General features: G+C 31.8%; 2 protein-coding genes across 5 annotated transcripts; both read left to right on the plus strand.

The window, feature by feature from the left end:
• The first annotated feature begins 2011 nt into the window (after window positions 1–2011).
• On the plus strand, window positions 2012–18652 carry LOC134693208 (uncharacterized). 4 transcript variants are annotated; one of them, XM_063553940.1, is made up of 12 exons: window positions 2012–2058; window positions 7354–7426; window positions 7883–8038; window positions 10647–10805; window positions 11888–11957; window positions 12455–12528; window positions 12906–12960; window positions 13491–13594; window positions 14035–14568; window positions 15261–15305; window positions 16010–16066; window positions 16927–18652. In XM_063553940.1, exons 1-12 carry the CDS (start codon window positions 2020–2022, stop codon window positions 17112–17114), a joined length of 1554 nt encoding a protein of 517 aa, XP_063410010.1. In that variant the 5' UTR covers window positions 2012–2019; the 3' UTR covers window positions 17115–18652. The 4 variants fall into 4 exon arrangements, with proteins under 4 accessions (XP_063410010.1, XP_063410011.1, XP_063410012.1 ...); XM_063553941.1 differs by having other exon boundaries at window positions 16034–16066; XM_063553942.1 differs by having other exon boundaries at window positions 16010–16076; window positions 16927–17063.
• A 13962-nt stretch (window positions 18653–32614) lies between these two features.
• Window positions 32615–47632, plus strand: LOC134693557 (uncharacterized). The gene is made up of 7 exons (XM_063554398.1): window positions 32615–32717; window positions 35578–35633; window positions 40957–41026; window positions 41978–42127; window positions 44757–44909; window positions 45757–45829; window positions 47512–47632. The coding sequence occupies exons 2-7, from the start codon at window positions 35589–35591 to the stop codon at window positions 47630–47632; spliced, it is 612 nt and encodes a 203-aa protein (XP_063410468.1). The 5' UTR covers window positions 32615–32717; window positions 35578–35588.
• The last annotated feature ends 4003 nt before the right edge of the window (window positions 47633–51635 follow it).

Below are 51635 nucleotides of genomic sequence, written 5' to 3' on the forward strand. Positions count from 1 at the left end.
TTAAACGTTACATTTGAATTCTTAGTTTAATAAGTTTAATAGCGTGAGCTTCGCGTGACCCGGAGAAGACCCGAAAACAGTTCTAATGACATTGTAATAAAAAAATTCTGGGTCACTACGGCGCAAGCTTTGAAAAACTTTTAAAATGTTTTACGGAACACCTGAAAAGTGAATAAAAATTACAATAGTTGAATAATAACAGAAAGTGTACCCCTTCACCTCACGCAGTTGCTAACATGAGTGGTTTTGAAGTTTATCCAGAGAAACTTCAAACCTCAGAGAATATTTTAACATAATAAGTAGCTTTCCAAGACAGAATTTAAAAAAATAGAAAATAGGGGGGAGAGGGCAAAAACAGGACTTATCTTGCTGTTTACCTCAGAATATTTATTCAAAACGGTTGTCACTTAATTGAAGTAAAAGAAAGATATAAAAACAGCTTTAACCAAACAACACTAATGATGTGTAAATACAGAAGTGACTGAATTAGGTGATTTTTTTGTTAAATAGTTCCTTGAAGTAAATATTTTTTTTCCATTTATGGTATCAATATCCGTATTACATGTAGGCGAAGTTGCGGAAATAATTGTCCAAAAGCATCTGTAATAAGAGGTAGGTGTAGTTTTATAGCTGCAAATTCTGTAAATATACCAATTTAATGGCGATTAGTTCTATATGCTTAATATCTCAATGTCTTACATTTTTTCTCTGATATAAATAAATATAATGAGTTTCATTTTAGTCAATCACAATTACTAAGAACTGCATAAATAATAATATGAAGTATGTTAAAGTTGGACCAACGGATTTATAAAACAAGTGCACAATATTGTATATGCATGTAAAGCCAATAACAACCAAGACCAATGAGTAAACAAAGACTCACAAGCCCAAAGGACATTTACATTAACAGTTATAGATAATAATTAAGAAACAACACGAACTCCACTAAAAATTATGAAATTATACTGTACATCTGTTCCAGGCATAACATAATTGGGTGAGGTAATCACCAAGATGTTATTCGTAATATGAGTCTAAATGGAAAGGTTTTTGAAGTTTAGAATTTTTGTTGTTTTACTTTTGTCGTATACAGTTTTAAACTAATATTGGCTAAATTTATTAACCTATGACATGAAGTGAAACAAACCTTCAAAAATTCAATTGTACGTGAACGCAACCTATCTATATTTATGTTTATTTATATGTTAATATCTGTTTGTATGACCATTGACAGTATTTAGTGGTCATGCCGATAATTAATTCGATAGCGTATATAAATGTAAATAGAACATGTGTACTATTTGAATTATCAATGGAAAAGGAATGACAAATGTGTATACTGACATTACGGAAATAAAACCTTTTTTTTTTTTATTAATTAATGGTTTTGATTTTATTTAGGTAATATTTTTAACACAATGTACTCGTAACAATATTTACAGCATATGTTCATTTCTTAAATATATTTCTCGTCAGTAGATAGTACTTATGTTTCCATATATATGTATTATATCTAAAAAAAAACACAACTTAAGATGAAAACAGTTAAGGTTCGGTTTTCAAACAATTATTTTGAGATCACCCCTAGTTTTTGGTGGGGTTCGTGTTGTTTATTCTTTAGTTTTCTATGTTGTGTCATGTGTACTATTGTTTTTCTGTTTGTCTTTTTCATTTTTAGCCATGGCGTTGTCAGTTTGTTTCAGATTTACGAGTTTGACTGTCTTTTTGGTATCTTTCGTCCCTCTTTAGTATCTTTATTAAATGCGTTTCCCCAAGTTTAAGTTTGTAACCCAGATTTTTTTTATCGTTTAATGAGTTTCGAACAGCGGTATACTACTGTTGCCTTTATCTGATCATAAAAGGGTCTAATGAAAACAATATACTATATTTCTTTGGTGTGTGAGTCTGTTTGGTGTGTGAGTCTGTATGTAACTAGTGGTTTTTTTTCTTTGTTACTGTATCTATTGCGTCCACAGACGTCTTCATTTTCTCGTTATTTTGTAGGCCGTTATAACCATGCTTGGTGTTCTTGTTGTTGTCCTGGCCACATACCACGTGAGTATTAATAAAACATATTTCTTGAACAAATGGTTGAATATTTAAATAACATATGTTTTAATTTTCTGCTGAGCTTCATCGAAAATCAAAGTAAATATATATATATGAATACATTAAACCGTTTGATATGGTAGTTGTGTCAAAAAGCCTGTTTCTATGTACAATTTGTGTTGGCGTTTGTTATTTTTTCAGTTCAGTTTTTATGCTATTCAGTTGATTTAATCTTATAGTTGTTGTGTTTCTATCGTTTTTAGTTAAGATCCCTGATTTGGTTCGCTAAATCGGTTTATGACTATTGAACAGCGGCATACTACTGCTGTGATGCTTTTATTTAATGATTGTTCGAATGTGAAATATTTGATCTTAGCATAATTGTCTGTACATATTAATGAAATCCTTCGTAATCAATGAATTTTTTATTGAATAACACGATGTGCGAACATGGTTTTTATAGTAACAAACTTACAGTCTCTGTTGATCTGTTTTCTGTATAATTATATATTCATCATAATAGTCAGGCTTTATAGTATATGCATAAGACGTGTGCATTATTGACAAGTGTCTCGACAGCGAGCCTCGAATAACAAACGGTGAAAACGCCAAATTACTAAGAGCATTAATTACGTTGAAAAATAATGTCCATACGTTACCCTCTTTAAACCTCTGAAACTTACGACTTGACAACTTGTTGATAGATAAAATGTACGATTACGAATAAAAAAAATATTCGAAAGGAAGAATTAACTTTTGGTGTAGTTTACATTTCCTCGTTGTTATAGAAAGTTTTTTCAACGTGTATGTGCCCAAAACTTATAAGAGTTTAAAATTAAACTAAAACTCTGTATAACGCCTAACTTCGTTTTTTGGTCTTTCTGAGAACTCCATTATAACTGCTTCAATGTTTTTATATTGGTTACTTTCCCAGGTTACTTCTCTATGAAATGAAACATAGAGATCCGATCTGGAAACAGTACGCAATATCTCAAATTTAAAATAACTATAACAGTTGTGAAACAGTTGTATTTTCAAAGTGCAACCTATGCACGTCCATTGAAAATAAAGAAAATGTTTTGACAAGCTTTTCATATCGAAACGATGATGCTTTAACTTTTTCAGCAAATTGAAGAATTCCTTCTTTAATGTCAAATATCTTGTTACATACATGAGTAAATCGAACATGTTAAGATATAAATAGACCATACGCAATATATGTGTCTTGTATTCATAAATACAATGGAAAATGGAAATAGGAATATGTCAAAGAGACAACAACCCGACCAAAGAGCAAATAACAATCCAATTATGATACCAGAAATGTCGTGTGATCTAAAACAAAAATCTACTGACAGTCACATATAGCTACCGAAGTAGTTTTATGGTGAACGAGGAACTAGCTTACCCTTCCTGAGTACCTGTGATTTCGCAGTTATTGGTTTGGTTCTGTTGCCCAGTTTTGGGTTATTTTCGTTGTGTTTTGTGTACCGTGATTGTCGTTGGGTCTCTATCTTTTTTAGTCATAACTTATTCAGTTGTTCTTTAGACTATTGCGTTTGAATAACTCTTTCATATCTTTCGCCCGTCTTTTGTAAAATAGATTGTAAATAAGAATACTGACTGACTTCACAACACCAAAAACACATCGAACAAATGGACAACAACTGTAATATTTACTTGGTACAGGCATATTCCTATGTAGAAGCTAGTAAATTATACCTTGTTTTAGAGTTAGCTAGACCTCTTATTAGTATGACAGTCGAATAAGTTTCTCAACTTTCTGCAACATTTATTAATGTGCACGTGGTGAAGTTCTGTTGACTTATGATTATTTAGAACGACGTGACAGATACAATAGAAACTACAAACGATGCTGTTACTTGGACTCAGATATAAAAGCAGGATCTCCCTTTCAAATAGATATAGGAAGATGTGGTGTGAGTGCCAATGAGACAACTCTCCATTCAAATAACAATTTAAAAATTAAACCATTATAGGTTAAAGTACGGCCTTCAACACGGAGCCTTGGCTCACACCGAACAACAAGCTATAAAGGGCCCCAAAATTACTAGTGTAAAAACATTCAAACGGGAAAACCAACGGTCTAATCTATATAAACAAAACGAGAAACGAGAAACACGAATATATTACATAAACAAACGACAACTACTGTACATCAGATTCCTGACTTAGGACAGGTGCAAACATTTGCAGCGGGATTAAACGTTTTAATGGGCCCAAACCTTCTCCCTTTTTCTGAATCAATAGCATAACATCACAACATATAAAAACATACGATAAAATATCAATTGGCAGACTTAACTCAATCAAAAAACGTATGATTACACAATGAACGAATAAATTTGATCTGCGATATCTGAATACAAATGCACAGTTAATTAAATATTAGAGACAAACATTCATGACCAAAAGGCTAACAAAAAAATTCAAACACACTGAGAAATATTTAACCAATCAATGTTCACTTTAGAAAAAAACCGGTTTTTTATAATCTTGAAGTTTATACAAATGTTGTAAGAATAAGTGAAAAATTGAAGATATTACAAATAATCAAAGCTGGTATACAGCCAAGATCCATATAAATAAAAAATAACAAAAAAGCATTATAAACAGTATCAACAGGTCGAATTAACAAGAAAATACGATTTGAGAGTACTCGCAGTTACTGACAGCTAGTTAAAAGCCAAAACCAATTAATAGTAAAAAATCATGCATCAGAGACTAAAATCGACTAAAACACATCACAGAGATTTAGTATTTTAACGTCATTAATAGTCAAAGAAGACATGACTTGTGCAATGCCAAAAATAAATGTATCGACAGGTAGTAGTATAGTGAAGAGCGACTTCTATAGAAATAAAAGTTAACGTGGCTGTGTCCCCTATACATCTCGCCTCAAAAGATAATGAAATTTAGTTATGTTTTAATTTACTAATGACAAAATCAATATTAGTGCCAATGTGAACTATATTCAGAGATCTAATTACAATATTGGTACGATAACCCTTACTTATAAGTTTGTTTAAAGGTTCGATGAGTTTACAAGGATCACATAGTGATTTCCTCGCTTTAAGTACAATATTACCATAAAATTTAGGATGAGAAATACCATTTTTAATAAGCTTTCTACAGGTATAGCCAAATTTACTAATCAAATCTTTGTATCTATGAAAGAATTTAGTAAAAGTTTTAAGTAATTTATGGTATCGAAATCCCTGACACAACAATTTACCAGTGATGCATTGATTACGTTCGTTAAAATCTATGACATCAGAACACACACGGGCAAACCGAACGAGTTGCGATATATAAACACCGTATGATGGAGCCAAAGGCACATCGCCGTCTAAAAAAGGAAAATTAACAATAGGAAATGAAAAATCGTCTCTTTTGTCGTAAATTTTAGTGTGAAGTTTCCCGTTTGAAGTCTGTTTAAAGTCTGTTTATTCTATGAATTTTTATATATCATATTCACATCAAAGCCTAAACTCATGCTTAATGCTCAGAGAGCTCGTTGTTTGACATTTAAAAAACAAAAAACAATCATAATTTTAAAGCTTTGATGGACTTGTATAAACGGTTTAAGTCATTTTGAAGAAAGATTCCATATTTTGAATTATCAGGTTAACAAAACTTGTCTAAGCGTACATATTATGCATTATAAATATAAAAAAGAAGATGTGGTATGATTGCCAATGAGACAACCATCCACAAAAGACCAAAATGAAACAAACATTAACAATTATAGGTCACCGTACGGCCTTCAAAAATGAGCAAAGCTCATACCGCATATAGTCAGCTATAAAAGGCCCCGATAAGACAATTTAAAACAATTCAAACGAGAAAACTAACGACCCTATTTATGTAAAAAAAATGAAGTTCTGTTTTGGCCAATGTTATATCATAGTTCGGTACTGTATATGTTACATGATAATATTGTGTTTCTGTTGTGTCCTCTTATATTTCATGAGTTTCCCTCAGTTTTAGTGTGTAATTCGAATTTGTTTGGTTTTCTCTTAATAAATTTATGAATTTAACTATATAATAGGTAAAAATGTCCAAAATACAGCAGGTAACAAAGTGTTATAATCTTAATCACTAAAACACAAACAAATATGTAACAAGGAAGCACAAAAGTCAGATATAATAAACATATTAACAAAACTTACAGACAATAATACACAAACGTATCATACTAAAATAACACAATAACAGGATGTAAAAGTTCAAAGCCACGTATTTAAGTATAAAAGTAACTTTAAACGACATATAAAAAGCACATAGCAAAAATGAAAGACAAGCATCAAACAAGTTTTACAATAGCACACTAACAAGATATATAAGTACAGAGCCACGCTATATGTATTGAAGTTAATTAAAAATACATATAGACAAAGCACATTAGCAAACGAAAAGACAAGAATACGCGAATAGCGTAAACAATAATGATAGGATGAACACGTACCACACGAATCTAACAAAGAATCACAAAAAGGCATATATCAAATTAAACTACCTCATTCATTGCTCCCTTATCCTTGCATATGTATAATTATCCCAACCATGAAGGATTGAAAGATTTAAAGTACTTGCACTGTTACGTAGAATCGCGCATATACATCAGACTGTAAACGTCACACAGGTAGAGGTATGTTCAAAGCATGAAAATTATAAAGTATATAGATCTTCATGCATATTCTCTGCAGAATGTAAATTTCAAGTTTTCCATACCGTATTGTGGCTTATCTATGCTTTTTTGTATGTCTCTAAGAAAACAAGGAGCCACGTTATTATGTATTAATGAATACAAAAGGGCATCTAGGCATTACCAATTATGAAAGACCATTTTACAAAAATTGAAATAGAACAAAAAAAACAATAGCGGGATGTGAAATATCCTAAACATAATCTTTTATCAAATTTGTAAGTATGTAAAAAAAAATTGAAGCACTACCTATTTTTGTCAAACGAACTGAAATTCTTAATCCAAAAGTAAACACACAAATTGTTTTTTGAGACAAATATCATACAGATGTTATATACTTTTATTGTAGCAATTTTACGTTCAATTGATTTATTCAAAGAAAACTAATGAATTAACTGGAACAAAAACGATATAAACGTTAAAACAAGAAAATATTGTTAATTCACTATTTTACAAATCACTCATATACAACGCATGTTATTATATTTCTACTTGCCTTTACTTGGAATGGCTTGACTTGAATTTGATAACAACCGGTAATATTTAAACGTCTTTTATTCTTTTCTTAAAAGGTTTATTCAATGCAGCATATATATTACAGACAGATTAACAGATATTGTTATCCTTATTATGATTGTGAGCCAGGTAAGTGACATGTGTAACAAATTAAAACAACATGTTCTAATTATTATGCGTTCTAGCACTTTTCTAAATTTACCTTTACCAGGAACGCTTAAAGCCGACTATTTTAAAGAGGTAGTACTAAAACGAATCTGAATAATAGTCTTATCAACCAAAGGTCAACTTGGCTGATAAAGTTTTAACCTGAGTTTTGTATTCATTTCAAAAAATTGTTAACGAACAATTTAGAAAGGTTTGTAAATTATGTCTAGTGTAAACTCAATCAAATGTATTTGTAAATATAAAAGTTGGGCTAGTTTATGAGTCATACGGTATCTGACTCACTCTCTTTTTTTCAGACCTTGTGTAAATAAGAAAAGAAAAGGTAATAAATGAAGACAGTTAACGTGTTAATTTTCTGTCCAAAAATGAAACGATATATATTAAAATGATCCATTTATGTTTTTCCTTATTTTACAGACCATGAAATATTGCCATGTACAATGAACTCTACGCGAGATTTGTGTAGTCCTTGTGTTGATACAATGGTCCAGCCAGATCTTATATCATCCCCAGTGAACGGCGATACGAGTGCGACTGCATGTTTCAAACCAACAACTGAATGTCTAGCACAAGGTATAATCAACAGTAAAGTTGTATTATTTAGTCAGCATTACACTTTTTAAGAATACATTATAGTGAAAGTTATGCATTTTGATATGAATTGCATAGTATCAGATGCTTTGAAATACCTTACGTATTTGTCTCCTTTATTAGATGAGGTATTATCAACACAAGGACTACACACATATGTGTCACGGAACTTGTCTATCCCAAATTCATGTATTTGGTTTTAATGTTATCTTTGTTATGCACGTGGGATTTTGTGTGATGCTTGGTCCGTTTCTGTATGTGTTACATTTTAGTGTTGTGTCGTTGTTCTCGTCTTATATTAAATGCGTTTCCCTCGGTTTTGTTTGTTGCCCCAATTTTGTTTTTATCTAGTAATGCACCTAAAGCAATATAAGCTTCATCAGCTTTATCCACCGTATCCGCACCACCAAAATCATCTAGATAATTGATAACTATGTATCCCATCTTATAAAACATAAAACTAACAGCTGTAGTGATTCTTTGACAAATTAAAGCACTAGACCGTAAACCCATAGGAAGAACACGATCCACAAAGAGCTTATTATCCCACTGAAAACCAACTAAATGCAAATCACCTGGGTCAATTGGAATTTGCCTTGAGTTTGAACAGTGGTATACTACTGTTGCCTTTATTTATGACCTAAGCCTGTTCGAGCTGAAACACAATTTAACAGTTAGTATGTAAATATTTGTGTACATCCTCCTGATTCATAAAAAAAACATTGTTTTGTAAAGTATTCACGTTAGTTGAAATGTTTTCTTCTGCAACAAAGGAGGAGATATTGGTCAAATGCTAAAGCAACTCCTAATCAACCTTGACATGAAAATTATCAACTGCTTCCGGTTATTATCGATTGTCTTTCCTTAACGTTATTGCATGGCATTCTGGTGTCACTTGGCAATTTACGGTAAACACACCTAAATAGTACTTTGTCAGTGACAATCGTAACAAAATCAGATACATAACCAATAGTTAGAAACAAGAGATTAAAATAAATTTGATATTTTTACTTTCTTCTGATTGGTTAATTTTTTTAGTTTTATTTTCAATGTTTTCAATTTTGATGGCGACACGCCCACTCTGACGTTGTGTATCATACGACAACATGTGTGTACGTTGACATTGTTAATATAAATAAGATAAACAGTTCTTTGAGCCTTATTTTTGATAGAAATTTATTTATAATGAATGGCAGTAATTTATTTAGATCATTCAATGTGAAGAGTCAAAAATTAGTTTTTTGATTCAATAAATTCAAATTAGATAATAGCCATTCATTAAATAGTGTACAAAATATGAAACAAATGATACGATAAATACATTATTCACAGTTATTAACATATTTTCTTGTTTGTTTTTTCCGCCAAATTATATGTTATAATGGTTTTTTTCGTCAATATAAAAATATTCAACAAATGTTTTTTCTCCACTGTTGAGTTTTATGATAGAAATATTTCATATCGGATGTGTTACTGTTGGCGTCAATCATCCGTAAACCTTTCACTTCTTTTTGAATTTGTACTTCAGAACCACTTGAAGGATTGATATATTAAGGTGGTACACAACACCTTAACTGAAATTAATTTGGCTCGTTTCATTTTCTAACAATTTTGACAACGTATTTACTTTGACCTTTTGACAAAAATATAAAAATTTCAAAACATTTGAACCAAACGTTTTATCAGAAAAATTACACTGATTATATAGCAGTTTGACAAACACTTATTTTGATCATGGAGAAGCTACAATTTCCTTAACAACACAACGGCATTAAAACGTTCTGCTGATTTCACAGAGTTATCTCCCTATAGGGTTAGGTACCACCTTAAACGGTAATGTTTTCTTGTGTTGGTACATATGATAAAAAGATAATAAAATGTAGTTTGTCATATTTATCATCAGCCTTCGGTCATATCAGTGCTCAATGTCCTCGGCTTTTAGGCCGATAATACATCTTGTATAACAAATATCATGAACTTCCCTTATAATATGGCGCAACATGTATATCTTATCTTAGGAAAAACATGATACAGCATGTTTGTATCTGATATCATAGAGGACTTTATAGTTATACATGTGCATGAAAGAAAACTGCGTATTATGCAGTGTTGCGTTTTATCTAAGAGATTTTTTAATTTAAACAACGATTGGTCTCCCATGTGTTTCATGGAACATGTGACAAAAAACAATTTAAAGGGTAAAAATAAAAAATTAGATAGATATACATTTTTAATCTGTTTATTTCATTTTTTAACCTTGTGAGACAAAAATCGTCTTATATCTAATTAATCTAAAAATCTTCGTTTCCGTTATATGATATATGTGGCTATTTGTCGTCTCGTTCACAAAGTATAGCACCAATTTTATTAATTTTAGTAACGAACTAAATAATTGTCGACATGACAGCCAAACATGCATTTTCTGTAAGAAGCGTTTATTTATAATGGCGGAAAAGAAAATTGAAGCTTGTATATCTAACATGCGCCTAAGTCTTAGATATATTTTTTTTCTGGCGAGCAAATACATTTCTGTGCACGAAAATAATACATGAGGAACAGAATCACATCTCATAATTTTATTTCTTTACAGATATGACATACAAACGGATTGTGGATGATGTTAAAGGTTTTTGTGACAGTCTACACGGCTGCAAGTGCAAAATAGCAGCATGCTTCTACGGAGATCCCTGCTTATGTAACGAAAAAATAGATGGCTGCCCACCTGGAACAACATTAAACGAAGCCGGAGGTATTTCATGAGTTGAATACTAAACGTTAAACTTTGTTAGTCTGGTAAATTTTAAGCAACAAAACTTCTAATCATAGTAAAATGTTCAGAATTCACTTTGGTCTAAATTTATTTAAGATTTATACATATCTAAATACTTCGATATCCAGAGAAATGCGTTAAAAATGTAGGATCATGACACGAAATAGCTTTCTAAAATCTAAACCGAAGCTATATGAAGTCATTTTAGTATATCTTTAATGATCTATTTAATTCATTGGTGCTATACTTATACCAATTTAAGTTCAGGATGTTTGCCGATTTTGTTTTTGACTTATAATCAGATATTCAAACGCCTCTTGTTTCATCCATGTATGGCCACTAAAATGTTGCCTGCTAACCTCTTCTTTTCCTTTCATACTTTTAGTGACATATACTTTTTAAAGATTTTGTTTTTAATTTAATTACATCCTTGTTCTTAATTAATAGAACACGGTGTCATTGTTTAATGTATGAAAAGTCTAAAGACATTCATTTATCGCCAATTTTCAAATGTGCTATGTTGTTAGGGTTTTTTATATGTGTATGTCAGTTTTTGTCATGTAGCTGTAATTCATTATACAGCCTTGGCTTTCACATATTTGAGTTAAAGTACGAAATTAGTACATTATAGTGATTATTATTTTCATCATATGTATGAAGAGTAATGTTTCCGGGTTTTGCTATATGTATGAGTTAATTCTAATTCTAATTATCTGTTCCTCAAAATTAAATTTTGTACTTGGTTTGATATTTTCAAATTCCTAGTAGCATCTAATACTGAAGAGCTATAGTGTGTACCATTAGCATTATGCTATGTTTTGAACTTGAAAAATACCTTACCATTTTCTGTTGTGTTTAAAAAATTGTAACACATTATTCGAAAGCATCAAAAACCAACTGCGTCTAAGCAATATGTCAAAGCTTATTCGAGATGTTTTGTCTAAGGAAGTGTGGCTTTAGCTTTAGTAAAGATCATATATAAACATGAAATATGTATATGTTGTATACGTGTATTAGTTTTGTAATAAAATTTAAAATAAAAAAATCTTCATCAATTGAAGAATGCATTCCCTGTCCAAATGGTACATATAAGAATGACAACGGTTGTGGTCCTTGCCGACATTTACAAAGGTACGTTAACTAGAAATTTATAATTCAAATATTAAGGATTTTTCTTTAGCAATGGGCGTGCAATACCATCCTGTGATTTAAATATGTTCTTACTTGACAGATATAAATTCAAGCATGTTATGCCTTTAATTGCTTACATATATTTCATTTGGAAGATCGTTGTTTCCTTTGCAACCATATCGCCTTAATTTTAAAAATCATGTTCTTGAAAGCATACAGTTGCTTAACTGTGTAGTCCCTATATATGTTTTAAACTATAACACTTTTTTTACGAATGTCAAGTATGCATCAATGAGTGGGCATGCGAGCGACCAATCTTTTGTTGCTCATCCACAAGCCTAACACGCAATGAATATTACTTGGTTTGTTTTCATTGTGCGTAAACGTTAACAAATATAACTTTTTTGCATTTTTCTAGTTTACTCTACATATTGTACCATGTATATCCGGTTTGACAAAGTCAGGTTTGACATATCATCTCGTTGCATTCATTTCAGTAATCTCATTGCCAATCCTTCTACACAGAACACTCGTATAGTTAACACTCACATATCTTTACCATCACCTGCACGTATGTACAGTTCAATCATTTTCAATTCAGGTATACATTCATATATGAATGTTTGTGTCTTCATGTATATGCATGTGGCTGTTTAAATATATATGTCATGATTACTGACATGCTTTTAACATATAAACTCAACCATTTTCAATTATTTCAACAATACAACTTAGGATGATTATGCGTTGTATTTTCTGTTTTTTTTTTTTTGTAGCAACGAATTACAATTCGACCAATTACACTTCCATTAGAAATTTATATTAATGATAAATTATCATTCATAATTATAACTGCTTTAAAAAAAATTATTCATAATGTAGTTCTTTTCATTTCACTAAACTTGTATCATTTTTGTCATTCACATACATATATAATCATCATTACAGCCGTTCATATTCATCCAAATAGACCCGAAGAAAATGACAGTCTTTTGGTAATTTTGTAAGTATACATTTATTTTTACTATTTACTTTACTCATAGTCCATGACAATTATAGCAAGGATTTCAACAATAAATAAAGATGTCCATTATAAATATTTATCGCAATATGTAGTCTATAAATACTTTGATCTGTCAGTCCTTCTATTTTGATTTCAAATTGTGACGATTTCATTTTTAAAATCAGAAGTTTTAAATGGTGAAGTAGACGCCATGGCGCTATAAAACCTGGTAAAATCCACCATTGTCTTTATTTGAAAATGCCGGTACCAATTCAGGAATATGAGAGTTGTTGTCCGTTCGTTTGATGTGTTTTATCATTTGATTTTGTTACTTGAATAGGGTTTTTCGTTTTGAATTTTCCTCGGAGTTCAGTATTTGTTTTATTTTACTTGTTTTGACACAGAGTTGTTGGTCATGTCATCCGGAAACTTATTGTTTTTATTCCCTAATGAAATCTTCTTTTTGCATTATTCCTGTTGTACTCCTGGTACCTTTGATAACTATTAACTTATATTGACCTTGTTTGCAGTATAATTGCTCTTGGCGTATTGACTATACTATTGTCTATGGTAACTATAGCGATTTGCTTCAAAAGATCAGGATTTATTCTAACAGGAATCTGTTGGACACATGGTAAGTTAAATAGAAGTTTCATGGCACTGGCATATCTTTCTACATTGAATAGTTTTACAAATAACAGAACAGTAACTATATTTTGTAAACAAACATGAAGTCTACGTTGAGTAAATGAGTAAATGAGTTCTTTGACAACTATTAAAAGCAAAGTTCCAAAATCGTGAACTCATAAATTATTCAAAAAATATATCCATACACAATTTCTTGAACTGAATTTTGTTATAGAATATTTTTATAACAAAGACGAAGTGTTTTACGTTTCTATTTTTTTAATTTGATTTAAATTGATTGATAGAATCGATAAGATATTGATAAAAACAAATTCACAATATTCACATATAAGATTTAAGAGATAAAATGTACAAACAATACACTATAACAGTCTCAATAAGTTGGTCTAGACTTTTTCTTAATGTTAGAGTATTTTTCTTATTTAGTAGGGAGAGAGCAACTTGACAACACAGATCGTATACAAATTGAACCTTTGGTAAAAGTGACAAATCAAGATGACAATGTAATAATAAGAAATGCAGAAGGTAGAATTTTAACAGATAATTCGGCAGGTGACGCTCGTCCTCAATATCTACTGTACCCATTTCAAAGCAGGCAACATACCGATGTCATGTCTATTCCCTACGATTCTGGCTTTCATGCGCAAAATATAATAATTGCCGCAGGTGATAACAAATTGGACGAATATAACAAGTCAAGGGATTCAAACTCAAATCATAACAACACATATCGTCAAACTTTAGAGCAGCAATTGACTGACGTTGATGAATTACCAAAATATACGAAAACTAGTGCCACTAACGAAAGGAAAATTGAAAAGAAATTGAAAGACAAAATGCGGAAACCACTAGCAATTGATATACCAGTAAGGAATCCTAATGACAGTTTTAATGTTTCGGACACGTGTAGTCCAGTCACTACAGATTCTGAACCTCATACTCTTTGGACAGGTAGTCAAGGTATATTATTCTTCTACATGTTTTATGTATTACAAATTCTATGATTCACATTTTTTCGTAAACATCAATAGAAATACGTATGTATGTTACCTATCGTGTGTGTTGGTTTTTTTAAGATATGGAATGTACTTGAAATTGAGTCAGCAACAAAAAAAAACAATAATCAATCCTAGTTATTATTTTGAGCTGTTCTGAGAAGAATTTTGTTTGCAAATAGGAATTAAGAATTGCAACACAACTTTGTCATAATCTCATGAGATTACATATATCACTATCTCAATCTTATAGTAAAAGTAGGCCGATACTGTTGATATCATTTTCTGTGCCGAAAATACAAGCGATATAAGATCATTGTATTAATATATATAATGCTTAATGACAACGAAATACATGAAACAAGCCAGGACCAATTGGTGGCCTTTAACTGTTGTCTGCTCTATTGTCGAGTTGTTGTCGCTTTGACACCGTCCCCATTTCCATTCTCAAGTCATCACTTTTTATTTAAACAAATATTGGAAACATTTTTAAGTGAAAAGCAAAAAAGTTAACATTTAAAGCATATATATATTTCAAGCTTATATATGTCATAAATAAACAACCGAATGATGAACTGCTCTACAGATAAAATAACCACACCTTTTTCCAGCAATTTATTTCACTTAACCAATGACTATTTTTTGGTATATTTATAGTGCATCAAAGTGATACCAGTGGCTATGAAACTCAATTTAATGATGGTGAGTATATTTTTTGATTTTGCCATGTGATTATGGACTTTCCAAATTGATTTTCCTTTGAGTTCAGTATTTTTGTGATTTTACTTTTCGCTACGTTACATAATAAGAAAACCTTTGTGATAAAGATAAAAAATGTCAATGTTGACTAGTGTTTCTTTATCTAGTATGTTTGTTTTGTTCATATATCGTTGTCAATACAATGAAATTTTATGCGACTGTCATACACTTGAGTGAAAGGTTTAGCTAGCTATAAAACCAGGTTAAATCCACCATTTTTACGTAAGAAAATACCTCTATCAAGTCAGGAATATGATAGTTGTTATCCATTCGTTTGATATGTTTGGGCTTTTGATTTGGCCATTTGAATAGGAACTGTCCTTTTTAAATTTTCTTCGGTTTTCAGTTTATTTTTTGTGATTTTAATTTTTATATTAAACTTTGGTATTCGATAAGATTTAGAGCAATGTTATTTTTCAAATGAATATCTTTTTACAATCAAAAGTATTTCAACCAATAAATTATTTAACAAGACAAATCAAGTTAATACTTAAAACTTGTGGTAATTGCAAACACTAAAAGGAACAAGACCAATTGCGTTGTTTAAATGTAATTTATTAAAGTATTCAAATTGGAAAAAGCTGTTCTGTAAACTAAAATATGAATGTTACTAAAATAACTAATTTTCCTTTGATATTATTTTATAGAAACTTTGTCTTCGACTTTTGCAGCATCCGGGGACTACATGTCTATGAATGTGTCTAGTAAGTATACGTAAGTATACTAGCTTCAAGTACCTCATGTTGCATAGAACTATTTTCTGTGATGAAATGTAGAATACAGATTACCTTTTTTCTTGCTGCACTGCTCATCTCAATAATTGCCAACTATATGTAGACATTACAACGGACATCAGACTTTCACATGTAATACCAAGTAAATGTGAACCAGTATATAGATTTCAGTCATTAGAAGTGTAAGCAAATCCTACTGCATATATTAAACTCGATACGCTACAAATACAACAATGACTACAAGTCAAACAATATAAAAAACAAACAACAACCACTGAATAACAGAATCTGAACATGGGACAGGCACATACAACATGTGCCGGGTTTGAAATAGTCTGAACATAGACTGAAAATATCCTTATTGAAGAAGCAGTATCTCCAACAAAGACATTTAAAAACAAGAAAAGACTCTGTGTTTCTAATTTGAATTTTACATAAATAAAGGATTATCATATTAGACCAAACTTGAATTCGTGCTGCTAGTGAAGTTCTCTCCATCTCATCTGAAAAAACTGCAATACACTAGTACTGCATATTCGACAATCGTTGATAAAGGCAACATATGTGTACCGATGTCCAAATTTAAAAACTATTTGGGAGACATATTAGTAGCAAACAAGTTACCGACAAAAACTTAAAAAACTCAAATACTTAAAAAGACTTTAAGACATATCGCAAATGAGTTGAGGCGTATCAATAACATAGCTCATCAATCATCCTATCTATAAAAACTAAAGTAGTGTCGAGTTCAGTGGTACTTGTTGGATCAGTTTCTATAAGAGTAATAATATCAATAGGTTGTTAATTTTATTGTTTTTTTTTTATTTCAGCACTAAACAACAGTGACAATAATGAAACGATACTCAGTAATCTGGAAATCTTTAATTTTGGAATCAAAGGTCTAAACATAAACACATTTAATAGCATGAGTGATCAATCAGAAACAGAAATGAAACATTGTGGTCCAAATAGCATTGACAGTGGAGTGTCTCTAACATACAAACATCCAGATATTTAAAACAAGAGACATATAAGATATACAGACGGCACACATTTAGCCGTCTGTAATGGTAATTTGGTATGATTACTATCAATCTCTTGAAAATTAAGATTAAATTTAATAACAGTATATGGAAATCAGTTGTGTCCGTCGTCTTGTCGACTTGTTGCTTTATTTTTATGAGGCAGACTGACTCCATATAGGAACTTCAAAGGAAGAAAGATAAGAAGTTATCAATATCCTTTAACTTTACTCTCTGCTATATAGATGATGTTCTATCACTAAATAGTACAAAATTTTGTGACTATGTTGAACGGGTCTATCGCACCGAACTTGAGAAAAAGGATACAACAGAAACAGTTAAGAAGGCCTCATATTTTGACTTACATCTAGGAAACAATCGAACGGAAAAAAAATCATTTCAGCTTCCTAGTTCTGAACTTTACATTTCTAATAAGCAATATTACATATACGGAGTGCACTGGACGTTAAGCAACCAACAATCAATCAATGCATACGGAGTGAATATCTCCTAATTGATACGATAGTCTTGTGCTTGTATTACCTATCATGGTTTTCTTGATAGAGGATTGTTGCTCACAAGGAAGCTATTAAACCAGGAGTTCCAAAAGGTGAAGTTCAAATCATCTCTTCGTCAATTTTACCGACGCCATCACGAGTTGGTAGACTGTTAATGAATAATCATTTTACAGATTATATCGGATATCTTCCTTGTGTCTTAATTATAATCCTCTTTCCTTTTCATGAATGTGACCTATCGAATTAGACTATTTACCAGGTTTGTAATAACATGAGCAACACGACGGGTGCAACATGTGGAGCAAGATCTTATTACCCTTCCAGAGCACCTGAAATCACCCCAATGTTTGGTGGGGTTCGTGTTGCTTGGTCTTTCGTTTTCTATGTTATGCATGTGTACTATTATTTGTCTGTTTTTCTTTCTAATTTTTAAAATGGCGTTATCAGTTTATCTTCAATTTATGAGTATGACTGTTCTTCTGGTATCTTTTATATGATATCGGTCGAACATACCAAACGCGTGATTTTAATATGTAATGAAATAATCATTTGCTATACAAAGGATGTGGTTACAAGTTAAGGTTAATATTTTATAGGATAGCAAAATAAAATTGTATTCGATATGTAAACTGTGCAATATTTGTTAGAATTAAGATTTGTATGTTTGTATTGTTATCAACTGATGTGTTCATAAACAATGTGATTATAACTTATTTATTCATTCACAATGTGTTTATAATTTTTTGTCACTGGCTATGACTGTTTTCTGCTAATTTTTATTAAAACTTAAATGATAACGTGAGGATGACTTTCTGTGTCAATATTAAATGAAAACTTTAAATATGTACAAATCTTTATTTTATACAAACATTAAGTTAATGCTTTTAGTCAAACATGCGCTATTCTTTATTTTTAATTTGTAAACCGCAATAGGATTTTATGCATGCATTTGATATTTGTGTTTTGATAAAACGATACTCTTGTTCTTCAAACTAGCATAAATAACATATTGTGAAGATCTTTATTGTTTTTCATTCTACATTGCACATCAATGTTGCAAAATATCAGCTGTAATTCATTCTAATAGCACTGACAATACACAATTGCCGAGTGACTATTATCTAATGATATATATCCGACAATCCGTGAATCGATCTATTATTGTTGTTTTCTTTCCATTTAGACGGTTTTACACTTGACGAGCAAAAGCTTGATAATGTCGTCTTCAAATTGTCGCTGAAAACAGTGCATGATTCGGCTAGCCACAAAACCAGCTTCAACCCACCAATTTTCTTAAAATCCGGTACTAAGTCAGGAAAATGGCAGTTGTTATCTTATAATTCTTTTCTCTATGTTTTGCAGTGTCGTCTTTTTTTTTATATAAAAAGAAGATGGGGTATAATTGCCAATGAGACAACTATCCACAAAAGACATAAATGACAGAGATATTTACAACTGTAGGTCACCGTACGGCCTTCCACAATGAGCAAAGTTAGTTCATACCGTATAGTCAGCTATAAAATGTAAGATAAGAAAATGTAAAACAATTCAAACGAGAAAACTAACGGCTTTATTTATATAAAAAAAAAAGGAAAACAAATATGTAACACATAAACAAACGATACCACTGCATTACAGGCTCCTGACTTGAGACAGGCATATACATAAATAATGTGGTGGGGTTCAACATGTTACCGAGATCCAAACCCTCCCCCTAACCTTGGACAGTGGTATAACAGTACAACATAAGAACGAACTATAAAAATCAGTTGAAAAACGCTAAACTCATCAGATGGACAAAAATACAATTGAACGTGGCCGGGTACTTATACATCCCAACACAAAAAGACACAATGAAACAGATCTGAGAGAACTCGCATTTATCTGACAGCTAGGTCAAAGCCACTAACAACTAATAAAACAAATCATGCATCTAAGACTAAATTAGACTAAATCTTTAGATTGTTACCCGGATTTGTTGTCTCTCAATTGATTTGTGACTTTTTAAAAATCGGTAAACTTCTGTTGCCTTTTCTTATAATGTCGGTACACGTCACAAAGTTGTGATACGAGAATTATTGAGCGACTGAGTAGGGTGACATAAGTGATGGGAAAGAAAATAATCTTTCGTCTATCCCTTAAAATAAAGGTTTTATGCAAGATAGATGGAATCATCAAGTACACAAAATGAATGTCTGTTCATGTGCCATGTAAACCAGACTTCTTCGTAATGGTTATACAGGTATTGATGTAAATACGCAGTTGTAAAACAATACTTGTTGAGAAACCTCGCAACTACTATTTTATATGCACCAGTTAGCGAATGCTAAAAGTGTTGCAATCCGAATGTTTGAAAAAGACGATGATTTCTAAATGCATGATATGAATAAATATTTATAAAATTTGTATCCGGAGACATGCTTTAAGTGTCAATCTTTGTAAAAAAAATATATGTAATTTAGAAATATTTCAAAACATGGCAGACAAAAATACACCTACCTGACCATCTTAATTTAAAATTTGCCCTCATCTAGAGTTAGAAATGGGCGGTACCTCGTTTCTGTGTTTCTAATCTCTAGAAAAGATTTGTCATAATTGTAGCCAAACAAAATTGAAAAAAAAACACTTTTAAATGTCATGCATACGAAGCGCTTTTCTTCATTTACATTCATTAAAAACGCGCAGTGCCAAATATTTGAAGGCAATGGATGTATAGAACATAACAAAAAACACGTGAAGAGCAATACGACAAAAAAAAAACCTAACAAATCGCCAAACCCATCTTAGGTCAACTTGGCATGAGGGATTTCAAACCTTAATATTTAAATATATTCAAATTGTCAAGCAGACCAATTTTACGTAGATTTGATATAAATGCTAACTTCTGAGGTGATGATTCCCTCAGCGACTAATAATTCACCTAGGTATTTATTGAGTGCTCAGTGGATTTAGCTCAAATTTACAATGTATTTATATGGTTATATTTAGAAATTAACAGTTTACAACATTTTGATTTTTTTTAAATACTAAGGCTTTTCTACCTGAGGCATAGATTACCTTAGCTGTATTTGGCAAACTTTTAGGAATTGTGGTCCTCAACTTCGTACTTTATTTGTCATTTTAAACTTCTTTGGATTCGAGCGTCACTGGTGAGTCTTTTGTATACGAAACGCGCGTCTGGCGTATATATTAAATTTAGTCCTGGTGTCTATGACGAGTTTATTTTCTACGAAAATTGTATCATGAATTATTAAAAAAGTTAAAGAAGAAAGTAAAATCACAAAAATATTAAACTCCGAGGAAAATTCAAGACGGATTGCATGTGTAATTATCTTAATCACAATAGAAACATCAAAACAAATGGTATTTTCATGCATAACCATTAGTAACTGGGACGTTTCGTAACCTTTTAATTATATAGGATGATATGAAGGGTTCGTTATTTTGACTGAAATTAAAAGACACCTCAGTGTGTTTTCAGTTGTTATGTTTTCACCACATCCTGTTTTCTTTTGCAATTCGCATTCGGGAGAGTTCGGAGAGCCGACAACCTTGCTTCGGAAGATAAGATGTTTTCTATTTTTCCCCTTATAAAAATGCTGTATATATATATTCTTTATTGCCTCCAGGAGGAGAGTGAACATAATGAACATGATAAACACAATAATTAAGCAATTGTACAAAATAAGCAATTAAATTAAATCAGAAAATGTCATGATCAGTTGAAGTGAGTAATTGTCAGTAACGGATATTACAGTTATATTAATCTTGTAGTAAAGTCCCAAATTTATGGATATATCGAACGCATATAGCTTGGAATGTCTCTAGTTGGTCGGTTTCTAGTAGAAAATTGTCCGAATCGCAAGAAAGTAAATAATGAAATAGTTCTTCATCCGACATGTTTGATAGGAAGATACTAAAAGTAATTGGATCGATGTTTATAATTTCACACCAAAAGTTCTTACGTGTTTCGTCAAGATAGTCACACGAAGAAATAGTGTGAACTATTGGATCTAAATATATTTTACCACATCTGTCACATAGAATGTATTGCCTATTGTCATTTCATTTTGCTTTGTTAAACTTCAAAGAAAAATTTCCATTTCTAAAATCATTTTCTAGTATAAATTCACTTGAAAATAAAAAATAAAAAAACTAGGGCTGGTTTCACGTAGGTATTCTACGACCTGTCATAAGATATATATTAGGGCATGTCTTATAATCATCGTATGACTATTCTAGGACATATCTCAGATTTCGACTCGAATCTATCTTAGAATGATCGTATCAAAGATATCATAAATCTGTCGCAAGTTCTTCAGATTTTCAAATATTAACATGGATTTATAAGAAAATTTATGCGAATGTCTTTCCAATAAATTACTAAGCGTATTGATAATAAATAATTTTCAAAATTGATATAAAAATAATTATAATTTATATTAATAATCTATTAATAATTCACTTACTAAAGCATACAAAATTATAATATTTATATTTTAAGGATTAAGAGGATAAATTCACACACTCGTAGTATATTAAATATATGTGATTAAATTACATTTTCGATTACGTTATAAACAAGTGTTCTTTAATATCAACAATCTCATTGTTTTTGCATAAACAATAAATACATTGTTCTTTTATTTTTGTGAGGTTTCTGTTATTAAATAATATCCCAGGTTTTTACTTCTAGCTAAATTACGATCTTTTAACTTCCTGTAGCAAGGTTCAAGCTTTTGCTTTATACTTTTACTATAAAGCCGTTTATAGCATGCATTATTAAGGTTGTATATTGAATGAACCTTAAAATGCTATCGATTCGTACACTCCTCAAAATATATCCATATAAAAACTGTTGACAATTTTGAAAATTCAAAATCGAAAAAACTTGATAAAATTAAAAAATTAATTCAATACTTATTAACAGGAACACGAAAATGTTGGGATTTTAGTATTTTGTTTCACATGAATGATTTTAAATGTTTTACATTGATATTTTAAAATTGTTAGAAAAAAAAACAACATTTAAAGGTCATTCGCCTATGAATTATACAGATAGTACAAACATTCAATAAAAGTTATCAAAGGTACCAGAATTATAATCTAGTACGCCAGACGCGCGTTTCGTCTACATACGACTCATCAGTGACGCTCATATTAAAATATTTATAAAGCCAATCAAGTAAAAAGTTGAAGAGCATTGAGGATCCAAAATTCCAAAACGTTATGTCAAATACGGCTAAGGTATTCTATGTCTGGATAAGAAATTCCTTAGTGTTTCGACATATGCAAAGTTTTGTAAACAGGAAATCTAGAAAAAATTACCACATTATTGATATTCATGTCAACACCGGAGTGTTGACTACTGGGCTGGTGATAACCTCGGGGACAAAACGTCCACCAGCAGTGGCATCTACCGATAACTTATGTATTTTCTTATTATGTCAAATAGGTAATTTGAGCTTTTCTCGTAACTTGGCGAGCGTCGTCCGTCGTCGTCGTCGTCTATTGCCGATCGTAAACTTTTACAAAAAATCTCCCCTATAAATCTAATTGACCAAATTTATAAAAAAAAACGGTCAAAATCAATACAAGGGTATCGAGATTGCGTTTTACCTCACTTGGATTTTTAATTTAATGCTCAATATGGGACAAGAGGGAAACACATGACACAGCATGTTAGTCTCTGGAATAATAGAAGAGGGACGAAAGATACCAAAGGGACAGTCAAACTCATAAATCTAAAACAAACTGACAACGCCATGGCTAAAAACGAAAAAGACAAACAGACAAACAATAGTACACATGACACAACATAGAAAACCAAAGAATAAACAACACGAACCCAACCAAAACCTAGGGGTGATCTCAGGTGCTCTGGAAGGGTAAGCAGATTCTGCTCCATATGTGGCACACGTCATGTTGCTTATGCGATATCAAATCCGGTAAATAGTCTTATTTGGAAGGTCACATTCACGAAAGGGAAGGGGGTTGTAGTGACGACGTAAGGAATATATCCGATATCATTTGTTAAACGGTTATTCCATAACGGTCAACCAACTCGTATTGGCGTCCGTAAAATTTACGAAGGGATGATTTCAACTTCACATTTGAAACTCTTGGTTTAAAAGCTTCCTTGTGAGCAGCAACCCTCTATCAAGAAAATCATGATAGGAAATGCAAGCACGGGAATATCGTATCAATTGGGAGATATATACCCCGTATGCAGGTGCTGCTGGAATGTTGCTACTTAGAAATGGAAAGTTCGATCCCAATTGGAAAGCTGAAATCATCTCTTTTGTCGTAAAGTTTTATTATAACATTTTTTTTAGATAGTTTACTAAAACTGCAAAAAAAAGGCAGCAAACCTTCAAGCGAATTATTTCACGAATGTAACATTGTGCCGATCACACAAAAAATACTTTATCATAAATATTTACTAATCCATAATATAAGACAAAACATTGCTTATCGTCAGAATACATGTACAGTCTTATTGTTTCAGATTCTGCAAACCAAAAATACATACGAGATTTTCATCCTCAGATAATTCTATAATTCCAAAACCAAATACAGCGTTGTATAAGTCTAGTTTTTCGAACACTGGACCTAAAGTATTGAATGTTTTTCCTAGTTCAAAAATAAAATAAAATAAAGTTTCAGAATTTTAACAAAACTACAAATCTGTGTACCTTTAACATTATCATGATATTTGTACAGTAATGCCATATTATACTTATTTATTGTATTTTTAAATTGTATTTAATCTCTGTTTATCATTATTATTGAATATGTATTGTTTTTATTTAATGTAATTAATAGTGTATTAAGAGAGCCTTATTGAACATTTGTGTGTAATCCAAATGCGTTACTATCTCTAAATAAAGATATTATCATTATTATTTGTATTACTAATACATTTTTACTTTATTAATAAAAGAGAGAAACTTTACATAAAAACATAATCAGCACGAAAGTTTCTACAAATTTTTTGAATGCCTTAACAAATGCCTATTGACCCCATTTTTCTTTTTATAAGTCTTTTACAATTATAAATCTTCTGTAAATGTCTATTACAATCTTTGTTATTTTTAGTAGTCTGAAAACTAAATTTTGTCAATGTTAAAGTTATGAAAAATTAAGAAAGAACATTTTCCCACCAACAATTGAATGGCTTATGTCTCGAAAACAAGCTTATAATATACTAGATTATGGAGTGTGTGTCCGAGCGAGAACTTCTCTAGTTCATTACTTTAGGAATGTTTATCAAAAAGTAGTATTTCAATATTCAGCCCCATTCTACTAATTGGTCAGCCATCAGTCATACCCTGATATACACTATCTTTTTCGGGTAATTAATACTGATAGCGTTCGACATTTTCAGCCGAACAAATTTATCACTTTTACTTAACTTAATTATTGTATGCTGGTTCATATTCTGGACGCCAATCTTTGCTCCTTTATTATGTAATTCACTAACAAAACAATTATGAAACTAAGAAACGGAAAAATACTAAATACTAAACTTGTTCAAAGGGTATCTACACGTCTCAATTTTCAAAATCGGTTATCTAAAAATACTACCATCGCTAACATTTTTAACAATAAAAATCGTGGTTACCCTTCTATCGATAAGTGTCATGCCAAAAAATGACTTACATGTCCCCGTCTTTCCACCAACAATACGGTAAGGTCCACGTTTAATGGTCGCACATTTTCTTTAAATTTTGAAACTGATATTACTTGAAAAACAAACAGTATTATTTATTTACTCACATGAAACAAACCGGGATGTGGTATTCAGTACGTTAGAGAAACTGGAAGATATTTATCAAAACGCACTCAAGAACATCTGTATCGTTTTAAAAGACCTAATAAATTCAAAAGTATCATTTACCAACACCTTAAGAAGCACAACCATCCTTTTAAATATTTAGCAGTTCAACCTTTAGAAGTAGTAAATAAGCAGCCTGGTGAATCGCATTCAAAGTTTGTACGATCACGGAAAATAATTGAATTAAATTGGATTAAAAAATTACAGACAGTTTACCCTCTCGGTCTAAATGATAATATCATGGGAATTGGTAATATATCTAGAACCAATTCCGTTAACATTTTGGATATTGTTTCTAAAACTGTTCGTAAAAACCGTTCTCACGGTTGTAGAACAAATCGCAATCAAAGAAAATTTCGGGCCAATCATACCAATATTTCGGACCTTATTTATATTTCAAAAAACAACGGCAGACATTATCTGTTAACAAAACTCTGTTCGTTACCGGTTAATAAGTTAAATAAAATTTTGGAGGATTGCAACACAATTTCATATAGCAGTCCTAAGTATGAAATTGTTCAAATTATTATGGCATATTGTTATTCTAAATTATTTCCCAAAATTGATCGCCCTGAAGATCATAAAAAACATTTTATTAAAATTAAGTATGTCAACAAAGGCTTTGATTTTGTAAATATTGCCGGTATATTTAACGACCATTCTGTTAAAGAACAAATTCCTGGATATTTTGACAATACTGAGCTACCTCTTATTTGTTATATTTACAAGAAATCTACCCGGAAATTTGTGTTTAATTATAGTCAATTGTGTAAAGATGTTAATATCAGTGAAAATACACCTACTTCATGTAATTGCAGTAATTCCGAATATATTTATGGACCCATTTCCCATGTTATAACAGGAGATCTTAACATCGTTCAAGACCGAGAGTTAAAATCATTTCTCAGTAAAGGACCTAAATATCGTCCCCCGTCAATTATTAATTGGAATGAGTGTCGTAATATCATCCACGACTCACTCCTTACTTACTGTATGAAATGGATAAAACGGGAAAAAGCTGACAAAAAATCTTTGGACTCTTTTTTTAATTCAGTAATGAAGATAGTTGATATACGTATTCAACATTTTAAAGAACATTTTACTATTAACAATAACCACAATAAACCTATTTCTCGTATCAAACATAAACTAAAAGAACTAGCCAAGGAATTTGTTTTTGTCCCGGCCGATAAAGCTGCTAATAATATTATTATTGTTTGACGTAAATTTTACATCGAGGTTCTGAAAAAGGAAATCACCAATTCACCAACATTCCAACTGACTCCATTTTCAGAAAACGAAATCTGTAACAAACATAAACTTTTAGCCACCGCTTTACAAGCAGAGCCAAATACAATGAAAGTTCCAACTATGTATTGGCTTCCGAAGCTACACAAAACCCCTTACAAATATAGATTTATTTCGTCTTCAAGCCATTGTTCAACTACTAAATTGTCTATTATTCTTACCAGCACACTTGGTACAATTAAAAACCTTATAATAAATTGTTCAAATAAGGCCTTCGAAAATAGTGGAATAAATTACTTTTGGAGTGTCAAGAACTCGTTGGAAGTACTTGATAAATTGCATGCTTATATTGGTGATTTTGAATCTGTTCAAAGTTTTGATTTTTCTACCCTGTATACCACATTGCCTCACATTCTCATTAAGAAAAAATTCACACATCTAATTAAATGGGCATTCAAAAAATCAGAATGTGAATATATATGTTCAAACTCTTTTAGGTCATTTTTTAGTAGCAATAAACAAAAAAACTATGTTAATTGGACATGCTTTGATACTATATATGCCCTTGAATTTTTACTAGATAACATTTTTGTTCGCTTTGGGGATTCCGTATATCGTCAGATTATCGGAATTCCAATGGGGACTAACTGTGCACCACTTATTGCGGACCTCTTTTTGTATTGTTACGAGTTACAATTTATGACAAAAATAAGCAAAGACCCATCAAAACAACATCTGATAAACAAATTTAATAATACTTTTAGATATTTGGATGATATTTTGGCTCTCAATAATGACGACTTCAGTATGTATATTAATGACATTTATCCTGGTGAACTCACTTTAAATAAAGCTAATACTAACAATGACCACTGCCCTTTCCTCGATCTTGATATCTATATCACTAACGGAAAGCTGAATACTAAAATTTATGATAAAAGGGATGATTTTTCATTTCCTATCGTTAATTATCCGTTTTTAGATGGTGACGTTCCCTTGTCACCATCTTACGGTGTTTATATATCTCAACTTGTACGATTCGCTCGTGTATGTAACAATGTTTTAGATTTTAACGAGAGAAATTTATGTATTACTGAAAAATTATTACACCAGGGTTTTCGATATCACAAACTAGTCAAAACATTTACTAAATTTTATCATCGGTATAAAGACATCATTCGTAAATATAGCTCAACATGCAGACTTTTTATACGTTCAGGTATTTCACATCCAATTTTTTATGGAAATATTCTTTATAAAGCACAAAGGTGTCAGTATTCACCTCATAAACTTACAAAACCTTTGAATAGACTTATTAAGAATGGATATAATTACGATACTGTTGTCAAGTCATTAAAGATTGCATATTTTGGCGTTAATATTGAGTCACTGATAAGGTCTTTGCGTCGGAACTAAACACATTTATTCTAAAAACAGTTGTTGGCATGACACGGGTTATGTTCTTCTCATATATGTTATGATGGTATGATACTAAACCCCTTACGGGAAGGATTGTGCCTGATGTTCATATGATGAAATCATAATCTTTCAGTCAGTTTAATTGAAGTCTGGAGCTGGCATGTCAGTTAACTGCTAGTAGTCTGTTGTTATTTATGTATTATTGTCATTTTGTTTATTTTCTTTGGTTACATCTTCTGACATCAGACTCGGACTTCTCTTGAACTGAATTTTAATGTGCGTATTGTTATGCTTTTACTTTTCTACACTGGTTAGAGGTATAGGGGGAGGGTTGAGATCTCACAAACATGTTTAACCCCGCCGCATTTTTGCGCCTGTCCCAAGTCAGGAGCCTCTGGCCTTTGTTAGTCTTGTATTATTTAAATTTTAGTTTCTTGTGTACAATTTGGAAATTAGTATGGCGTTCATTATCACTGAACTAGTATATATTTGTTTAGGGACCAGCTGAAGGACGCCTCCGGGTGCGGGAATTTCTCGCTACATTGAAGACCTGTTGGTGACCTTCTGCTGTTGTGTTTTTTTTTTTTATTTTGGTCGGGTTGTTGTCTCTTTGACACATTCCCCATTTCCATTCTCAATTTTATTATTGGAAGGATTGTGCCTGATGTTCATATGATGAAATCATAATCTTTCAGTCAGTTTAATTGAAGTCTGGAGCTGGACGTCAGTTAACTGCTAGTAGTCTGTTGTTATTTATGTGTTATTGTCATTTTGTTTATTTTCTTTAGTTACATCTTCTGACATCAGACTCGGACTTCTCTTGAACTGAATTTTAATGTGCGTATTGTTATGCGTTTATTTTTCTACATTGGTTAGAGGTATAGGGGGAGGGTTGAGATCTCACAAACATGTTTAACCCCGCAGCATTTTTGCGCCTGTCCCAAGTCAGGAGCCTCTGGCCTTTGTTAGTCTTGTATTATTTTTATATTAGTTTCTTGTGTACAATTTGGAAATTAGTATGGCGTTCATTATCACTGGACTAGTATATATTTGTTTAGGGGCTAGCTGAAGGATGCCTCCGGGTGCGGGAATTTCACGCTACATTGAAGACCTGTTGGTGACCTTCTGCTGTTGTTTGTTATTTGGTCGGGTTGTTGTCTCTTTGACACATTCCCCATTTTCATTCTCAATTTTATTATTGACCTATATATTTGTTTGGTCTTTTGGTTCCTTCACTAATTCCCCTATCAATATATACTAGTGTTATGAAAAGCTTCGATGTTCATTTATATTTACGAGGTTGTTGTTGTTTAATAATACACCACGTATCTTCTTCCCATTTCAGTAGTATCTTTTAAACTTCCTGTAGTTAGAACGTATCTTTATTTTTGTTTAATTGGCATACAGATTAAATATAATAATGTGACATAAAAAATGTCTATATTACGCCTAAATCATATCCCTTTCTGTATATTTAATGTTATATAAGCGCCCATAAATACATAAGTGGATGCGACGGCGCAATGTCGAAATGTTTGAAAACTAAAGTAAAGGATTCATACAATTGTTATTTTATGTGATTTGCTTGAGAGATACATTTTATTGCTTGCTTTGGCCATAATACAAACTTTTGACATCTTGCATGATACAACCTATGGTGTATGATAGTAAAATTTACATAAAGGTACAGTATTCAGCAATCGTTAGGTACATTTACTTTATAATTGACATTTTGCGAATCAACTTTATACCGCAAGAAATTGATTTGGCGGAGGAAGAAACAAACAAATATGATATTAAACAAAACAAAATCATTAGGTCTCTTCACGAAAAAGTGAAATGACCCTATGATTCAAGTTTATTATATTTGCTTAATATTTTGTCGATTCGTACACCCCTTAAACAAAAAGTTAAATGAAACTTTTAAAATAATACTTCTAATTCAATTTTCAACAATTTGATAAAGTTTAAAAAATGAATACAATAATTAATAACAGGAACATGAAACTGGTGGGATTTTGGTATTTTGTTTCACATGAATAATATTAAATGTTTGTCATTGATATTAGCAAATTGTTAAAAACAAATTAAATTTAAAGGTCTTTCACCTTTGAATTGTAAAGATACAGGATGCTATTACAAACCTTAAAAAAATATTTCCTTAAAGCTCACCTGGCCCAATAGTTCGATTGCACTTTTCTCGCCACTTGCACGGCGTCTGTCGTCCGTTGTCCGAGGTCGTCTTCTCTTAACTTATACAATTCTTACCCTCTGAAACTGATAGGCCAACATAAGCTAAACTCTGCTTCGTTCTTTACAAGGGTCTGTAGTTAAAAGATGATTTTCAATTACCTCGTCTGTCAACAAACATTGCTTTCAAGGCAAGAAAAGGAACATATAGGGAAAATGCTTGTTTTGTGTAATTTTAAAATCTTTATGAATAAAGAAAATCTGACAAGGTCAGAAATGTTCAGAATGTTGAGCTCAAACAAGTTGTCCATGTACTTCAAAACTTTTAGAATTTTTTGTATACAAGTTATTGCCCTTAAACAACAAATTTTACTATTTTCGTATTTGACTATTATCTTGAAAACACCAGTTGATAGAGAGAAACTTCATATTACAAAAAAAGCAGCATGAACGTTTTTTGCTTAGTATCTTGATAAAAAGATAAAAACTTAAATAAACAAAAAAGCTCAGCAAGTCAGCTAAGACAATTTGGAAAACGTCTTACGACTCGATTTTCAACACTTTTGTTCGTTTGCATTGTGTCTTATATACAAAGGTTTTTATGTGTATACCTCAAATAAGAAGAGACGAATATGCCCCCCCCCCCTATCGACGTAATCCTGGTGGTGTGTCTCATTAATAGCTACTGAAACGATATGTCTGTGTTTCAACACAACAGCGACATATTTTAGCTCCTTAGATAACAAAAGTTTCGTCTGATGTCTCGCTCCACACTTTGTAAATGTAAATGTTTTTGTCCTTTGTAGATGAATGAATTCCGTTTTCATGGCTTGGAATTTCATATCTCATGTATACATTTTCTTTGAAAACCAAGTCCATGTTTGGAAATAGCTTTTGGAAAAAAATATTATCGAGCTGAAAAAACGATACGAAAAGTTGAATTTGAAGTTAGATATAAGGAAATTAAGACTATTGCTTTTGTTTTCAACAATTGTATAGAATAAAAACCAGTTAGACAATTTTGTATTAAAAAAATCGATTTGTGACAATTGGTTAAACCGATTTGATTGCATATATTTTCACTCAAAATAACTTGATCTTTATTAAAACGACCAAATCAGCTAACTAAAAAAGATAATAGATGTCCATGTCATTTAATCTCTGATGGAGATTAGTTTCTTTAGTATAACATTTCTTCTTAATTTTTATTAAGCTGTGTCTTCTTGTATAAAATTAAGCATGGATACAGACCTTTTGTAAGCAAAATATTAGATACATCTTTTTGTGTATAATGCAATTAATGTTTGAAATGCTATACCTACAACAAACTTTGTCTCTAAAGTGACTGATATAATTCATCCAAAAACACGCGATATCTGTACCCAGAAAGGGAGCATTCTCGGTTTTAAGCATTTTCCTAGAACAAGTTGTAAATATAGTTGTTTTTTATCGTGTTTTCTGCAAAAATAGTATTTGACCCATAATATAGCGTCCACAGGTAATTATGGGTTATTTTTACCTTTTCTTATTATGTCCGGGTTGATAAAACTTTTTTTTCAAGAAAGAAGGACGGTGAGCATGAGATAACCTTTGCTATTTTTATTTATATACATATATCTATATTTATATGTTGCCTAATCTATAAAATATCTGATTCTATATTTAGAATATTATTTATATATACAAACGGGATGTTTATATATGTATATCATATATTTCACTTTATAAAATGGAATTCAACGTAAATATTAATCCAAGCGTTTCAGATTAACAACAAATGTAGATTGTCAGAATATGTATAGATGATTAAAAGAGACTTTTTTTAAATATCACAAGAGAAAGTTACACCAGTATTATGACTGTTGCATTTTTCTTTAAACGTGAGAGTGAAATATGTATAGCACCTTAAATGTTGTTAATAATTAATTTGTCTTTTAACACTTTCTTTGAAATCCAATATTGGGAATACCTTCAATAATTTAAGACAATGAATGACAGTGAAATTTTCAATTTGACATAGCCATGATGGTTTTATTTGCTTTTAGTGTTGCTATGTCGAATTGAAAATTGTGTAACGCAAAATTTGTAATGTTCCATTGCTCTCAGATGTTTTTGTTCTCTTACAAAACGAAGAGGTGTTTTATTCAACCTGACCATCACTTAAGTTTCCTTGTAGAAAGATTGCCATAAAACAACATTTCCTCAATGTACGTAGGCGTTTAACCTATTAATTTTATAAATACTCAATGTACACGATGTACACATAGTTTAATATAATTTTTCTTGACAGTTGTTGAACATCCATGACATATTACATCAGTTAAAGAAAAATTTGCTTGATAGAACATTGGACGGATTTTTTACCTAGCACTGTTACACATCATTATGTAGGTAGTTTTTAGTAACTCATTTAAAGGAGTACATTTTTTTGAGTACTATATGAAATAGCATTTGATTTTGTTTTTTGTTAGTTTATTTTTAATTTGTTTTGTTTTGGTTTTTTGGTTTATTTAGTGGGTCAATTTATAATAATAATAATAATAATAATAATAATAATAATAATAATAATAATAATAATAATAATAATAATAATAATAATAATAATAATAATAATAATAATAATAATAATAATAATAATATAGGGTTATTGCATGAATATTGGGGAATATTGTCCCGAGTAGAATCTTATATTGCACGAGCTTGCGAGTGAAATATATGTTCTACGAGGGACAATATTCCCCAATATTCATGCAATAACCCTTATATTGTATAACAATATAATATTTTAAAGTAAAAATTGGTTTAAACTAGATTTTGACGTTGGTGACGTCATGAATTTATGAAGATTTATTGCACTAGTGCAATATTGGAATTTATTGCACGCTAACTTTTGGTTGCTTTCTGAGGGAAATATTATATTGCTATACAATAATAATAATAATAATAATAATAATAATAATAATAATAATAATAATAATCAATCTGTATTTTATGTTTCCTAATATTTTTTTTTTCTTTTTCACGTGCCCTTGCTTTGTTTTGTTTTCTTATCTATATTCTCTTTTCAATTATTTTCAATTTTTTTCTTGTTTTTATTTCTTTTGTCTTTTACTATTCTTTTCTCTCGTCGTGTTTTTTTCTCATCTGTTGTTTTTTTCTTTCTCTTTTTAAAAAAATACTTCCCTTACAGATTATACATGAAAAAAAATGTTAAATGATTTTGGGATGAAAAGAAAATTTCATTCGTCTGTTCATACTGATTACGTTGGATCATATAGTGTTATTTTAAATGTTTCACTTGTCTATAATATCTGCAAAACTAGTCAGATGCAAAAGAAAACAACACCAACAAAATAAGAATGTATAACAAGCTACAAATTTCATTCAATGTATTGTTTAAAGCATTCTTGATTGATTTCATCTGAGAGAGAGAAAGCGACACACAAAACGTGTCTCCTCTTTTAGTATTACTATAGATTATAAAGACGATTCTATGTCTCATTGTCATTATAATACCAACAGCATAGTATATATTTGATAGATGAAAAAAAATACATGTGTATAAAAGTTAGGAATAATAAAATTGAGAATGGAAATGGGGAATGTGCCAAAGAGACAACAACCCGACCAAATAAAAAACAACAGTAGAAGGTCACCAACAGGTCTTCAATGTAGCGAGATATTCCCGCACCCGGAGGCGTCCTTCAGCTGACCCCTAAACAAATATATTCTAGTTCAGTGATAATGGACGCCATACTAATTTCCAAATTGTACACAAGAAACTAAAATTAAAATAACACAAGACTAACAAAGGCCAGAGGCTCCTGACTTGGATTACTTTATTGTTTGCTACTCAGGGGTCACGGTCGCCACGTGGATAGTATGAATAGTCACACGACTGTTACACATTTGTATCACTAGGCTGTCGACACTAATGTTGAGTTCGAAGATTAATGTTACTGTTGTTTTGGTCACAAATCTCTCTTCGTGTTCTTGTATATTGTTCTTTTAATATTTGATTTTAATATTCCTTATGAAGGAACATGTAAACAAACGACGCTTAATAAGCATCAACTTAGTACCATAATTTAATTTTCATAATAATTATGCACCTTTCGTTTGGTGTAGATAAAACAAAACATTCATTCCCTAATTGTTGAATTGTTGTTTTGTAACATTTAGCGGGATATATTATACTTAAATTAAGCATTGCAAGATATTTGCTTTAAATAATGTTAGTTCTTCCCTCAGCAGAACTCGAACCCTTGCATTTGACATATCGCAGCAACTAGGTTATCACTGTGTTCGGAACCCTATACAATTAGATTTCGTTAGTCGAGAAATGCCTTTCATCGTTGACATTATCTATACGGTTGTAACAAAAATTTATGTGCATAATGTACAGTGGCAAAGAGATGGTCTACCTTAAAATTGAGAATTGAAATGGGGAATATGTCAAAAGACACCAACCCGACCAAAGAGCAGCCAAAATCCTCAAATGGGTCTTCGACAAGCGCGATCAGCTGAGTTTCTCCCTATCGACAAAATTTCTCACTATGTGACGTATAAAAATTTCTGACGTCAGACACGCGAAGCAATGAATATGTTTTTAATTTGATAGATGCTTTTGTGTTTTTTTGTTAACTTGTTTGTTTTAATATTGTTACACAGTAATGACTGCTGTACCCATATATGTTGACTATCTTATTCATTATGTCTTTTTTGTTCACACATCATTGTAAATATAACGGAATTTGATGAGACTGTCGTAAAAGTGAGGGGTTTAACGCTATAAAACCAGGTTCAATCCACTATTTTCTACATTTGAACATGCTTGAACCAAGTCAGGAATATGACAGTTGTCATTTGATTTTGCCATGTGATTAGGGACTTTCCGATCGAATTTTCCTCGGAGTTCAGTATTTTTGTGATTTCACTTTTTTGTCTGCCGTCAAAAATTTATAATTTTACTCACCATGCCGTCACTTCAAAATTTAATGTGATTATGTACGCGTCTAAATATGTGTTAACATCACGATATATATATATATAAGAAGAAAGGGCAATGTCCCTCTTTTTAAACAACTTATATACTCAGAAATGATATTATATTACTATGAGTACTTTATTGATAACCTCACACACACCAGGCAAGTTGAATTATTTTGAATAATTGTTATAGATTGTATTTGGCACAGCTTATCGTATAATTCAGTTGAAGTAATAATTCTTTTAATTTTTTTGTAGGAGTGGATACCATGTTTATAACATATTTAGCGGTGATCTATAGTTGTTTTGGTTCTGTGAGTATTCATGTTTCATGCATTACACGACAAAAAATATGAATAAGTATAATTGTCAATGAGGCAACTCTTTACAAGGGACCAAAAATCACAGAAATTAACAACTGTAGGTAATTGTTCGGGCTTAAACATTGAGCAATAATAAACACATTACTCATAAGCAAATTTGTCTAAACAATATATTAACGTACATAGTGTTAGTAATTTAATTGTATAAAGTGTTTCTATTCGTAAACAGATATTACTTGTTTTATATATGGTGTACGTAAGCATCGATCTCGATTGTGTTCAGTGGCGATTATTTCATCTCTATTCAGAACCAAATTGAAGTTCTACATGGTAGGTCACATGAATTAAGGACATGATGGCACGTTGGACGAACATAGAAACTTTATTTGGAACAGGCAACCCCCAGAAATCTTTAACGTGATGAGAGCTTGGCACTATTCATTTCGATGCATCTGTTGTACGGATTTTTTGTGTTTTTAAAATTTGCTGTTACAAAATGATAGAAATTATTATAAATTAAGGAATGTATCTCCCTCGTGCAAAGCTCTGATTCCTTTCACGGATTTGGCTATAATTTGTGGACCTTTTGGATTATAGCTCTTCATCTTTTATATAAGCTTTGTATTTCAAATATTTTGGCAACGAGCATCACTGAAGAGACATGTATTGTCGAAATGCGCATCTCGTGCAAGAAAATTGGTACCGTTAATCTTATTGTATCGTCAACTGTATATCTATTCATTCCTCACGTTTAAAAGGTGGGGTTTTTTTGCTGACTTAATAAAAGTAACTTATTGCTACCTGAAATTTGAAACATAATTTCACTGATCTTTCCCTTACAGGTTAAAATTTTTTCGGCCAATGCAAATAAATCTCCTGAAACTCTAAGACATTAAAACTCTGAAATGTTGGTCATGTTCTTCAATACGACTTTATTGATGTGAATTAATATGTAAACTTGTTTGTGTAAACTATATTAAAGGGAAAAGATAGGTGAAAAGGCCATTATCATATACTATAATAAAGATTTATTATATAAGTCCCTGTCCAAAATCTGGAGCCTGTATTTCAGTGGTTGTTGTTTGTTGATATACAATGTATATCAAAAGTATTTTTCGATCACTGTTTTTTTACATAAAACAGGCCTTTAGTTTTCTCGTTTATAACGTCTATGTCATTGGTCTCTTGTGGAGAGCTGTTGCATTTTCAATCCTATCACGTCTACTTATTTTTGTATTCGTTATGTAGCAATCTTGGTGTATATTTTGTATAGTATTATTATTCAAGGCATAGTGTACGTAATTAACTACTACACTTTAATTCTGCTTGTAAAATTACTCCAGAAAATATGATAAAAAAGGGGGTAGCAGTTTTAGTTTTTTCAAATGCAAGCTATCGAAATTAGCAAATTGATTACCGGAACATGCAATAAAATAGTATAGGGGGAAATCATGAAAATTGGCTATCATTTTTTACAGAGGGAGCTAAATGCAGATTCCGCATGCATATAGTAATTTGGAATTCTCAACACGTGAATATATGAGATGTTGTAACCCTTTCCCTTATTGAATGAAATATAAAGATCAAGATTGTAAACAGTGTCAAACCATACTAAATATTACACAAATGTACTTTCACGTTACTGCAATATATCAATACTTATAGTTTGGCATTGCATAGTCATGTTTTTCTCTGACTGTTAATGACGTCTTTAAACTTAATCCATTGGGTGTTGAATGTGTGCTCTTGGAGTTGTTATTGCTTTTGAACTAGCTGTCAGCATCTGCAAGTACTCTCAGATCTGAACTTAATGTCTTTTCGTTTTTACCCGTCCACGTTCGCTCATTGATTTTGTTAGATGCATTTCTATTTGTATCCATCTGATGAGTTATGCTTTTTCAAACGATTTTTCAGTTTTCTTGTTTGAGTGGTTTTACACTTGTCATTTGTCATCCTGTATGGAAGGTTTTACTTTGACCTATAATGATATACTTTATCAATTGTAATTTGGACGGAGACTTGTCTTATTGGCATTCATCGTTTGTTTTTCTATGTTGTGATGTTATGCTATTGTTTCAGAAAAAGGGAGAAGGTTTGGATCCATTAAAACGTTTAATCCCGCTGCAAATGTTTGTACCTGTCCTAAGTCAGGAATCTGATGTACATTAGTTGTCGTTTGTTTATGTAATATATACGTGTTTCTCGTTTCTCGTTTTGTTTATATATATTAGACCGTTGGTTTTCCCGTTTGAATGGTTTTACACTAGTAATTTTGGGACCCTTTATAGGTTGTTGTTCGGTGTATCAAGGGCTCCGTGTTGAAGACCGTATTTTAACCTATAATGGTTTACTTTTTAAATTGTTATTTGGATGGAGAGTTGTCTCATTGGCACTCACATCACATCTTCCTATATCTATTCATACAATATTCTTCTTATTTATATGATATTATGGTGTACTTTTAGCAACACGACGGGTGCCGCATGTGGATCAGGATCTGCTTACCCTTCCGGAGCACCTCAGATCACCCCTAATTTTTAGTGGGGTTCGTGTTGTTTTTTCTTTAGTTTTCTATGTTGTGTCATTTGTACTATTGTTTTTCTGATTGTCTTTTTTCATTTTTAGCCATGGCGCTGTCAGTTTGTTTTAGATTTACGAGTTTGACTGTCCCTTTGGTATCTTTCGTCCCTCTTTTAAACCACCGTCCCACTTTAGGGGGTGTTTGCGCGCTATCAAGCATGTTTAACCCAGCAATTTATATATGTACCGGTCCTAAGTCAGGTACTAGTATGTAGTTCAGTGGTTGTCGTAGGTTCACATCTGTCATATTTGATTTTATTAAATGTGTTTTTTATAAATTAAGCCGTTATTTCCCTCAAATACATTTTCATATTTTTCATGTTGGGGCCTTTTATAGCCGACCATTTGGAATGGGTTTTATTTTCATTGTTGAAAACCGTACTGTATTCTATAATTGCTTACATTCCATCAACTGAACTTTGGTTAAAAATTTGCAACCATACCACATACAACCAGGAGAGCCGTGGTGTAGTGGTTAGAGCATCGGACTTCTAACACAAAGGTTCCTGGTTCGATTCCCGTTCGGGATGAAAATTTCAGGAACTCAATTTTCGGCTCTCCCTCGACACCATTTGCGAGTATGGTCTTGAGGAAACGATGATAGTCCGTCGGAAGGGACGATAAATGGCTGACCCGTGTTAAGAGAGAGCCATATCTCTTGCACGTTAAAGACACCCTTGTAGATTTCGAAAAAGAGTAGGCTAATGCCGCTACAAGGCAGCATTCGCACCCGCAAAGTGGAAAGGGATTAATATAAGTTGCAAAACTTGTTTCCCAATCCACTATAAACAAATATGTTTAAACTATACCACAAATTGTTATTTTTATATTGATATGATCATGGTATATACTTACTTGTTGAACTTCTCTTATGTGTGGTTAAAAAGGTAAGAACAACAAGGCGTTTCCATATAAACAGGAAAGTTTCGTTTTCTTTTATGCTTTCATGTCCGTATTATTTAGTCATAGTTTCAGTCTTCTTTACATGATAATGCTACTAACTGAGTGACTTGATTAAATAGATTAATATGGAATATAATTCACAACCTTAGAACGTCAAGTATAATACTGTCTAAAAGTACTGTAATGAGTACTTATAAGGAAACATTGTCAATATGTGTATCCTGCTATCAGTTGCGGTTGTACTACTAACAGATAAAAGAGGGACGAAAGATACCAAAGGGACAGTCAAACTCGTAAATCTAAAACAAACTGACAACGCCATGGCTAGAAATGAAAAAGACAAACAGAAAAACAATAGTACACATGACACAACACAGAAAACTAAAGAATAAACAACACGAACCCCACCAAAAACTAGGGGTGATAACTCTTTGCGTTTACTGCTACACTTATGTTAAACTTAATGTTAACTCTAGAGTCCTATTCGATCTTTACATTAAACCAATACACAATTATAATTGAAAGCTATACGTTTCAGCTGTATTTAGATTTCAGAAAAAGATTAACTAACATAAATACATTGTTTAATATTATTTAATCATTTGTAATTGCTTTAAAACAAAAACAACAACAAAACACAGCTTTATATATATAAGGTAAGCTGTTGCTTTTTGTTTTGATTTTGTTTTGATTATGTGCTCATTTTACGCTTATTGCTTATTGTCGTTTGATTTTTTTGTCATTTCATGGATCAGTGAACACGGTTATGGTTTTATGGTCAAGTCCCTTTATGAAATACTATAAGCAATATGTCTACTATATATTTGTTGAACAGTATGATTGTAAGGTGTATATGTCCAACTGACATGTGTCATCTGTTCGTGACCTCATTTTCATGGTATAGTAGTTTATGTTAAGTAAACAATAGGTCAACTACAATTAATGTATATATTGATTGTGAGGTGTACATGTCTGACTATCATGTTTCATCTGATCTTGACCTCATTTTCATGATTCATTGATAAATGTTAGGTTTTCCTGATAAGGTTTGTTTCTTATAGAAAATATAAGCAAAAGGTCAACTATTTTTGGTGTATGGAATGATTGTAAGGTGTGCACGTTTTTCCGGTTTAGTTTTTCTGACTTTGACTTCATTCTCTTGAATTGTGCTAGATTTATGAGATATATGTAGTAAAGCTTTATATTTCGGACTTCAACATAAAATTGATGATCAATTTTAAGCTGCAGGCGAAACATTTAAGCGTGTGCAATCTTGTTTGTTGAGGGTTTTCGTTTTGAATGGTATTCATCAATAACTCATGTTTCAATGATTATTCACGGCTGTTTTCATATAAGAGGGATTTAAGCATCAGTTATGTATGAGAAATACATTTTACGCGGTACCCTTTAGTTACAATGAATGGTTTCAATTATTGTATGGAAGTCAGGATTTTTATTATATTATATACATTGTATGACAGTTGTGTTCTATTCGTTTGATGTGTTTGAGCCTTTTGTTTTGTCATTTGATAAAGGACTGTTTTTTTTTTGCTACTTTACTTCTAGGAAATAAAATCTATTTAGGGCAAAGACTCATAAATTTTAACTTATAATGTCTTGCAAAGTAATTAAGAAATCTGTTTTATCGTAAATATTTCCAACAAGCTTCATAACACTATGAAAAGACGAACTATATATAATACTTCAAACACACTTGATTGTAAAAAAAAACTATTAACTGATAAGGTTTTATCCAACGATCTACTGACCAAATGTTATTTTTCACTTAGCTATAATGGTTACATTTAGTTAGATCTTTGTTTATTTTCAGGTTTATTTAGATTATATATATTACAAGAATTTAGATCGTAGATGTTTGCCGTATTATGACTGTCCTCCTGGTAAGTTTATATCAATTTCAAAGTTGTCTTAATCCTGTTTTATATTTTTATGACGCCTACAATGTAGGCAATTATAAATATAGGGAATATTCAGGACAACCAAACATCAGTAAAAAAACAACTGTATTGAAATAAACATGTAAGCCCTCGTATATTATATCATCGTTTAGGCATTAAATATCAATAAATTATTTCAAACGTTGACCTTTCTTTGAAATCCTTTTATGAACACAATATATTATATTCCTTAGACCATCTCGCAGGTTTTTTTTGTCTTGTTAGCTATTTTCTTGCATACTCTCTGATGTTTCAACTTTCTAGGTTTTTTTTAGCACCTTCAGTTTAAGGCTATTTCGTTTTATTATCAATTCAAAGACACGAAGAAAAATAAATACAGGTTGTAACCTTTCGAGAACTTAAAATCAAGTTCCTGTTGTTATTTTTCTAATTTTATAGCGAGAATCTGTGGTTAAGAATTAACCGTCCCAGAATGTATGAAATAATTCGGTATTGATGTTATGTAAATGATAAATAAATGTCGAGTTCATAATTTATGTTATTGTGTTATAACTAAGGGTGTAGCTTTCTCGGTCAAAGATGACTCTTCGACCGCTTTAAGTTTTAAATCATTCTATAAAGACAATTTTGGGGTTACTTTTATAATGTTGACCTGGTTGACTTTCAGAACTTTTCTTTCTTTTCATCATGGTCGGGTTGTTGTCGCTTCTACACATTTCCCATTTCCATTCTCAATTTTATTTTATGTGTAGATTAATATCATCGTTTTTAATTGTACGATACTAAAGAATGTAATGATATTTTTTTCATTCATGAAATACAAAATGTTTTACGGTTTTCAAATATATTCAACACTAAGCATTCCTTATGAAGTTAAACCAAAAGCGATTCGGACGCATGTAATTTGAAAATAATTGTGTTTATTTGTTACAGGTCATGAAATTCTGCCATGTTCGGAGAACTTTCAAAAGGATATATGTCATAAATGCAATAAAGGATATAAGCAGCCTGATCTTATTTCCTCTACTGGGTGGATAAATGAAACTAAATGTTTTAAACCTATCTCTCACTGTTTAGCTCACGGTACGTTAACATTGTTACTATGTAGAGCTTACACTACGTAAACATTGTTACAATGTAGAGCTCATGGTACGTACACGTTGTTACTATGCAGGGCTTACAGAAAGTAAACAGTGTTTTTATGTAGAGCTCATGATAAGTAATTAGTGTTACTATGTAGAGCTCACGATACGTTACCATTTTTACTATATACAGCTAACGGTACGTAAACATTGTTACTATGAAGGGCTCACGATACGTAAACATTGTTACTATGTAGAGGTCACGATACGTAATCAGTGTTATCATGAAGAGCTCACGGTGAGTAATCAGTGTTACTATGTAGAGCTCATGCATGGAACGTAAGTATTATTACTTTGTAGAGCTCACGATACATAAAACGTTTTATTATGTAGAGCTCACGGTACGTTAACATTGTTACTTTGTAGAGCTCACGGTAAGTGATCAGTGTTACTATGTAGAGCGCACGGGTAATAATTAGTGTGTTTCTACGAAGAGCTCACGGTACATAAACAGTTTTATTATGTAGAGCTCACGCTACGTAAACAGTGATACTATATAGAGTTCATGGGACGTAAGCAGTGTTACTATCTAGAGCTTAAAGCACGCAAACAGTGTTACTATGTAGAGCTCACGGTAAGTAGTCGTTGTTACTATGTAGAGCTTATGGAACGAAGGCAGTTTTACCATGTAGAGCTCACGGTACGCAAACAGTATGACTATGTTGAGCTCACGGTACGTAAACAGTGTAACTTTGTAGAACTCACTGTAAGAAGTCAGTGTTACTATGTAGATCTCATGGAACGTAAGCAATGTTACCATGTAGTGCTCACGGTACGTAAACAGTATTACTTGGTAGAGCTCACGGTACGTAAACAGTATTACTATGTAAAGCTTACGCAGTATGACCATGTAGAGATCACAGTACGTAAACAGAGTAAATATGTAGAGCTCACAGTAAGTTAATAGTATTACTATGTAAAGCTCACACAGTTTTACTATAAAGAGCTCACGGTACGTAAACAGTGTAACTATGGAGAGCTCATGCAATGTTACTATGTAGAGCTCACAGTACGTAAACAGGGTCACTATGTACAGCTCATTGTACGTTAACGGTGTAATTATGTAGAGCTCATGTAATGTAATGAGCGCTACTATGTAGAGCTCATGGCACGTAAACAGTTTCACTGTGTAAAGCATGTAGAGCACAAGGTGCGTAATCCGTGTTAGACAGAAAAGGTCGAATAATTATAACTTCCTAAACAGACATATATTACCGCATATACAGTATGTTGGGTTTTTTTTTCATTATTAAACGCCGAACTGTTGGTTATAGATACTTACAATTACTTCATTTGAATTTTGGTTGATGCTAGTAGTTGTCTCATCTCCCTTTTTTGCAATGAAATTTAATGAAAAATAAGCAAACTATGCTCAGAAATAAAGACACTTTATGGTTCGTGGGCAAACCAATCAGACATAGCAACCCTGTGATATAGCCAAATGTACAAACATACGCAAATTAGTATCTATATGAGCTTTTTAATCCTTACACAATAATAGAAGATCGATAGAAGAGATCAAAAAACAACGCGAAAATTATCGTTTAAAGACAAATATATGCATCAAGGGTTCATACAGTTGAAGTCTCACAGATAACAAATGTACCGCACTCGAAACTGGATCTAATCAGGTGCAAAATGTGCAAAATATTTCCGGTTAAACTTTTAATTACAGTAAGTCTTTTTTAATCAGTCCAATTATAATGTATAGTTCCTGTCAAGTTGTACAAGAATGGTTGTGGTCTCGGAAGGAACAACAATGTCAAACTGTAGTATCATTGTATCACATGTTATATAGAATGAACATCTAAAATCAATAATTAGAGGAAAACATTTACAATCAAAAAAAGCAATCAATTTAAACTCAGTTACCTATTCCAGATCACACAATTTTCCAAAATTCAACACCAAACAATGTAAATTAGTTTGCTAAGTGATTTATAATGTTCAGCTTCTCTTTACAAGTAATAATAAGCGATTTCGGCAGACAGAATTCTAGTGTACTCAATGTGTGTACCCGTTATGTATAGCCAATGATAGTTTTATAATAATGTTGGCATTTTTCCATATGTTAAAGTAAATTTATAAGGAAACAACGACATACAATTCAAAACACATGACTATGCAGAATATATAAACAACACTCAACTACAGAAATAACTCTAAAATATGAATCTGCAGACAATCTAAACAATATCTTAACCTATGTCACTCATCTTCATTGTAGAGACTATTTCAAAGATGTTTCATCCACGCTAACTTCTTCAAACAACTAAAGGATAAAGATATTAAATGATATTACTTTGAAGAAAAAGAAAATACTTTCTCTGATGAACATTTAAAGGCAGTTTTAATAGAATTAAAAAAAAAACGATAACATAATTTTTTTAAATTATAGTAAACACAAAACATGGTGCATAAACTCTATTTTGTATGCAACCATTCGGTTTTCTCTTTTCTCATAATAGTAGCATCCGACCACCACGATGGTTTAGAGATTACTTATCCGACCACCACGATGGTTTAGAGATTACTTATTTTTGATTGAATGTTTTGTACTTTTATTACAGATATAACATATAGCCGAAATAAATATCAGAATGCTTTCTGTGACAGTGTGAGTGGATGTAAATGCAACACCTATTCATGTTTCTATGGTGACCCATGTCTCTGTGTAACAAAACCTAATTGTGGAATAGGTAAAACTTTGACAGATTCGGGAGGTATGTATAAGTAAAAATTACAGGTTGTCTTTGTTTTGATGTGTTTCAGCTTTTGATATAGCCATAAGATTAGGGACTCTCCGTTTTGAATTTTTCCTCCGAGTTCAGTATCTTTGTGATTTTACTTTTTGCAATATTGGATTGCATTAGCTGTTCTTTGCAAAAACCTTTCAAAATTTAGGGTCTTCGGGGTTTTTAACACCTCTATTTGGCCTATTTATCATTTCGAGCGTCACTGATGATCGTTTTGTAATTTTAATGCGCGTCTGACCTTCATAACGGTTGTGATTGTGGCGGTTCGTCTTTTACTAATCAATTTCATGAATGTTAATAACACTACAAAATTAGCACATTCATCTTTTTGTGAGCTAATTCGGGTTGTTAAACAAAAATATTTCTAAGTAAGTGTTTAGCATGATGGCCATCGTAGCTAGCAGTTTCATGTGTTGATTCCTTTAGTCATATTTGGTCTTTTAAGGCAAACTTTTCTTAAAAAAAATGCCTGTATCAAGTCATACTTTTTTGTTGATGTTTGTTGTGCCTTGGTCTGTTCTAAATCTTTATTGTCATCTTTGCAAACACTATATATCAACCGTTTTATTTTTTTTGGCAATATAATAATGTAGAGAATTTACTGTCTCAATATAATTACTAGCACTATATAAATCAGATAAAACTTCAATGATTTAGTTATCAAATAGGTATATACTAAATGCCAGACGATTCTGTGCATTATATGCATATTTTTGGTATGATAGAAAATACAAGAATTGCTTCCTGTAATCATGGTAATCAAACCATAGGAAGGAAAAATAGTAATAAACTCAAATAATTCTTTTCGTTTCAGATTGTGTTCCTTGTCCTGTGAACACCTATAAACATGACACTGGTTGTGGCCCTTGTCGGAGGATCAACCAAAGGTTAATTTTATGTAATGTTAATCTCAATTTGTACCTATTATCCATCTATATTCAGTTTTATTCTTACATACCAACAGAGCAGACATTATTTTTAAGAAGTCAAATTGAGAAGATAATGTAATGATTGATTGTCATTCAGTTTTATTAATAAAATAATGGCATTATTAAAAAAAACTACCAAAAGAAGTTTTATTACCGAGGAAATATTAGTTTGAGAACTACAGACATATACATGGCAAAAAAGATCAACGACGATAAATAAAGGCCACAGTAGTATACCGCTGTTCGAAATTCATAAATCGATTGAGGAAAAAACAAATCAAGGTTACAAACTAAAACTGAGGGAATCACATCAAATGTAAGTAGAGAACAACGACACCACAGAAAAACAACACTAAAAAGGCAACAAGAGTTTTGTGGCTAGCCAAACCTCCCTGTTTTATCGCAATATTAAATATAACAAAAAAACATTACATTACATGATAAACTTGTGTTGAATTTAGGAGCTCCAAAAGGTTTCGCAATCCAGCTTCAACATAAACATTGAGATGTAAATATATTGATATTGTTATGTACCTATGTACATAATCTGAAACAGTATATATTAAGGTTGATATGCATTAAGTATTGCTAAGGCTCATTTAGTTACCAGTTGTTGAAAAGAAGAAAACAGGAAATGTGTATGTCGACGAAAACATTACAAAATCATGATTACAAACTGACAATACCACTCAAAACCAGACAGTTCAATTGCTAATCTGGCAGTGCCATTAAAATAATTCCACGGGAAATCGAAAAACTACGATACAAAAAAGTCTACATTAGTACCAAAAATAAAACTTAAATTTAAAACCCATAAAACACCTTAAAAGTCTTAAAGTGGACTGAAACTTTTTAATATATGTGTTTCCTAACATCACGCCTCGACAAAAGCCACGGAATTCTTTATCTCCTTTTTTTTATAAGATTAAGTGCTGGGTTTTCAGTATAAATATAATTCCGTCTATTGTGTCTTTTAATTTAGACCTTTTTTTTAGTATGTCTTTTTTTTAATTTTCTTTCCTTAGAAAAGCAAACATTACTTAAATAAAAATCCATTTATCAACAAAATTTAATTCTTTTATGTATTTTGTATCAGAAATCAAACCGTAGTTATTTCTCAACAAGTAAAGAAAAATAGGTATTGTAACCATTTAATATGTCCTTATCTCTATTAAGTTATCATAAAAATATTTTGCTGAATAAAAAAATGAAGAATTATTTTACACATTTAAATGTTATAGCTATGTAGTATTGTACTATACCGATCAGCAAACAGAACGCTTTAATTATAATAAATTTTCGAGTGAAATCAATGTGTTTGTTAATACTATCATCGAATTTTGTTCAGACTTAGAACAAAAAAAAATCATTAAGACAACACTCAAACGAGTGAATGTGTTCTTTGTACATGTGTATAAAAAGTCACACCCACATTAACATGTACATCATGCACATGCAAATCAGTTTACCTCGTGTTCAAATTGTAAGTTCTTTTTCCTCTAATAACAAAACAACAACTGAATAATTGTTTAAACGTGACATAAATGTTTCACCGACAAATATGCGATTTTTTTATACTTAATTTCAAAAACCTTATTGTTGATTTCTGATTTCTATCGTTTTTATAATATATTTTGTAGAACCGCTGTAGTAATTCACAGTACACAGCAACCTCTATACTCAGAAAGATCAACCCTTGTGTTTGCATCAATCTCCCCACAATGTACGTATGTTTGTTATAATGACGCGAATGAACAGTAGAATTATGCTTTGTTCTGAAAGATTATGTTTCTTTATGAAATAATTTGATATGTTAATAACACTTATCTACGAAATGTGTTATCGAAAGGTCCGAAATATCGTGAGCCTGAATCCGTCAATTGGAAATACAGCTTTAAAATTTTGATGGATTCAGTCGAGGATTATGCCAGGTAATGGGCTAAGCGCGAGAAGGAAGACGTAGACACTCTTTCTGAATGGATTAAGGCAGTGAGGTCGTTAATACAAATCAAAATTATGAAACTAAATGGGTCTATCAATGTCCATGCTTCGTTTATCTTTAAAGACCCAAATGTTGCAAAACACCTATCCTACCTCCATGACAAATATGTTATTGTCCCCGCAGATAAAGCCACAAACAACATCTTTTTTGTGTGTAAAACTCATTACATTAACTGCTTGATAAAAGAATTAGGTATTGACAATTCACTTAAAAACTCAACATATACCCTCCCGACACTTACCCAAAGAGGAAATACTGGATATGCATAGGTCTGTTCTATGTTCCTTTGGAATTTCAACTAAAGATAAAGAACTGGATCTTCCATCACTGTATTGGATACCAAACTACATAAGTGTCCTTACAAACAACGGTATATTGCTGGGTCTTCCAATTGCTCCACGAAACCTCTTTCTAACTTATTAACATCTATTTTATCAGCAATCAAAGACGGGCTTCAAATTTATTGTGAAACTGCCTAGAGGTGGCGTGAATCAGATGTGAATACTTAAAAATTACAAAGATCTTTTAGAGTACATACAATCTAACTCTCTTTCATCTTGTAACAGTATTAAAACATTTGACTTTTCTACTCTTTACACAAATATTCCACATTCGAAACTGAAAGACAAAATGAAAGAGTTGGTATTTCTTTGCTTCATACAAAAGAATGGCCAACTAAGGTACAAGTATCTTGTCTTAGGGAGGGATCAATCCTACTTTGTTAAGAATCACTCTGATTCAAACAAAAAATTCTCTGACACTGATATTATCAAGATGCTTTATTTAACAATGTAACATATGTGTGACGGTCGGAGGACGTGTTTTCAACAGACTGTCGGCATTCCAATGGGAACAAACTGTGCCCCTCTACTGGTCGATCTGTTTCTTTATTAATATGAGGCTGACTTCATGCAGGAACTTCTTCGGAAAAAAGATGAGAAGTTAGCAATATCCTTTAACTCTACTATCCGCTATATAGATGATGTTTTTTACTAAATAATTCAAAATTTGGTGTCTACGGGAACGATCTATCCCATCGAACTAGAGAAAAAGTCGGCCTCATACCTTGACTTTCATCTAGAAATTGACAATGAGGGTCGGTTGAAAACAAAAATTTACGACAAAAGAGATGATTTCAGCTTTCCAATTGTGAACTTTTCTTTTCTAAGTAGCAACATTCCGGCAGGACCTGCATACGGGGTATATATCTCCCAATCAATACGATATTCCCGTGCTTGCATTTTTCTATCATGATTTTCTTGATAGAGGGTTGCTGCTCACAAGGAAGCTATTAAACCAAGAGTTCAAAATGGTGCAGTTGAAATCATCCCTTCGTAAATTTCACAGACGCCATCACGAGTTTGTTGACGGTTATGGAATTACCAATTCACAAATGATATCGGATTTGTTCCTTACGTCGTAACTACAACCCCCTTCCCTTTCATGAAGTTGACCTACAGAATTAGAATAATTTCCGGATTTGTTATCACATAAGCACCACGACGGGTGCCACATGTGAAGCAGGATCTGCTTAGCCTTCGGGAGCACCTGAAATCACCCCTTGTTTTTGGTGGGGTTCGTGTCGTTTATTCTTTAGTTTTCTATGTTGTGTCATGTGTACTATTGTTTGTCTGTGTGTCTTTTTCATTGTTATTCATGTCGTTATCAGTTAATTTTAGATTTATGAGTTTGACTGTCCCTTTGGTCTCTTTCGTCCCTTTTTATATAGTAATGTAACAGAAAAAAATAATTTTGAAATGGATGGATAGTAAGAATTGTAAAAGTGCACGACAAGATGCAACAATAGTATATCTGCATGCATACATTCAAGCACTTGATGTCTTGTGGATTATTCCTTTGTTAGTTTTCCTCAGCACCTGTGTCAATTACCGCTTTTAACTCATAATCATTTATTCTCACAGACGTTTGAATAACTGCTGATTCAACTCTGTCAATACATACACTATTTTCTACATCAACACTATCATCAGAAGATTCGTTGTCTTCAAAGTGTTTCTCTGGTAAAATTCCTGAAGTTAAAGCAATAGTTTTCTCATTCATATCATCTCTATACTGATTCACAGCATCAACCCTGGACAAAACTGGTTTTTCACTATGTTCATTTTTACTACATTGGTCTGATTTCTTACTGATAATTGTAACACCACTGCTTGAAGGGCCTAAACCTTCAGTAGTTAGATGTTTTTCAGAAGAGTTTTTCTCTGAGGTTGCAAATTTTCTTTTTAAACATTCAATTTCCTTTTTTGGAATAGATTGTGCATATGCATCTCTTTGTTGGTTGTCTCCATAATGGCTATTTCTCTTTGGTTCCCATTTATCTTGTTTTGATGGACAATTACGTCTATAATGACCAATACCATTGCAATTATAACACCTATTGTTATTACTCTCCATTTTCTTTGCGTAATTGGACTGCTGGTAATTATTACTGTTAGTACTTGGCAAACTAGGCATTTTTTAATTTAAAATAGCCATTCCCTCAATAATAGAATCTTTGAGTTCTCTGCCAAACTGGTTAAGTCTTTCTTCAGTTACGTATTGTTTTTGGTGTAACCTTCTGATATCATTTTCTTCACACTGGCTATCGAACTTTACTTCTCGTATTGAAGTTTTACGGTTTTTACCACTCCTAGATCTACAGCTCTCATGCCACATGACCATATTCAAAGCTTCATCAATAGATTTTGGCTGCTTGCTTATAACATCATACGTCATATTTTCATCATTAAGACCATAAAGGAAATGTTCAACAGTCAATTCTTCGAATAGCTGAGTCCCTTTAATTTATGGGTAAGCTTTACTTATCAGGTTTACAACTCTATAAGCAAATTCTTGTAGGCTTTCTTTGTTCTGCTTATTAAGATCTTGAAGTGTTGCTCTGTGTGTTGATGGTAACATATTGTCACCGAACCTCTTCCTCAACTCAACAAACAAACTAAACATATCTGTCTGTACTGCATGTGGGAGCCTTGAAGCAAAGTTTAAAGCTTCATTTTGCAAACATAATAATGATCTGGAATTGACACCAAAATGATTCCCATTCAGTTTTGCCATTATAAAAAAGGAAGTCTATGTTGTGGTTTATTTGATGACATACGACTCATATTTGATACCTTAGAATATGCATTTTCTGGACAACGAGGTCTATCATATCTCGAGACCATATTATCAGCAATTGCTCTTGGATATTCCGTTCCTGTTCCTCTAACTGGTTGTATAGTTTCTGACGGAACATATGTCTGAGGTTCAGCATAATTACTTTTGGTATATGTATACTCAGGCATATTTCTAAGTAATTCTGAATGTCTTGTGGAAGTCTCTGGGTACCCCATAAATCTTTCATGATGCGTACTATCAGAATTTTGAAATGACGACTGTCTGTGATCAGGATAAGTATCAACATACTGATATCTGCCCATTTCAGAATAGTCCATTCTCTGCTGTTCATGTCTATTCATTTCACATCTCTCCCTTTCAACAGAAATGTGAGTGCTTTGATGTTTTTTATTGCTTTGACCAGATGTTCTGCTCAATTCCCGTCGTTCAGAGTGATCAGTACTCCAAGTACTTGGATTTTCCCTCATGTCCGAGTGATCAGTATTCCATGCACTTTGATATGCATCTCTGTTATCTGAGTGACCAGTACTCCAAGTTCTTTGATATGTTTCACTATTTCCAGATGGAACAGTATTCTCTGTACTTTGATTGTTTGGTCGCCTATTGTCAGTATGTAAGGTACTT

The sequence above is a fragment of the Mytilus trossulus genome, chromosome 12 (genome assembly GCF_036588685.1).
Source record: "Mytilus trossulus isolate FHL-02 chromosome 12, PNRI_Mtr1.1.1.hap1, whole genome shotgun sequence".
NCBI classification, from domain to species: domain Eukaryota; kingdom Metazoa; phylum Mollusca; class Bivalvia; order Mytilida; family Mytilidae; genus Mytilus; species Mytilus trossulus.

Excerpts from the sequence above, each read along its gene's own strand:
- LOC134693208 (XM_063553940.1), top strand. The coding sequence starts at position 2,020 with ATGCTTGGTGTTCTTGTTGTTGTCCTGGCCACATACCAC. Across the intron at positions 11,958-12,454 it reads CCTTGCCGACATTTACAAAG|TAATCTCATTGCCAATCCTT; the intron begins GTACGTTAACTA and ends CATTCATTTCAG. Across the intron at positions 12,961-13,490 it reads GACAGTCTTTTGGTAATTTT|TATAATTGCTCTTGGCGTAT; the intron begins GTAAGTATACAT and ends CCTTGTTTGCAG.
- LOC134693557 (XM_063554398.1), top strand. The coding sequence starts at position 35,589 with ATGTTTATAACATATTTAGCGGTGATCTATAGTTGTTTTGGTTCT. Across the intron at positions 35,634-40,956 it reads TCTATAGTTGTTTTGGTTCT|GTTTATTTAGATTATATATA; the intron begins GTGAGTATTCAT and ends GTTTATTTTCAG. Across the intron at positions 41,027-41,977 it reads GTATTATGACTGTCCTCCTG|GTCATGAAATTCTGCCATGT; the intron begins GTAAGTTTATAT and ends TATTTGTTACAG.